Here is a 72,089-nt window from a genome sequence, read left to right as displayed (position 1 = left end):
TCTGCTGCCCCCAAAATCACCGCCACTATACTAAAGTTATTAACCCCTAAACCTAACCCTAACACCCACTAACTTTAATATAATTAAAATAAATCTAAATAAAAATTACTATTATTACCTAAATAATTCCTATTTAAAACTAAATACTTACCTGTAAAATAAACCCTAAGCTAGCTACAATATAACTAATAGTTACATTGTATCTAGCTTAGGGTTTACTTTTATTTTACAGGCAAGTTTGTATTTATTTTAACTAGGTAGACTAGTTAGTAAATAGTTATTAACTATTTACTAGATACCTAGTTAAAATAAATACAAATTTACCTGTAAAATAAAACCTAACCTGAGTTACACTAAGACCTAACCATACACTACAATTAAATAAATTACATTAATTAAATACAATTAAATAGGCATATGTAATTAGCTCAAGAGTATCTAAGTAAAGAACGCTCATATCAGTTCTCAAAAATAACCCTGAGTTATTCACAGTGTATTTGAGTAAGCTAAATGAATAAATAGCAACACTGATTCTAAGTGGTTATCACTGCAGTGAGTGAGTACGTTGTAAAGCAGCCATTAAATAAATAAGTATTCCTGCTACTGGGAACTTAGCTTTGCATAGTTCCAGTATGTAAAGGACTGCACCTAAATTAAATTAATTGTCAGCACCGCAACATTATAATCTCATATACCCATCGATCCTGTATTTTAACTAAGTCAGCGATTAGCCTTTATTCTAAACTTAGACCTCTTTGTAATTATGTTGCGGTGGTTATTACCACTTAATCTGGGTACAGCCCTGTATAGACTGGGGCCATGCAATGATAAGTCCTCAGTAGTAGCCTAACAGATTTACTTAACCACTGTTTTTCCAATGTACTGATTCACCACAGTAAGAACCATTGTGTACATATAGACTCTCATAGAAGTTGTTGCTTATTATAATGTGGCTAACTTTGATACACTGCTTTTATATTTAAGACAGCATTTGAGACTATAATGTTGCGGTGCTGACATTTAATTTAATTTAGGTTCAGCCCTTTACATACTGGAACTATGCAAAGCTAAGCTCCCAGTAGCAGGAATACTTGTTTATTTAATGGCTGCTTTATAACGTACTCACTCAATGCAGTGATAACCACTTGGAATCAGTGTTAATTTTAATTAATTTAGCTTACTCAAATAAACTGTGAATAACTCGAGTTATTTTTGAGAATTGATACGAGCTTTCTATGTTCATGAACTAATTACATATGACTATTTAAAATCTTAGGAGTTGAACATTATAACCTACTCTTTCACGAATAGTGCTTGATATCATTTACTCTTCATGGGAATTATAGACCCTTGTAATAAAGTGTATTGCACTATTCCATGCTGTTGATATCTAGTAGGCTATTAGACTTTGGCATTACTGTAATGTACTATTTTTTCAAGGTCTGTGGTTGATATTATTAACCCTATAAGGGAATACAGACTCACTCTGAGCCACTATAACCATTTTGTGTTAATCTCTATTATAATGCACGATTAACTCTTTCTGATAGAGTATATCTAAATACGCTCTCACCTTTAAGCTTTTATTAAGCTTGATCAGTAACCCTGAGTAACAGACACGCACATACTATGACATGATATGCTGGCTGAGCATCATGACAAATGTAGTTCCAAAACCTCTGGAGGGCCAAGTTTGAGGATGTCTGTTCTAGATCATAAAAAAATGGAATGCTAAGAAAGATGGATGTGATTGGCACTGGAGATGGACCAGTTCTTCTTCCACAAATTCCTATGTTTTACTTTCAAATCCTTTTCCCTTCTCATTTACTATTTTTGCCATTTGGCAGAATAATAAAGATATTAACAAGGCACTGCCTTGCAGCTGGAGGTTTGAGGTTTCGGGGTGCCATAACAATGAATGGGGAGGTGCATGTAATCCTCTATAATCCTTTTTGATTTTGCCACACAATTCTTAGCTTGCAGTAGAGATGATGTAAATGCTTCAGCACATTAGCTGAATTATCGCCATACTTTTTAAGTTAGTTTATGCTATTCTAAACAAATGTGAATTATTTTCCACACATTCATCATTAATTTTCATATGTTAATGTTAAGCATCATTATGCATATCAGGCCCGCAATTATCATAATAATCACTCGTATAGTATGTTTCAATTTAAAATTAAACAGTTTTTTTTTTTTTTTTTTTAAAGGGACATGATACCCAAATGTTGAAGCACTTGAAAGTGATGTAGCATAGATGTAAAAAGCTGGTTTAAGTTTGGATATCATTATAGGACCCTCAGCTACAATATGTACTTGTACAATAACTTATAGGTAGCACTTATGTGAGACTTTGAGTCTGTAAGAATATTCATTTATCATTTAACTATAAGCATTCAATTGTGTATATCTAACTATGTACTTAGATTTTGTTATGGAGCAGAGATTAGACAAAATGAGATACTCTTTGTTTAATAAACCTGCATTAATTATATTTTATATATTGAGTGAAACTGGAGCTAAGGAACCCCAGGAAGAGAAGAGAAAGATCTCTGAAGAGCAGAGACTTTTATTTTGTTCTTCCTTCTCCTGCAATTATGTGGACAACTATTCAGGTTCATACCACATCTGTAGTTTTTTCTTAATGAAAGACTTGTGATATATCGCAATGTGATGCAGAGTTTAAGTCAGTCAAAGGGTTAATAATATGTTGTATAGATGATAGATTAAAAACAACATTGGGAGATTATTGTGCTGTGCTGTGCACTGAATGAACACAGTTTGGTCTAAAGTCTATTATTAAATTTTAATCTTTTGTTTAAAATAATATATAGTTTCATCATCTCGAAAAGAGCATCTTACATTTAATGCTAAGGAGAAAACAAACAAACAATATGTTAAATCACAATAAGGCCAAGTATCAACACAAAGTACTAATAAAAAAAAGCAATAATCTAGTAATAAACTAACTGAAGTTATACAAGTCAAGAATGGCAACTCCAGTGGGATTAAGACCTGTGTAAGAGCTGGTTCTATGACTTATATTCACAAAGCAGTCAAGTTCATGAATAATAGAGAGGTGAAGTGTACCATACTGCATCATAACCTCATATTTCCACAATGTATTCAATAAGATGCTTTGTTGGGTCATTCCTAGGTTTCTCTATTCCTACAACTATGACAACTACAGTTTTAAAAGGAAGGAATAATTGTTTAAATTAGTTTTCTGTACTTTCACATAAATTTTTATGTTCTGGACTTAAAGGGACACTGAACCCAATTTTTTTCTTTTGTAATTCAGAAAGAGCATGCAATTTTAAGCAACTTTCTAATTTACTCCTATTATCAATTTTTCTTTGTTCTCTTGCTATCATTATTTGAAAAAGAAGGCATCTAAGCTTTTTTTTGGTTTGAGTACTCTGGACAGCACTTTTTTATTGGTGGATCAATGTATCCACCAATCAGCAAGGACAACCCAGGTTGTTCACTAAAAATGGGCCGGCATCTAAACTTACATTCTTGCATTTCAAATAAAGATACCAAGAGAATGAAGAATATTTGATAATAGGAGTAAATTAGAAAGTTGCTTAAAATTTCATGCTCAATAAGAATCACGAAAGAAAAATTTTGGGTACAGTGTCCCTTTAAGTGCATATAGAGTTAATTTAAATAACAAAATAATATTTTTTTTAATGTAATTTTTTTCTAAGAAAGCACACAAAAGAAGGTGCTGCCTTGTGCACATCATAAAATACACAAACCACTGCTTTAACCAATTAATACAATACACACAAATGAAGCAGCACTCCCTTGTTCTGATAGAAGCAGGTTGGCTTTTCACAGTGACCCAGCTCACTGACCGACCAGCCCCAGCATATCCACGACAGCTGGCTCAAATTCTCACTGGGGAAAAAGTAGCAAGACTGTTAAATGGTAAAAAAATACTTTTTTTTTATTAACAACAATATCCCATTAATTCAAAAACTGCAACATGATTCTCTGTGAGTTCATCATTTCCTCAGGCATAGGGTTATCTTTCAAATGGAGTAATTAATAAAAATGTGTAGTCAATATATATATATATATATATATATATATATATATATATACAGTATATATGTTTGTGTGTATTTTAAAAAAAGATATATTAATCTGTATATACTGTATAGTTAAAGGGACATTAAACCCAACATTTTTCTTTCATGATTCAGATGGAGAATACCATTTTAAACAACTTTCTAATTTTCTTTTATTATCTAATTTGCTTCATTCTCTTGATATTCTTTCATGAAAAGCATATCTAGATAGGGTCAGTAGCTTCTGATTGGTGGCTGCACATAGATGCCTCATGTGATTGGCTCACCCATGTGCATTGCTATTTCTTTAACAAAATATATCTAAAGAATGAAGCAAATTAGATAATAGAAGTTAATTGGAATGTTGTTTAAAATTGTATTTTCTATCTGAATCATGAAATATTTTTTTTTGGTTTAGTGTCCCTTTAACAACATATAAAACGATACATATATAGAAATATATATTTAAAACAAAAATAAAATGTTCCTCTATGTGAAGAATATTGGAATATAAACTATTCATAACTATCTTCAGTTTTAGCACTGTAGGTCTAACGCAGTATTTTTTTTAAAGCACAATCCATTGAAGTCTTTAGAGAGAAGAAGTTAAAGCGGTAATGATATCCAAAGTCCTGAAGTTAGTGTGCATCATGTTTTACTCACATCTTTCTCTGCTACCTGTCTGGTAATCTGGAGCACCCTCACAACCATTTACATAAGCCATGAGGCAGTGCTTCAGATTGGATGACTGGCCTAGACGTCATAAGTAAAAAAAAATATTCTGTTAGTAGAGGCAGGTGGGAGATAAAAGACAATGGCCTATATTACAAGTGGAGCACACAAATGTTGGTTCTATTGAGCCAATCAATAGCATTCCTCTTCTTGCACTGGTATTACAAGTTTAAAGTAAAATTTTAGCGCACAGGCGAAAGACTTAGGCACACTAACATCTGGAGGTCAGACTTCTATGGGGCTCACTACAAAAGCCTCTTTTGGCGTTTACTCGATCATTAATCCGAAGGTGCGCTAGAACAAATGCGCTAAAAACGAAGGAGCATTGAGAAATACTTGAAATACCTTCATTCTTTTATATATATATATATATATATATATATATATATATATATATATATATTGATGTATATTAGAGATGTGCATTAATTTTCATCACGAAATTGAATGCTGCCACAAAAATTAAGAAAACAAATAAATACTGAAGAAAATTGTCAGTATTAATTTGTTTCTTTTATTTATTTTTTAAGAGCTTAAAAAGCCATAAAATGTGTTGAGTTCTGTGCATATCCTAAAATGGCTAATTAAGTAAAAAAAATAGCTTGCATAGTGTGCATAATTTTTATTTTTATTTTTTAAATGCTGGCAAGTATTTTAAAATAGTTTTCAAAAGTAAGCTAAATTAGTTACATAGCCATGCTGTCTGGAGTATTCTGGTCCACACCTATCAGTGTTTAGCATCAGAAATACAGGCATTGGCCTCTAGTTATCAAAGTCTGGCGGACCTGATCCGACAGTGTGGATCAGCTCTGCCAGACTTCGCTGAATACAAGCTGCTGGTGCAACGCTGCCCCCTGCACACTCGCGGCCAATAGGACGCCAGAAGGGGGTGTCAATCAACCCGATCGTACTCGATCGGGTTGTATTGTGGCAATGTGTGTCCGCCTGCTCAGAGCAGGTGGACAGGTTATGGAGCAGCGGTCTTTGTGACCGCTGCTTCATAACTGCTGTTTCTGGCGAGCCTGCAGGCTCGCTAGAAACATGGGGCATCAAGCTCCAGATGGAGCTTTATACCTATGCCCCATTGTATTTAAACTGAGTTCACAGCTGCTTATTTGCTTCTAGGCATGCTCCAGCAGATGTTAAAGTCTGCATTCTACCAAATCAAAGGTGGATATAGATGCAGCCATAGAAGGAATTGTGTGGGGGGAGTTAGAGTTGTACAATTTGGAAACTTAAAAGAAAGGGTTAACGGCGAGGCACTGTAGTATAAATGTGCAGGTAAAGTAATTAAAGTACATATTATTATATTTTGTTTTATGTCTCTTTAACACTTAACTTAACATGCTCTCCATGCTCTGCAGAGCACATTAAGGTAAATATTGTAGCTACAAGTGACCTTTTCACCTGTAGCTTTAAAACATTTACATTAGTTGGAACAAAAACAAATATAAATGTATAACAACAATTTGATTTTGTTTTAAACTAAACGTAAATCAAATTGTAAAGGTAACAAATATTCTGGAAAACGAATTTCCCTGAGTATCCAAATTAAAATTTTGTCAGAAATGAAATTTTCTTCCCTGCACATCTATAATATACTGTATATCTATAGCTATATATCTGTGTGTTACGTTAATTTGTTTTGTAGTTTTCCCTATGGGCTTTGCACTCTGGGGTTAACTGCATGGGGCTCTGGGGACTTGCAGGGTCGAAGGATGTGTATCCGATCCAGTCTGAGGGGCCAATTTAGCAAGCTCCGTATGGAGCTTGATGCCCCTGCTTCCGTGTGAGCCTTCAGGCTCACTGGAAACAGACGTTATGAAGCAGCGGTCTAAAGACTGCTGCTCCATAACTTGTCTGTCTGCTCTGACGCCGAGGACAGAAATCAACGCGATCGAATATGATCGGTTGATTGACACCACCTGCTAGTGGCCGAATGACCACAAATCTGCAGGGGGCGGCATTGCACAGCACTTCACAAGAATTGGTGCAATTATAAATTGCAATTATAAATGCCGACAGCGTATGCTGTCGGCATTTATCGTTGTGCAGCGGACATGATACGCTTCATCGTATCATGTCCGCTCGCACTATGATAAATCTACCCCTGAGAGTGCAGTCCACTTCCGTGTTTTATATTTATACACATTTATTTATTGTGTGTGCGTATATATTGTGACAAAAATATCCCTTTGCTTGTGATTTTGTCCCGGGAACAGTTTTGACACACAGCCTTCCAAGCAGAAATAACTCTATACACATGGATTTAGAAATAAAAGCATTGGCCTGTATATTCTCAGACAATTTGCAGGAATACAGTTTTAACATAAACAAAATAAATCCTTGCACACTTACGCTTACTAAACAGAATAAAGCATCACAACCACACAACTGCAACATTACAAACAGATTTCAAAATGAATGTACAGGCCTAGAACCTCTAGACAACAGCACAACTTCAGCAAATATTCTGTCTTTGAAATACAGGTTCTAACTAGCAGCCTCAGCTCACACTATTTAACAAGAGCTGATTTACATTAATTAACTGCAGGTGAGTAAACCTTACCTACTGGATTCCTCAACTGCAATTCTATATCACATCCAAACTGTGGAGTGGATTACTGGTCCCTTATACACAATTCATAGTACATTTTAAATTCCACCAAGATCATTGTAGAATTTTTGGGGAAACATACGGCTAGATTACAAGTTTTGTCTGTAAAAACTTGCGGAGCTAACGCTCCTTTTTTTTCCAGCGCTCACTTTAAACAACGTTGAATGGCTGCGTTAGCCTCAGAAAAGTGAGCATAGAGCAAATTTAGCGACACTTCTACCTGTAATACTAGCGTTGCTTACGGTAGCGGTAAGATGGAAAAACATGCTCGTGCACGATTTCCCCATAGGAAACAATGGGGCAGAATCGGCTGAAAAAAAACCTAACACCTGCAAAAAAAAAGCGTTCAGCTCTTAACGCAGCCCCATTGTTTCCTATGGGAAAACACTTTCTAAGTCTACACCTAACAACCTAACATGAACCCCGAGTCTAAACACCCCTAACCTTACACTTATTAACCCCTAATCTGCCGCTCCAACATCGTCGCCACCTGCATTATACTATTAACCCCTAATCTGCCGCTCCGGACACCGCCGCAACCTACATTATACCTATGAACCCCTAATCTGCTGCCCCTAACATCGCAGACACCTACATTATATGTATTATCCCCTAATCTGCCGCCCCCAACGTGGCCGTCACCTACCTACAATTATTAACCCCTAATCTGCCTCCCCCAACATCGCCGCTACTATATTAAATGTATTAACCCCTAAACCTAAGTCTAACCCTAACACCCCCTAACTTAAATCTATTTTTTAATAAATCTAAATAAAATTTCTATAATTAAATAAATTATTCCTATTTAAAACTAAATACTTACCTATAAAATAAACCCTAATATAGCTACAATATAACTAATAGTTACATTGTAGCTATTTTAGGATTTATATTTATTTTACAGGCAACTTAGTATTTATTTTAACTAGGTACAATAGCTATTAAATAGTTAATAACTAATATCTACCTAGTTAAAATAATTACAAAATTACCTGTAAAATACATCCTAACCTAAGTTACAAACACTACACTATCAATAAATTCATTAAATAAATTAACTACAATTATCTAACATAAAATACAATTAAATAAACTAAACTATATTACAAAAAAAACAAACACTAGATTACAAAAAATAAAAAAATATTACAAGAAGTTTAATCTAATTACACCTAATCTAAGCCCCCTGATAAAATAAAAAAGCCCCCCAAAATAACAAAATTCCCTATACTAAACTAAATTACAAAGTAATCAGCTCTTTTACCAGCCCTTAAAAGGGCTTTTTGCGGGGTATTGCCCCAAAGTAATCAGCTCTTTTACCTGTAAAAATAAGAAATACAATACACCCTCCAACATTACAACCCCCCACCCACACACCCCTACTCTAAAACCCACCAGATCCCCCTTAAAAAAACACTACCCCATTGAAGATCACCCTACCTTGAGCCGTGTTCACCCAGCCGGGCACCGATGAGGCAGAAGAGGACATCCGGACAGGCAGAAGTCTTCATCTTATCCGGGCAGAAGAGGACATCCGGACTGGCAGACATCTTCATCCAGGCGGCATCTTCTATCTTCATCCTTCCGGAGCGAAGCCATCTTCTATCCAGCCGATGCGGAGCCATCCTCTTCAATCGAAGTCCTAATGCAGAATGAAGGTTCCTTTAAATGACGTCATCCAAGATGGCATCCCTCGAATTCCGATTGGCTGATAGGATTCTATCAGCCAATCGGAATTAAGGTAGGAAAAATCAGATTGGTTGATTTAATCAGCCAATCGGATTGAAGTTCAATCCGATTGGCTGATTGGATCAGCCAATATAATTGACCTTGAATTCTATTGGCTGATCCAATCAGCCAATCGGATTGAACTTCAATCCGATTGGCTGATTAAATCAACCAATCTGATTTTTCCTACCTTAATTCCGATTGGCTCATAGAATCCTATCAGCCAATCGGAATTCGAGGGATGCCATTTTGGATGACGTCATTTAAAGGAACCTTCATTCTGTGTTAGGACTTCGATTGAAGAGGATGGCTCCGTGTCAGCTGGATAGAAGATGGCTCCGCTGCGCTCTGGAAGGATGAAGATAGAAGATGCCGCCTGGATGATGATGTCCTATCAGCCAATCGGAATTCGAGGGATGCCATCTTGGATGACGTCACTTAAAGGAACCTTCATTCATCGGAAAGAAGAGGATGCTCCGCGTCGGATGTCTTGAAGATGGATCCGCTCCACGCCGGATGGATGAAGATAGAAGATGCCGCTTTAATGAAGACTTCTACTGGATGGAGGACCTGTTTTGCCTTGATCAGATAAAGACTTATGCTGGTCCGGATGTCCTCTTCTGCCCCATCGGTGCCCGGCTGGCTGAAGACGGCTCAAGGTAGGGTGATCTTCAATGGGGTAGTGTTAGGTTTTTTTAAGGGGGGGTCGGTGGGTTTTAGAGTAGGGGTGTGTGGGTGGTGGGTTGTAATGTTGGGGGGGGGATCGTATTTCTTTTTTTTACAGGTAAAAGAGCTGATTACTTTGGGGCAATGCCCCGCAAAAAGCCCTTTTAAGGGCTGGTAAAAGAGCTGATTACTTTGTAATTTAGTTTAGGATAGGGAATTTTGATATTTTGGGGGGCTTTTTTATTTTATTAGGGGCTTAGATTAGGTGTAATTATATATATCTGCCACCTACTTTTGCTTACTTTTTCTAACTTCTTTTCACTCCCCCGTAATGAAACAATCAGGATCATAGTTTTACTGTTTCAAATTGTTTTTTTATTGGTGTTTAATGTTATTGTTATTTTTGTATGTCATGATGTCTCACTTGATTACTTGGTTTTTAGACAGATACCCAGGGATAGAGAGTATTTATTTAGATGCCAGAAACTCTACTTAAGAGACCAGGCTAACTCTCTAGAAACCACATACCCACGCACCTATGAAGTCATCCCACCAGTAGATCCTTCATTTTTGATAGAAAAATTTAGTAAAGATTACTCATGACCACCCCAAATATCACACTGTTCTCACATAATGTGAGAGGTTTTTATTCAGATATCAAGAGAAGCACTGCTCTCACTCAATACAAATGCTTACATTATATTCTTACCGGAGACCCATTTTACCAGATCAATCATACCAAAATATTGGACCAAGGAATTCCCACAACACTATCATGCCATGTCAGAGGGGGAGAAGAAAAGAGGGGTTTCCGTTTTAATTTATTTTCAATTTATTCATAAGGAGACAATTACTGACAAAGAAGGGAGATATATCTTCCACATCTTTCACATTATTATAAAGTTACTAGGACCTGCAATAAGCACCTCTCTCGCAGACCCACCATAGCTGACAAGGGGAGGCAGCATATCGGCACAAGGTCTTCTCCTCCAGCCTTACCTTGTAAGCATATCCCTGGGCAAGTTGCTCACCAAGAATACTTGCACTGCAAAAATGCCAGCGACTCTAAATGAACCGATGGTTCAAAGGAGAACTGCCTGTGAAGAGCGACCTTGACCCCTTACAGACCAGCGTTGTATCCTGTATAATGCTGGTCATTATGCCCTTAAGGACCAGCAAGATACACTGTACATGATTGCGCTATTTCTGCATGCCCTACGAGTTACCAATGCAGAGAGGGCCACTCTGTGGCGCTCTCTGCATCGGATAGCGGTGGTGCTGATCGTTGGTGGGTGGGAGCGTAAGGAGGAAGGCGGGTGGGCAGCCTATCGCTGGAGGGGGCGGGAGGAGGCGGGAGGTGGGCAGGACCGCTATGCCATGCTACGCAGATAGGGGGAAAAAAGTGGGGAAGGAGAGAGGATGGAGGAAGGGCAATCCTATGTGAGATCCATTGTGGGAAAGGGATCTGGAAGGGGGGGCAGCTATACTACAGAAAAAATGGTTAATTTTTTTTTTTTTTTTAAATTTGCATAAATTGAGGCAAACTGGGTACTGCCAGAGAGCTGCCAGTACCTAAGATGGCGGCAAATAGGTAGAGGAGGGAGGGTTGGAGAGCTGTTTGGGGGGATCAGGGAGGTAAATATATATATATATATATATATATATATATATATATATATACAAAAAATTGGTGTATGTGCACTCTCACCAATGTTCAACAACTACCAGGGTGCTGTACGGTGAATGATAAAAAAGCAAAAAAGAAGCACTCACTGGATTTTCATCAAAAAGTTACCAGAAATTTAATGTAGTTTGTGACGTTTCGGGACAACAACAGTCCCTTCCTCTGACAAATAAACACTAAACAAAAGCTGCCTTAAATAGGCTCCCAAATACACTCCCCTCAGGTTCAGCCAATACAGGCTGAATAATTAAACACACCCATATAGTGACCAATGAGAAAACATAATACAAATTGTGCATGTGACTGTTATAACATTATTGAAAAAAAAAAAAATGCTTTAAAAACAAATTCCCTTTGGACCCCAATGCTAGTAGTCATGCCCTCTAATTACAATAAACATCATATGTGGTCCTATCCTATTAAATTTACACACACAGTTAGCAACAACAGTGTGGACTACTTGGACGTGAGAGTGTTCAAAGTAGAAGACAGACTGGGAACAACGCTATTCCGTAAAGAAACTGACCGCAATTCATTATTACATGCGAAAAGCTGCCATCAACCTAGCCTTATCCGTAACATCCCCAAGGCTCAATACCATCGTGTAATCAGAAACAACACGGATGAAACAACATGTGAACAACAACTACAGGAGATGACAAAACGTTTTATCCAGAGGGGATACAAAGCAAATGAGTTACGAGATATGAAAACTCAAGCATTAAACACGGGAGACACAGCAGCTATTACATCATCTGACAACACCAATCAATTGACTTTTGTGACCACATATTCCCCTGGAGTAGTACCACTAACGAGAATGGTCAAAGAAGAATGGAAATTAATAGAAGCAGACAACACCTTACCATTCAAAGATTGGAAACCACCAAGAATAGGTTTCAGACGGGGCAAAAACCTTAGAGATATCTTGGTAAAGGCCGACATTAACCCTGATGGCGGTTCACAAACGTGGTTAAAAACAAAGAAAAAGGGTTGTTATCGATGCATCAGCTGTGTGACCTGTAGTGGGATGCTTACTGGCTCCCAGTTCCACCATCCAGAAAGTAACAAAATCTATAACATCAGGTATTTCCTTACTTGCACTACGAAATTTGTTGTGTATTTATTAAACTGCCCGTGTGGCAAGTTTTATGTTGGTAAGATGACAGATGATGCCAAAACCAGGATGGCCAATCATAGATCCAGCATCAGACTGGCAATACGGAATGGAAAGGCGGATCAACCGGTGGCGAGACACTTTTTGGAGGCGGGACATTCAGTCAATGATTTGAGATTTAGACTCATTGACCATGTGCCAGTCCCTAGGAGAGGAGGCAATAGGGGTAATCTTCTATTACGCAAGGAATCAAGATGGATCTATGAATTGGGGACTATATACCCCAGAGGACTCAATACCCACACTGGATGGCAATGTTTCCTGTGAACTTTGATTTTGACTTTTTGTTTTTTGTCCTTTGTTTTTTGATTCTTTAGGAATCCATATGAGATTCTATGCCTCTGTGAGAGTCCACGATATCCCGCTGTTACATATATGAGAGTCCATGAGTCCATTATCAGCGATTCAATTTTTTTCGATTTTTTTGATTCAATTTGTTTTGGATTCAATTTTTGATCTATTTTTATAATTTTTGGCCTGTTTTTGATCTCATACATACATTTTATTTTATTATTATTATTATTATTATTTTTCTATTATTTTATTTACTTTATTTTTTACTATTTTTTGCCTCCCCTTTCTTGGGAATTAGTTTTCAAGCAAATAGTCTGACATTATAGAGTTTTTTGTTAAATAGCCTTTGGGCAAAGACTGGATGGCAATGTTTTCTGTGACATTTTGATTTTGGCTTTTTGCTTTTTGTTTTTATGATTCTTTAGGAATCCCTATGAGATTCTATGTTTTGGTGAGAGTCCACGATAATCCGCTGTAACATTTATGAGAGTCCATGATTTCAAGCAAACAGTTTGACATTATAAAGTTTTTGTTAGACAACCTTTGGGCAAAGACCATTATAATAATATTACTTTGTTTAAATATTTTGTTATTATATAAGATTTGCTTTTTCTTGGATAATTGCTCTTTTTGATATGATTATTTTTTCAACACGAAATATCTGTTCTCTGTCAGTTCTCCATGCGCCAATTTCTGTTTTTTGTTTTTAACTGTTTCATTTTAATTGTACTGTTCGTGTGGTGTATCACTCCTAGGAGTGTTTACACGATTCCTATTGGATCCTTCTGCAGTTTTGTCATGCCCTATATAATATAGTTCCCTTTTTGTCATATCCCCCCCCCTTGTTTTCCCTTGGGGGTGTAGCTAGATGCCCGAGATCGGGGCAGAGACATGTTGTGGCTAACAAGTGTGGATATATGTTTTTATGTATTATTATGTATGTTTATGCACTTTTAGGTGATAATTTTAGTTTCACTTACTTAGACACATGCCTAATTATCCATATTTTTTTAAAAATTTTTTACAGTCCTCTTTTTTTCACACACGGGGATTGTATGATGGACACAATATTTAAGTGTTAATTCACGTTAGGATTCGAGCAATAGGCTCATTTATTTATGCACTATATGTTAATAACACGCCCATTGGGGCTAGACACATAGCTATTGGCCAAGTCTGTTTTACTGATTTATAGATGGTAATTTTTAAGTAAATACATTAAACATGATTAACACCAAAGAGGTGTTCTAGAAGTAAATCCTTGTTATATTGTTATATGTTTAGTTATGTGCACTCAAGGGCATGATATACTAGATATAACTGCTTTTTGCTTTATGTACATCTTGATAATTTGTACATGGCGATTTTGCTATATATGATACGGTTGCTGGTGCACAGAGGGATTGGAACAATGGGCTTGTATATCGGTGTATTTTGTGGCATGATGGTTGTTGATTTTTGTTTTTGTTTGCGTTTTGGATTGCGGTGTATCGGATGTCAGCATATTTACGATTGAGACATGCACGCCTCTATGTGTACGCCTATTTTTCGTCATGGCACTTTGCCATTGGTTTTTTGGATTGCGGTGTATTAGATATTAGCATATTCACTACTGAGGCATGCACGCTCCTATATATACGCCCATTCTTCGACATGGCACTTTGCCATTGGACAATTCTTTGTTGACATGTTTGATAGTTTTCTACAGGGCGATCGGCTACATAGTATCTAGGAAGGCGCATGTAACAAGTAACTCAGCAGTATATGCGCTACTGTGTGTGGTGATGCGTGTCTTTTTCGAGTGTTAGAGTTGTACCGTGGATCGTGTCCCTAGCAATAAGGGGCTGATCGGTAGCATAGTACTTTGTTTGATGGCTATAGACGTACAGCTGATCGCGTCCCTGGCAACAAGGGGCGGATCAGCAGTAGGAGGAATGACGAATTGGAGCCTATTGCAAGTCGAGTTTTGCAATCCAATGTTTGATTGGATGTTTAACAATAGACGACTTTATGATTTTTTGCATCCATTTAGACGATTGATAACCACATATGATGTTTATTGTAATTAGAGGGCATGACTACTAGCATTGGGGTCCAAAGGGAATTTGTTTTTAAAGCATTTTTTTCAATAATGTTATAACAGTCACATGCACAATTTGTATTATGTTTTCTCATTGGTCACTATATGGGTGTGTTTAATTATTCAGCCTGGATTGGCTGAACCTGAGGGGAGTGTATTTGGGAGCCTATTTAAGGCAGCTTTTGTTCAGTGTTTATTTGTCAGAGGAAGGGACTGTTGTTGTCCCGAAACGTCACAAACTACATTAAATTTCTGGTCACTTTTTGATGAAAATCCAGTGAGTGCTTCTTTTTTGCTTTTTATATATATATATATATATATATATATATATATATATATATATATATATATATATATATATATATAAAGCAGCCTTTTATTTCAGTACTGGCAGACTTTCTGTCAGTACTTAAGATGGAGGTGATAATTGTGGGGTGGGGGAGGGAAGAGAGCTGTTTGAGAGGGGTCAGGGAGGGATTAGGGGGAGGGATGTGTCAGGTGGGAGGCTGATCGCTACACTAAAGCTAAAATTAACCCTACAAGCTACCTAATTAACCCCTTCACTGCTGGGCATAATACAAGTGTGGTGTGCAGCGGCTTTTAGCAGCCTTTTAATTACCAAAAAGCAATGCCAAAGCCATATATGTCTCTATTTCTGAACAAAGGGGATCCCAGAGAAGCATGTATAACCATTTGTGCCATGACTGCACAAGCTGTTTGTAAATAATTTCAGTGAGAAACCTAAAATTGTGAAAAAGTTAATTTTTTTTATTTGATCGCATTTGAAATGGTGGCATGAAATATACCAAAATGGGCCTAGATCAATACTGTGGGTTGTCTACTAAAAAATATATGTAGTTTTGATAGGCAAATATAAAAAAAGGCTCTATTTATATTTAAATGTAGTTATGTCAAAAATGATCTGGTCTTTTGGGGAAGTTTTTGTCTGAAGTGCCCGGTCCTTAAGGGGTTAATTAGCGCACATGCCTTGTTTTCTCTGTAAAAGCCTTCACTTTATTGATCACTGTACTGTGTGCTTTCTTTTAGAGAGAGGATAGGGCAGATGTGCTGCCCCTCCCAAATATGCTGCCCTAGGCACTGGCCTTGTTAGCCTAGGCCATAATATGCCCCTGTATATATATATATATATATATATATATATATATATATATATATATATATATATATAAATATATATATATATATATATATATATATATATATATATATATATATATATATATATATATATATATATATATATATATACAGGGAGTGCAGAATTATTAGGCAAGTTGTATTTTTGAGGATTAATTTTATTATTGAACAACAACCATGTTCTCAATGAACCCAAAAAACTCATTAATATCAAAGCTGAATATTTTTGGAAGTAGTTTTTAGTTTGTTTTTAGTTTTAGCTATTTTAGGGGGATATCTGTGTGTGCAGGTGACTATTACTGTGCATAATTATTAGGTAACTTAACAAAAAACAAATATATACCCATTTCAATTATTTATTTTTACCAGTGAAACCAATATAACATCTCAACATTCACAAATATACATTTCTGACATTCAAAAACAAAACAAAAACAAATCAGTGACCAATATAGCCACCTTTCTTTGCAAGGACACTCAAAAGCCTGCCATCCATGGATTCTGTCAGTGTTTTGATCTGTTCACCATCAACATTGCGTGCAGCAGCAACCACAGCCTCCCAGACACTGTTCAGAGGTGTACTGTTTTCCCTCCTTGTAAATCTTACATTTGATGATGGACCACAGGTTCTCAATGGGGTTCAGATCAGGTGAACAAGGAGGCCATGTCATTAGATTTTCTTCTTTTATACCCTTTCTTGCCAGCCACGCTGTGGAGTACTTGGACGTGTGTGATGGAGCATTGTCCTGCATGAAAATCATGTTTTTCTTGAAGGATGCAGACTACTTCCTGTACCACTGCTTGAAGAAGATGTCTTCCAGAAACTGGCAGTAGGACTGGGAGTTGAGCTTGACTCCATCCTCAACCCGAAAAGGCCCCACAAGCTCATCTTTGATGATACCAGCCCAAACCAGTTCTCCACCTTGCTGGCGTCTGAGTCGGACTGGAGCTCTCTGCCCTTTACCAATCCAGCCACGGGCCCATCCATCTGGCTCATCAAGACTCACTCTCATTTCATCAGTCCATAAAACCTTAGAAAAATCAGTCTTGAGATATTTCTTGGCCCAGTCTTGACGTTTCAGCTTGTGTGTCTTGTTCAGTGGTGGTCGTCTTTCAGCCTTTCTTACCTTGGCCATGTCTCTGAGTATTGCACACCTTGTGCTTTTGGGCACTCCAGTGATGTTGCAGCTCTGAAATATAGCCAAACTGGTGGCAAGTGGCATCTTGGCAGCTGCACGCTTGACTTTTCTCAGTTCATGGGCAGTTATTTTGCGCCTTGGTTTTTCCACACGCTTCTTGCGAACCTGTTGACTATTTTGAATGAAACGCTTGATTGTTCGATGATCACGCTTCAGAAGCTTTGCAATTTTAAGAGTGCTGCATCCCTCTGCAAGATATCTCACTATTTTTGACTTTTCTGAGCCTGTCAAGTCCTTCTTTTGACCCATTTTGCCAAAGGAAAGGAAGTTGCCTAATAATTATGCACACCTGATATAGGGTGTTGATGTCATTAGACCACACCCCTTCTCATTACAGAGATGCACATCACCTAATATGCTTAATTGGTAGTAGGCTTTCGAGCCTATACAGCTTGGAGTAAGACAACATGCATAAATAGGATGATGTGGTCAAAATACTCATTTGCCTAATTATTCTGCACTCCCTGTATATATATATATATATATATATATATATATATATATATATATATATATATATATATATACACAGTAAAGGAAGGCACTCACTGGTCTTTTTCTTCAAATTAACTTTAATAATCGTGACGTTTCGGGGACACACTCCCCTTCCTCAGACAAAGACAAACTAAAAGTGACTGGACTTATAAAGCCAAACAAACCCCTCCCAGTGAAAATTGCGCCAAAACGGTTACCATGGTGATCCTCAAAAACATTATAGTCATGTGATGAGTGTTACTCCTGTGAATTAATGCTGTTCAACAAACTGTACAATGTTCACACATATGTATATTGCAACATATATAAATATTCAAAAATTACATTAAGATATGTGAAAAACAAACTGATATAAAAAGCAGTGTACAGGATCTCAGATTCAAGCTCATAGACCATGTCCCTGTGCCCTCTAAGGGTGGGGACCGGGACAACAAATTACTACAAATCGAATCCAAGTGGACCTTCCGTCTCAATACCATACGCCCGAAGGGGCTGAACGTGAACCTGGACTGGCACTGTTTCCTTTGAACTATTGGGGACTCCTATGGATTTGCAGTGGACATCTATGAAGAAGTTAGAGTAGAAGACGGACTGTATGACTTAATCTTTTGAATTCTACCTATGAGAGTTGACGATCCATTCATCTTCACTCTCAACCCTCTATTTTGTTTTTCCACTATGGGGTTTATTTTTTCTTCTTCCTTATGTTTATTTTATTGTATGTCTTTGGGGTTTCCTTATCTATATCCTTATGGGATGTTCTGGGTTTTCTATGCACTTCTTTGTTTGGTTCTCTCACTCTCTTTATATCTTTTGGGATTCGGTGCACTTCTATCTACATTTATGTTTATTCACACATATATGTTTATTTATTTTCATTTATTTTCATTTTTTCATTTTTTCTATTTTTTTCATTTTTTCATTTTTCATTTTTTATATATTTTTTTATTATTATTATTTACTTTTAATTTTATTTTATTTTATTTTATTTTACTTTTTACTTTTTATTGTATTTATCCTATTTTTCTTTTCATCTATTTTATTTTATTTCATTTTTGTATTTTATCGTTAGTATTCTTTCTTTCTTTATTATTCATTTCTTTTTATCATATAGTTCTGGCTTATTGTGTATCACTGGCAACATTGATGTTTGGCACACTCCGATTGATTAGATATGTTGTATACGTAGGGCTGTTGAATCACTCTATAGTTTATAGACACAATGATTAGAGTCCAGTACCACACATACAACTACACGTAGTCAATTGGCTGCTCTGAGTCCTTTAGACTTAATTCAAACTATATATTTGATAATGCTGGACCACACAGTATGTGAGTTATTCAAGGAAGGGCATTCCCACTACGAGATCTTCTCTACAGCGTGTACCGTCACCATGACTACCTGATACACAACACAGCGCGCAGCTGCATGACGTCAGTACACCAGCCGGCTGTGTGCGTCGCAGATATTCATCGCGGGGTCACGCTGTTCTCTCAGATCAGTTGTATTTACGGTGATTCTGTGGGTATACAAGAAAGAGAAGGAACTGGTATGATTCCCTAGAGCTAATAAGAAGTAAGGGCTACGTTAGAATGCATTGAACAAACAAGCCGATAGTTGGTCTCATAACCGCATTGCCATATCAGGTTTGTGTGATACGGTATAGGATGTATTATCTGCTCTAACAGGCTAGTCTATTATTGTTGAAATGACCAGTACTTTTGATCCTTTAACGCTGCTTACAACATTTTCTTAAATTAATGTTTAGATATTTACTCAGATTTTCTGATTAGGTTTGGCAATCAGAATTTTTATTCAGAACATCCAGAAGGCTGGTATTATGTATATAACATAGTTCACATACACTTTGATATGGACACTGTTACACTGATTCAGGGACACAATATATGTTAGGGGACACTTAGATATTCATTCATTTCATTCACTTTGAGAGCAGGAGAATGTATAGTTTATTCCCACGATACCTTTTAACATAATATATGTTCACTTTATGTGGTTATTGGTACAGTATGCTTTTTATATCAGTTTGTTTTTCACATATCTTAATGTAATTTTTGAATATTTATATATGTTGCAATATACATATGTGTGAACATTGTACAGTTTGTTGAACAGCATTAATTCACAGGAGTAACACTCATCACATGACTATAATGTTTTTGAGGATCACCATGGTAACCGTTTTGGCGCAATTTTCACTGGGAGGGGTTTGTTTGGCTTTATAAGTCCAGTCACTTTTAGTTTGTCTTTGTCTGAGGAAGGGGAGTGTGTCCCCGAAACGTCACGATTATTAAAGTTAATTTGAAGAAAAAGACCAGTGAGTGCCTTCCTTTACTGTGCATATTCATCTGCTGGCACCCTGGCATTAAGTTTGGAAAGTGAGAGTGCTCTCTATCTACATATATATATATATATATATATATATATATATATATATATATATATATATATATATATATATATATATATATATATATATATATTATAGCCATTTGCAGTCAAATACATGGTCATATACCCTATACCTTTAAACCCTTATAAATATTTTTATGAATATTTCTATGACCAATTTTTAACAGATAGGTCTCTTTAAACCTTTTGTTGACCAGCATGCGAAAATTGTTCTATTTAATATTAAAACAAGATGTCTGCCTTAATTGGTCTTAACCTCTTGTGGCCTTTCCTTCTCTCTCCTTCACTTTTATCTTTTCCACCCTCTATCATTCTTCATCATTTTCCTGAGACAGATCTTTATCTGCCACCTACTTTTGCTTACTTTTTCTAACTTCTTTTCACTCCCCCGCAATGAAACAATCAGGATCATAGTTTTACTGTTTTAAATAGTTTTTTTATTGGTGTTTAATGTTATTGTTATTTTTTATGTCATGATGTCTCACTTGCTTACTTGGTTTTTACACAGATACCCAGGGATAGAGAATATTTATTTAGATGCCAGAAACTCTACTTAAGAGACCAGGCTAACTCTATAGAAACCACATACCCACGCACCTATGAAGTCAACCCACCTGTAGATCCTTCATTTTTGTTAGAACAATTTAGTAAAGATTACTCATGACCACACCAAATATCACACTGTTCTCACATAATGTGAGAGGTTTCTATTCAGATATCAAGAGAAGCCCTCCTCTCACTCAATGCAAACGTTACGTTATATTCTTACAGGAGACCCATTTTACCAGATCAATCATACCAAAATATTGGACCAAGGAATTCCCACAACACTATCATGCCACGTCAGAGGGGGAGAAGAAAAGAGGGGTTTCTGTTTTAATTCATTTATCGTTACAATTTATTCATAAGGAGACAATTACTGACAAAGAAGGGAGATATATCTTCCACATCTTTCACATTATTATAAAGCCTGATTGGCCCAAATTACTAATTTTTGTAGAAGGGATAAGAATATAATATGGCTTATTTTAGAAGCCGATATAAAAGGTTTAAGCTCACCAGAGGACATGGTATGGAGTGGGAATGAGAGACCTGAGGGACATGACATACACTTCCCAATAACTAAACTCTCAAAACAACAATGGAAATCCTTTAATAAAAATAATGTACTTTTCCCCATCCACTATCTAGTAACTCCATTAAAATATTTATTACATAAGGACTACAGACCTCTAATACAAAAATGGCAAAATAAATATATAGGGTGGCAGACATACTCATTCATAACTCCCCCATGACTTACAATCAACCTAAACAAAAAATAGACCCTTTTCCAATTCAGTGGTTTCTATAACTACAAATTTTGATGGCTATCCATACATTTATCTCAAATATAAAATATTTTGCGCTGGATACCCTTGAACGAATATGTGTCCTGCAAACCAGACCAAGACATATGATATCCCGTATTTATGTTGCTATTCAATCTGCCTCCAGAACAAGTGAATATCCCCTACTAACTATTAAAATGGGAAACAGACATTGGTGAAGAGAAAGACACTGATAAATGGGACAACATTTTGTTTAATTCCTCCAAGGGTCTAGTCAGCGCAGACCTAAAAGAGAACTGTATCAAGACATCTTTCAGATCTTATCTCACTTCTATAAAGATAGTACACTTAATAAAAGGGGGATTTAGAAACTGCTATAGAGGCTGCAACACAATAGGGACTTACCTTCATATGTGCGGGAGTGTTCTAGTGTCCATAAGATCTGGTCAGATGTATCTAAATTACTGCATTCTATTCTAGATGAGCACATTTCACTTATAATCTTGCAGACCTTGTTGAATGAACAATTTACTAAGTATAATACTCACACAAACACTTTTATAAGAATTATTTGCACTACCGTGAGAATTAGTATAGGTTAACACTGGGAATCAGGTGTTCCCACATGGGGGGCAATCATGAATAAAATCGAGTACACATACTCTATATATGAATTGGCAGCACATATTCGGGATACACCAAAATCATTCTACAAGGTGTAGTACTATTGGCTACTTCATAAAGACTACCTACAAACTCGACTGACATCGAATAGAGAATCTGATGATTCTGTTTGATTTTATATTGACCATTTATGCTTTTAGATCTCTGGATGTATCTTGTTCTCAACTTCTACAGTTTAAGTAAGTGAAAGGGAACCTTATTTCAGGTAAAATAATGACACAGATCATGACAAATTGTTAGTCTAATTTTATTTAGTTTAAGAATTATTTATTTATTTTACATTTCAAATCGTGCTTTCTTTGTATTGTATGCTCATGGAATGATCCATGGAATGAGTTCAGGTTTAGAGAACATTTATATTATTCTGAATACCATTCAAATCTGTTGTTCATGTTAAAACTTATTACAGAGCGAAATGTATTGGTTTTTTTTTTCTCTTTTTTGACAAAATGCTTGATAAAAAATATTTCAATCTAAACTCTTTGTTGAAAAGCAAAGAGTTCTTAGCTCATATATGTATATAAGTCTAAGATTGAAAGATTGAAAGCTACAGTGGATAGGGAAATTAAAGAAAACTGAAATTCATCAGAAAACATGTACTGTTCATTTGAAATTAAAAGTATTGCATGTTGCATGTTTCTTTATTATGTATTTCTTGATTATACTATATATATTTTTTTTATTATTATTATTTTTATTGAGGTTAAAATTAGAAGGCATACAAAATCGGTTACAATAATGGCATACAAGTAAGTTACAGTAATCATGGAACTTTAGAAAACAGATTAGAATACAACTTGTTTGCAACATGCCTGACATAGTAAACCTTCCAAAAAGGAACACAGAGGGCCACTTTTGGGCCCCGAACCAAGTGATAATATAGTAACAGGAAGGTATCTTAAAATACAGGAGACCAATTGTGGATCCAATGTGAATAAACCTCTTTTTTTTACTCAATATAGAAAGCTATAAGATAACTCATAAGAAAAATTAAGCCCAACTAGTATTCTGGAATGGTATGTAGGTCTAACTGAAAGTTGGGGTTTGTGGATATACAAATGTATAAAATATGTCTTACATATAGTTAGTCAGGGCACCCGCCAGCAATCTTTATGTACTAGGTGTTTCAGATATCTAATGTACATGTCTAGCCATATATAGGAGGGGAGAGATCAATTTCCACAATAACAAGAAGATATTCAACAGCTACTGCTCCTTACAGACTTAATATAAATAGAAACTAAACAGCTATGTGATCTTCCCATAAGATTGTAGCAAAACGTGGTAAGTGGGACAGGAACTCTTCAGCTCTTAATGAGTGGGGAAGGTAATAATGTAAAGGAGTTGGGCCAGGCAGCATGTTATTCAAACAAATATCTTCAATCCTATAGGATGTAAGCAATATGAATCAGTGCGGTGGATATGAGCCTATGATCTATTAGAAATATGGCCAGGTCTGTGAGTAATTACACAATATTATATATACAGTTTTTCAAGCTATATCCCATTTAATGTCATGTGTTTACTACACTTCCACTGGAAGCTTGTTCTTAGCCCTCTAAGATGTTGTCCCTGGCCCTCCCGAGCTTAATACAAACTACAAGACGTATCATGTATTAACCAGGTCAGCCAAAAGGCACATACTATATCTCAAAGTTGGCAAATATGATAGTAATAAGCTTTTATCTTAACAGGTCTAGTGGTTTAGGAAATAGTGGTATCGCATACCCCAGACAAGCAATGTGAGTACATATTAGAGCCCAAACACTCAGTATGCCGCCCTGCCTTGGCATCAGGCAGCGCAACAGGGTGCTGGGTACCTCATGAAAGGATATTGTCAGTAAATAGGGCTTATAGTTAAAGCAGGTATCTCAAATAATCCGCAATAGCCGCTGTAGTTCTTATACACAAGTAAACAAATTAATTAATTAATTAAGCCCCACATAATGTGCACTGAAATCTGGGAGACGATGTGTAATAGCACCTACAGGTGAATAAAAACAGTTATAATGTGCCCCTAATAGTAACCATCAAAACACGGCAAGTAAGGTGGGGAGGAAGCTCTGTCTTTTATGAGGGGGGTCATATGCTAGAAATATAGGGCATAGATAGGGAAAAACATTGAGTTCCAGTAACTGTATAGCAGTCCACATGTTACCATCATAGAGTTACCCCACTCCAGATCTATCGGGCAGGGATCGGCATCCCGTGCAAGAGAAAAAGTTCAGTCCGGTGATCCAGTGAAGGTATAGTAAGAGGGATGTGGTAATGGTAATGTCCCCCTCAACTCTATATGGAGTTCCAGGAACTTTGTAGGTCTGTATCTATAAGAGTATGTACCTTCTTCCAGTGCTCCCTACGGAGGTGAAATCTAAATACCTCCCTAACGATGGCTGCATTGTGCTCACTACGCGTAGTCGCTGTCTTTCAATTGAGTTCTGCGATGCCTGGGTTCCGGTAGGTCTCGGCAATGGCTGTGATGGGGCTTTAACTCCACGATGGCCTGAGACAAGTAGTATTGCAGGTATTGCTCTAATAGATTCAGATTCAACAACTGGGCTCAATGTTGTAGATTCACTCTCTGCGAGTACAGTAGTTCCGCTGCTATCCCCCAATTCCATCTCGGGGAGCATCTCAATCTCACCAATGAGCATGTAATTAGTGTCTGGGGTGCTATTAACAGCCAGGGAGGTAGGCGGCTGATGCTGGGGCCCCAGTTTAAGAAAGTGAACTATGAAAGATCACAAGATTTTAGTGAAATCTCATGAGTTGACATTAAAGCAAAGTGTAACCTCAGCACTGATTAAGCTGATTAGATTTTTTTTCCACATACCGATTACAGTAGCTGAAGGACAACAGTTATCAGAGCACTTATGCTGTTGAGTTGATTTTTAAAAAAATATCTTCTTTTTTTTACAAAGAGATGTTTATGTAATATTTTCTTGTCAGCTTTTTACAATTATGCTGCATTATTTTCAGTTGATTTAACATATGGGTAATATGTCCCTTTAATGTTCTGAAACTGCTGCTAATTAATTATTACTAACAGGGTAAACACCCAACAATTTGCACCTTCGACACAAAAGGGTTCTTCAAAGTACAAAATATTTATAAGAGCACAGTTGAAAGTGGACCTTGATTGCACATTAATAACGATGCAAAGATCTGATGGTAAAAGAAGCCAAGCAAGCTTCCTGCAATTCTAATTCAGAAGAAATCGTTCACATCATTTGGACCAGCTGTTTGCCTAATTGAAATGATATGAGTTGTGGGTAATGACTTAACCCATTTACTGCAGAACATTTATGTTTAGAGTCAATTTTATATTGATGTCGTCAGTTTGCATAAATGTTTCAGCGTTGCTAATGCTAAAGAGGTTTGAGGAATATTTATTGAAGCAGTTAAAGGGTTTTATAAGAGCAGAGGAAAGAGAAAGGTTATATAGGATGCTTCTGTGTGTGCAATATTATGTAGGAAATTGATTAGTCTGGATGCCTCATTCCTTAGTGATGATTCTGTGAGTAATAGGCATGGCTGGGCCTCTATTGCATTCATTACTCAATATTTAAATTTATTGCAAAGCAGCAAGAGACAACAAAGGATATTATGCCCTGTGTGTGTAAAATAGGTACTATATTTTTTCTGTTCATCTTTAAATCATTATATAAATGAAGCTTATACCATTTCACTCAGGCAGACAGATGATTGTCGCATTAGGAATGATTTTCCTCTGAATTATAATTATAGGAGCTTGCTCTGCTTTTCAAATCATTGGATCGTTTCATGGTTAGTGGTCATACAAATCAATGGACTCTGCTTAAAGAATAATTCAGACACTGCCTGGCTGGACAACACTGTCACATTTTATATTTTTATGGCAATTTACTAAAATAAATATATACATTTTAGAAGAGGAAGAAAAAGTAAGATGTTCTAATGAACCTAAAATCATAGCATGTTCATGTAAAATGTATAATATATATGTATATATATATATATATATATATATATATATATATATATATATATATATATATATATATATATATATATATATATATATATATATATACATATATATATATATATATATCCAACCTGACAATTTATATATATATATGTGTGTGTGTGTGTGTGTGTGTAGATAGATAAATACATAATAGATAGAAAGATAGATAGATACATCGATCGATCTTTCTTTTCATGACAGAAGAAAGATTCTTAGGTGGGGTTATGGAACCAATAAAAGATTGTCAGTCAGTTTTCATTAAAAATACACAGTTTAAAAGAGAATATATAGCCCTGATATGTTATTATGTTATTAAATTACCTAATAGCCTTTCACTCACTAATGTGCTGATATCTCCTTTATTTATGTTGAAAACTCCAGCACTTACATTTTTAGTGCAATTTTATTCATGTCATTAACTACAGATGCTTAGCTTGTGATTTTAGAACTACATTCTCTACCCTAACAAAATACAAACATTAGACTTGGTGTATAGAATAGACCTGTGTAGACAAACATTTTGTCTTGGACGAATAGTTTGTCATGAAAAAATCTTTAGTTTCATCAAATATTTATTCATGGGACTTGCTTGTTATTAAAAATACATCTTTTTGACAGCAGAGGAGCAGCTGGATTTTTACTGAATAGTATAAATTTGAAACCTTTCCCACCTTTATAATAAAGGCTTTAACAGCATAAACTTTGGAGGTGTGTATGGGCGAAAAATTAGTTTTACATGTGTATGGGCGACAAATTAGTTTTACATGTGTATGGGCGACAAATTAGTTTTACATGTGTATGGGTGACAAATTAGTTTTACATGTGTATGGGCGACAAATTAGTTTTACATGTGTATGGGCGACAAATTAGTTATACATGTGTATGGGCGACAAATTAGTTTTACATGTGTATGGGCGACAAATTAGTTTTACATGTGTATGGGCAACAAATTAGTTATACATGTGTATGGGCGACAAATTAGTTTTACATGTGTATGGGCGACAAATTAGTTTTACATGTGTATGGGCGACAAATTAGTTTTACATGTGTATGGGCGACAAATTAGTTATACATGTGTATGGGCGACAAATTAGTTTTACATGTGTATGGGCGACAAATTAGTTATACATGTGTATGGGCGACAAATTAGTTTTACATGTGTATGGGTGACAAATTAGTTTTACATGTGTATGGGTGACAAATTAGTTTTACATGTGTATGGGCGACAAATTAGTTTTGGACAAATTAATCATTCTGAATTTTTTTTAAAAAATTGTATTGTATGAGATTTGTTTAAATCAAATTAGTTTTGTATGAATAATGATTAAATCTGTTAATAAATATTTGTTTGGACGGAAAATGTGTTTCTTTAAAATATTTTTTTTAGTTAAATAAATAGTGTAAAGAAAATCACCTGTGTTTTAGAGATAAGATTTAGCTGCTGCTAACTAATCATTTAAAAATAAAAACTTTGGGCCCCATGTATTAAGCGTCGTACAGACAAGCTTCTCAATTTGGCAGTGGAAAAAGGCAGTGGATCTGTTCGTCCGCTGGACCAATCACACTAGAGAAGGGACTGTAAATCTCTTTGTCACCTCTAATGACCGCTGCCTCTTACATTGCGGGAAGCAGTATAGCATGTGCAAACCTGCCCCGCAAAGGGCTCTGGAGCAGCTTGGGCTGCTTCATACATAGAGTCCTATGCCTTGGAGGTAAACTGCTGCTAGCCTAACACACCAGATACAATTTACTTTAACGTTACTTTTAAACTATAACTTAGAACATTTGAAAATGCTGTAAATTGATAAATAAACATTTAAGAACACACCGGTGAATGAACAGAGCACACACAGTACAGTAATATAGTACAGTAATATACTACAACATGTTGTAGTTTAAATTTAAATTAAGCTTAGTTTACTAGATTGAGGTTACTTAGCTGTCTGCATTATATTTTTCAGCACAGTACTTACAATCCCCCCAAAAAAGTAAAGCTTTATCTTGAGCAACAGGTTACAGCCGTAACTTGAACAAGTTTGAATGAAAATAAAAAAAACACAATCAAAGTTTTTTTTAGCAAAATTAAAATAATAAAACGTTTTAAAATAAATTTATTTTAAAATCTTCAGCAATAATAGTACAAACTGAACAGAAAAAAAAAAAAAACATTTCTTTTTTAAAATAAAATATAAAGCTTTTAAGTAAAATAATAAATTTGATGGAGATAATATGCAAGACTAATATTCTCACTTGAAGATATACTACTATTGTTTCTGCAACTCTTTCTGTCTCTTTCTCTGCTGTCTCTCAGTCTATGCAACAGCAAAGAACTGTCTCTTTTACTGACACAACAAAGGGCTAGATTACAAGGGGCGCGCTAACTGTTGCATACAAGTGATATCAGGTTTTTGAGCACAAGTTAAATACCGCAAATGCATTAGTGCAAACGTGATTTATGCTAAAATGATTACCACGACCTAAATGCTCTAGTTAACGATTATTCAAGACAAAAAAAATTCACAAAACACATAAAAATACATCTAACAGTACAATTGCACTCATGTTAACACTGTCTGATAAAAGAATATTGCAAAACAAAATTGCACAAAACGTTATAAGGGCTCAAAGATATGAGGTCGCAGGTGTTAGAGAAATTTAAAAAGGCAAGCAAAGGGCTTTAACATAGACATACATACACATGTCTAAATATGTATATGTTTATATATATATATATATATATATATATATATATGTGTGTGTGTGTGTGTGTGTGCATTGGAGTCCTTTATATAAGCCTATGCAGACTACCACCTTATTTCAGTTCTTTTGACTGGCTTGCATTTTAGCCAATCAATGCTGACTCCTAGGTTACTCCACGGGTGTGCGCGCAATGTTATCTATATGACACAAATGAACTAACTTCCTCTAGCTGTAAAAAAAGGTCAAAATGCATTCAGATAAGAGGCTGCCTTCAAGGACTAACAAATTAGCATATGAGCCTTTTTAGGTTTAGCTTTCAGCTAAGAATATCAAGAGAACAAAGCAAAATTAATGATAAAAGTAAATTGCAAAGTTGTTTAAAATGACATGCTCTATCTGAATCATGAAAGTTTATTTTTGACTAGACTGTCCCTTTAAGGGGTTAAATGCAGGCATCGGATGTACAGTCTCCGCTGCTCACTTACTGCAATTATGAGCAGACAGGTTCCCAAGTAGGGAATCCTGTCCATCTGTGATTTGAAAAATGTGGCCCAAAATGTTAATTTTAAGGAGTTAAGAGGACAGTAAACACCTTTTAATTACTAGACATTTCTGTTGTGTTGCTATCAAATAGCATATAAGAAAAAAAATTTTTTTAAAACAAATAAACATTGTACAACTATACAACCGTGACAGCACTATCTATAGTGACAACTATATTCCTCAATTAGTATATACATAAAGTGCACGGGATAGGGTGGCGTCAACACCCCTTATAATGTAACAAAATAATAATATAACAAATCCCAGCACAATGATATAAAATATTTATTTAAATTCATCAAACAGAATATTTCTTGGAATTCATCAATATACTCTTCATCCTAGACAAAAGGATAATGTCAAGGGGACCCAAACATTCACACAATCACTCAACCTGCATATATGCATACAAAATCAAAACACCCCCCAAGGCGTCCCAAGGGGGACCTCAGTCATCAGCTGTCCAGAGTTAATAGCAGAAAATAAGCATGTTAGTCCGCAATGCAATAAAGAACAGAAGTTTCAAGCGCTGTAGCCATAGACATATGAACAGCCACTTAATCAGATGTATTCTGCTTTTAACACCACAGTCATGTGCACATATCCAGCTTACAATTTATGCTTAATCTTTGAATATCTGACACACATATAGACCAGACTCCATTATTTGAAACGTGTGTATGAATACAAGCAGTTTCTGCTCTCCCCTGGCAATGTATAGCCATATGTCAAGTTCAGGGTTCACTCATCATTAATCACGCTGTACACCCTGTACACTATGTACATGGCCACCATCATTAGTAGCGCATCTACTAATCCTGCATCTAGTCGTCTATGCATGGAATCCACTACCTATACCATTCATTCATCTGCCAAGTGTTCATCTGCCAAGGAAACCGCTGCTTCAAACACACGTGTGGCATCTCTGGCTCTAGCTGATGATGTCAGTGTAACTCCGACGTGCGTTTCGGGACTCCACACTTTCTCAAGGACTTCAATTGGAAGAGTATCATGTGGGTATAAGTGGACCTAGACAACTTGTGATTGGTTAGAAGAACCATACAGTGACAGTCACACACACACTCTATCAACAAAGAAACATATTTACAGCACAGTTTATACATTACATTAAACATTGTGTGTGCTGCATTTGTTTGCCAATAGCCAAACTCAACTCACTATTTGCATTATTTAGAGGATGGAACCCAGGTATTCATCTTCAGATAACAAGGCTAGTCACGGTTATGGGTGTAACTATACTTTGTAATGTATTTTTCATGTGTTTTGTGCAACTTTTATGTTTCGCAAAACTGTTAACCAGAGCTCTGAAGTTGTGGTAATCATTCTAGTGTGAATCACTTGAGCACAATCACGTTTACTTTCAACTCGTAATACCAGCGCAATTTAACCTGCCAGCAAACAATGTGAAAACCCAATATCAATTGTGCACAAACACTCCACTTGTAGTTTGGCCCTATATTGTTAGTATAAAGTACATTGTTTTGTAGTTGCTAGCTGTTAAACCCAAATAGGTAAATATGTATACCAAGTTTGAAAAATACAAAGTCACAAACTTCAGACCTAAATGATCTGTTTTACTTATAATATTGTGATTGCACTGTAACAAAAGTATTGTTACCATTTGAGTGAAGGTGGGATAATCCAGCATATAAATTACTTTATATAACAGTGGAGGTAAACACACATGTACACTCACTTTACCTGTCTCATTGCTACAACTTTATTAGCAACTTCCTGTTACAAGAGGGAGGAACAAAAACAACTTAATTTATACATACAATTATGCTCTTAGGTTACATCAAATTGAGAGCACATTAAGTAATAACTTAACACCCTTGGGGGGTGGGGCACAAATTTGGTGCATTAAATAATTTTTTTGTATAATGTGTATATTTATATTTTAGCTGCCTATTGTGGGCTTCATATTAGGGGCCATATGTGGTGGCATAATGGCTATGGGCCTACTCTGAAACATAAGGAGTCAGAGAGTGCAGGTCAGCCAGAACAGCTGGAAGCATCTCATTGCACAGCCCCTGCATTCACTGCAAACATTTAGCAGCCTTTATAAAAGTTGGTGGAGACAGTGACAGCAGCATGACTCACCTTCACCCACTGCCTAATGGGTATTATTAAGGATGATGGGCACTCTACAACTTTTGATATACTGCACAAAAAGTCCTCAACATCATTATTCAGTGCAGCATATAGTAGGGAGTCTGCTTTATTTACGCAGTGCAGCATTTCTATAAATGCCTTGCATTATCATATATTACAAAGCGTTGCATTTATTAGTGTATAGATGTTCATTTCCATCACTGTAAAGTGACACTTGCAAAAATGTGTGTTGTACTACTCCACTGCAAATTAATGTGATCTATTAAAGGGCTTGATAAATGAGAACTTGCAGTTCAGACTTGCAGTTAGTCTGCAACCACAAATTTAAGAAACAGTGGCCTCTAGTTATCAACGTGTCTACTTTACCTGCATTCACCGGCCCAATTCGCCCGCCTAAGCTCGCCTACCATCGCCGCCGCAGACCTGAAAAATCTCGCCAAAGTTATCAATAAATCTGTCAAAAAGCCGCGCACCAAGTACGGGGCGAAGAGCAGCGGACTGTGATAGTTATCACTCATCCGATCTCGCTGCTCTTCGGCTTTTTGACAGCTTTATTGACAAGCTGTCACTAAGCACCCACACTAACTACACTGTTCTACCCCCTATACCGGCACCCCCAGAGCCCCCCGCAACTAAATAAAGTTAGTAACCCCTAAACCGCCGTTCCCGGGCACCGCCGCAACTATAATAAATGTATTAACCCCTAAACCGCCGCTCCCGGAGCCCACCGCCACCTACATTATACCTAGTAACCCCTATCCTGCCCCCCCTATACCTCCGCAACCTATAATAAATTTATTTACCCCTATCCTGCCGATCCCGGACCCCGCCGCAACTAAATAAATTGTTTAACCCTAAACTGCCACTCCCGGACCCCGCCGCCACCTATATTAAACGTATTAAACCCTAATCTGCCCCCCTACACCGTCGCCACCTATAATACATTTATTAACCCCTATCCTGCCCCCATACACAGCCACAACTATAATAAAATTATTAACCCCTAAACCTAAGTCTAACCCTAACCCTAACACCCCCCTAACTTAAATATTAATTACAGAAATCTAAATAAATGTAATTCTTATTAAATTAATTATTCCTATTTAAAACTAAATACCTTTAAAATAAACCCTAATTTTATTGTAGCTATCTTAGGATTTATTTTTATTTTACAGGAGATTTTCAATTTATTTTAACTAGGTACAATAGCTATTAAATAGTTATTAACTATTTAATAGCCACCTAGTTAAAATAAAGACAAATTAACCTGTAAAATAAAAACTAACCTAAGTTACAATTACACCTAGCACTACACTATACTTAAATAAATTATTCCTATTTAAAACTGAATACTTACCTGTAAAATAAACCCTAAGATAGCTACAATGTAATTAATAATTTCATTGTAGCTATTTTAGGATTTATATTTAGCTAGTTAGAATAGTTTTTAAATAGTTATTAACTATTTCATAACTACCTAGCTAAAAGAAATACAAAATTACCTGTAAAATAAATCCTAACCTAAGTTACAATTAAACCTAACACTACACTATCATTAAATTAATTAAATAAATTGCCTACAAATAACTCCAATTAAATACAATTAAATAAACTAACTAAAGTACAAAAAATAAAAAAAGCTAAGTTACAAAAAATAAAAAAAATAAGTTACAAACATTTCAAAAATATTACAACAATTTTAAGCTACTTACACCTAATCTAAGCCCCCTAATAAAATAACAAAGCTCCCCAAAATAAAAAAAATGCCCTACCCTATTCTACATTAAAAAGTTACCAGCTCTATTCCCTTACCAGCCCTTAAAAGGGCCTTTTGCGGGGCATGCCCCAAAGTATTCAGCTCTTTTGCCTGTAAAAAAAAATTACAACCCCACCACCCACATATCCCTAATCTAACCAAACCCCCCCTTAAATAAACCTAAGACTACCCCCCTGAAGATCATCCTACCTTTAGCCGTCTTTAGCCAGCCGACCAACGATGGAACCGAAGAGGAGATCCAGAGCGGCAGAAGTCATCATCCAAGGGGCGCTGAAGAAGTCTTCCATCCGATTGAAGTCATCATTCAGGTGGCGCTGAAGATGTCTTCCATCTGATTGAAGTCATCATCCAGGTGGCGTCTTCAATCTTCATCCATCCGGAGCGGAGCCATCTTCAGACGAGCCTACGCGGAGCCATCTTCTTCCACCGATGACTGAACGACGAATGGCGGTTCCTTTAAGTGACGTTATCCAAGATGGCGTCCCTCGAATTCCGATTGGCTGATAGGATTCTATCAGCCAATCGGAATTAAGGTAGGATAAATCTGATTGGCTGATCCAATCAGCCAATGAGATTGAGCTTGCATTCTATTGGCTGTTCCGATCAGCCAATAGAATGGGAGCTCAATCTGGCTGATTGGATCAGCCAATCAGATTTTTCCTACCTTAATTCTGATTGGCTGATAGAATCCTATTGTAGGGTTACTTCTTTTGTTCCTTAGCTCTGCTCTGGCTGATAAGGGTGCGGCACACGTTTTCTTCAGGGCCCTGGGGTGACCACTGAAATCACACACACATGCAACTGAGTGTTTTCACAAAAGTCCCCTTTATTTGAAGAACACACAAAGAATTTATAGTGATGTATACGTCATACATGAAGTCACAGGAAATATATAAAAAATGTAGTTAACTTCACATCTGCATAAGGGGCCCACAGGAAAAAAGAATGTTGTTATAGCACATAACAGAAAATGCCCATATAACCATTTGTAGAGAGGACCATATATTGGAACCATATGTTACAACTTATACAAAAAGAAACTTGTGGAATGCTGCTTTATAAACATTTGATACTAGATTTAAAGTTACCCTCAATATGCTTAATATGTGAGATTCAAATTACCCATATAACATAATATATATATAATATATATATATACACATATATATATATATATATATATATATACATACACATACATACACACATATATACCCATCATTCCCCTCTTTGATCACATCGTGATCACATAACCTGTAATGTTCCTACAATATAAACTATCTGGGTCTACCTCTAATTAAATTTTGCAGTTGAACTTTTTCTGCATCTTGTATCATACCTGATATTTTCTTTCCTAAAGTACAAGACATGTAACAGTTAAACAATGTTAATAATAGTAAACAAATAGGTGTAAAGTGTTCAACATCTTCAGGTGAGTAATAACATGCCGTTATTAATACTATTGGGATATACACAAATATCAATATCCCCATTAGGAAAAGGAAGATCTTGCAGGAATGTCTTGGATCCATGATTGAGATCGTCATCCTGGTCTTTGTGAGGAGTGATCGATACCTTATCACCCACTTCTCCTTTGTGAGGGGTGACCGATAGCTTGTCACCCGCTTCTCCTCTCTTTGGACAGAGTTTCACTCGTGAAACGTGTATCCAGATGTCCTTGTCGTCAGTCAGTATGGCAGTCCTGGTTACAGCAATCACAGTGACTGGCTTGCTGAACGGGAAACCTCCTTTCTTTGCTTTATTCAGCTGGCGAATGCAGACCAGATCTCCAGGCTTGAAAGGATGGGTTGGTTCCTGTGAGGGAAGAGGTAAACGGGAAGACACATCACCATAGATGCCATTCAATTTATCAATCAATTGTTTTACATATTGTTCCTTAATACAATCTAGATCACCATTTTTAATGATAAGTGGGCCTTTTACCCATGGAGTCGGGAATGGTCTACCCATTAGGACCTCAAATGGAGACAACCTGGTTGTCCTATTTGGGGTCATTCTGATTTCTGCTAAAATCGCAGGTAAATAGTTTTGCCATTTAACCCATGTACCTGCTGTTGCCTTTAAAAGTTTTTCCTTGATATTGCGATTCATTCTTTCTACAATCCCTGAGCTTTGAGGATGGTAGGGAATGTGAAAGTTCCAATTAATCTGTAACCATTCCACTAACTCATGTGTGATTTTACTAATGAACGCTGGACCATTATCAGAATTAATCTGAAGCGGACAACCAAATCTGGGAATTATTTCAGTGGCTAAAATTTTAGCGACTGTTTTTGCATCTTCCCTCTGGGTAACAAAAGCTTCTGGCCACTTAGAAAATTGGTCAACTATTACAAGCAGATATAATTGTTTAGTGCCAGTTTTTGGAATATGTGTAAAATCAATTTGTAGATGTGTGAATGGGGCTGTAGGTGGGGGTAAGTGGTCATGCTGGGCTTTATTGGGAATGGTTGCATTGGTCTGTAAGCAATATACACATCTATTAATATATGCCTTGCAATGATCGCCTATACCTCTAATGTAGAAAGATTGCTTCAACAAGTTAGTTGTTGGTTTTATACCTAGGTGTCCAACACCATGGGCTTGTGCTATAAAGAGTGGTGCACTGCTTTCCGGTATGCCCACCTTCCCCTCTTTAGAAAACAAACCATTCTCATCTAAAGTTAACCCATTAGTAGTCCAGGAAGATATGTCACTAGGAGTGGCATGTCCCTGGAGTTCAAGAAGCATATGGTCTGTAGGACATGAAGGTGGGGCTAAAACAGCATACATACGGATGGTGGATCTGGGTGTATGAGAAACATAAGCAGCCTCTTTAGCAATTTTATCTGCAAGTGCATTACCCAAGGAAATAGGGTCAGACTTGTATGTATGTGCACGGCAATGTATGATCGCTATGTCCTTTGGGAGTTGTATGGCCTCTAAAAGGTCATTAATCAGGTCTGTATTAGAGATGGTCTTGCCATCTGCTGAAACAAAACCACGTTGTTTCCATATCATACCAAAATCGTGCACAACCCCAAAAGCATAGCGAGAGTCAGTGTAAATGTTAACAGATTTATTTTCAAACAATTTACATGCTTTTGTAAGTGCTATTAATTCTGCAGCTTGTGCAGAAGGATAAGGAATGGGGCCTGCATCTAGAACAATGTCTGGTAGTTGCACAACGGCATAGCCTGTCTTATAAATACCATCACTAGGTCGGGAACAAGAACCATCAACAAACACATTATCAGCATGGTCAAAAGGTTTATCCATCAAGTCAGGTCTTGGTGTGGTAATGTGGTGTATTACCTCTATACAATCATGATCTGTAGGAAAGTCTGGTGATCCTGTAAGTAAGGCACTAAGTATTTGAGTTGGCCCTGAGGATACACTACTATATTTAATAGTCAGATTTGTATTATTCAGTAATATACATTCATAACCAGAAAGTCTTTGAGAAGTCATGTGTTGGGTAGTGACATTTTTTACAAGATGTAAAACTTGGTGACTAGTGTGTAGTACTATTGGATGGCCTAATGTGATTGTTTCAACCATCTCTACAGCCATGGCGCAAGCCGCCAATGCTCGGAGACACGCCAGCATCCCTTGTACCGGTATTGGAACTACTTTGGAAAAGAAAGCTACGGGACGCATATTGCCTCCACCATGCTCTTGGGCACAGACAGCAGCAATTGTCCCTCGCATACAAGTGAAATGGTTTACAATAATCAGGTAGTCCTAAAGCAGGGGCACTAATAATGCTAGTCTTCAGAGTTATGTAGGATTTAGTAATGTCTGTGGTCCATTGTATATGTTCAGGGCTATCCCCTTTTGTGGCTTGCCTTAGAATGGAATCATGATGGGAGCACTCAGGAATCCATTGTCTGCAATAATTAATCATACCTAGAAAGGTGAGCATGTCCTTTCTAGTAACTGGCTTTGGGATCTGTTGAATCGCTTGGATTCGTTTGGGACTAATGGACCGGTGGCCTTGGGAAAGCACAAAACCAAGGTAATCCACTTTTGTCACTCCTACTTGTAGCTTATGTTTTGCTATTTTATGACCTTCAGCAGCAAGGTGTTTTAACAGACTTATTGTATCTACTGTATCTACTGTATCTACAGTAGGTCATCGACGTACTGAAGGAGGATGGAACCTTGGCTTGGAGTCCATGACCGCAAGGTACATTGGAGCACCAGCGAGTAGACTGCAGGTGAGGCCACATAGCCTTGAAGGGAGGCGTGTCCAGGTAAGCTGACGCCCATCATAATAAAAGCCATAAGTAGCTGTGTCTCAGGGTCCAATGAGACTGAAAAAAATGTGTTAGCTAAATCAATGACTGTAAATATACAGGTGTCATGTGGAATGGCTGTGAGTAAGGTTGTAACATCTGGGACTATTGGGGCAATTGGGATTACTATTTCATTAATTGCCCTTAGGTCTTGTACTAACCTATATTCATTGTCTTTCTTTGGGATCGGATTTATGGGGGTATTATAGGGAGAAACTACTGGACGGAGGATTCCTTGTTTAAGGAATTCCTCTATCATGGGTCTTATCCCTTCTTTCTTTTCTCTAGACAATGGATATTGTTTAATAAACACTGGAGTAGTATTAGGTTTTAATCTGGCTTTATATGGGGTACACTGAACTAAACCAACGTCAAGTTTTGAAGATGCCCATACAGAGGATGGGACATCTGTCAATATGTCATTAAAAAAAACACAGGTTAGTGGACCCTAGACTCACGTCTAACCCACCCTGTCTAGTGACAGCTACTTTCAAACCAAGGGGACCCATAAGATCACGACCCAAAAGGTTAAGGGGACACCCAGTTATAATACGAAATGGGTGCAAAAGTTGTTGGCCAGTACAAGGTACCCTAACTTCAAGTGGCGGTGTGATGCGAGTCTGAGTCAGCACTCCATTAATCCCTAGAGAAGGTTCAGATTTTCCAGTAATGCCATCATACATATCTGAGCATAAGGCAGAGCATGTAGCAATGGTAGGGGTTCTCCCTCTACTTCTAGGACTAAGTACGGTTGCTCATGATAACTTGTTGACACCACTGGAAAAATTGGAGTGCTACCTTCTAGGCACCCCTATGGCCATTGTATGTTGTGTTTGGGTGCCTCCATGGGTGCAGGGGCTATGTAAGGCTGTCTGTTATACTGTCGGGGATTGTAAGGGGGGCCAGAATTATTAGGGGGTTTTGGGCATTCATTTTTCCAATGTCCCTGTTCCCCACAGTTAAAACAATGTGTTCTGCTTGAAGTATAATTCCCTCTAGCTCTCCCTCTACCTCTCACATACATTCTATTACTCCCTGTATTATCCCTTTCCCTGGCCTGGAATGGATCACAATGTTGTAAACTCTGCTTTTGATAAAAAGCAGCGTTTTTTCCTTCTAATTTCCTGATGTCAAAACAACCTGCCCCTTCTTTTTCATGAATTATTTTCAAGAATTCTGCTGGAGTCAACTCCAGCCAATCAGAGACAAGTTGTTTCACCAACAAGGAAAGCTGAGGTTGCATATTACTAATGCAAGTCTGGACCTTCAGAGAGCCCATTGCATCTCCTGATTCCATTCCAGCCTCTTCCTTCCAGCATTTATAAAAACGCTTAACAAATTCTACTACTGTTTCCTTTGTATTCTGTTTGCACGCTAGTGCAATTGACATACTTTGTTTATCCTTCCATATTCTATGCATTTCTATACTTAATTCTGTCCACATTTCATCAAGTCCTTCACGTGTGTTTAGGGCATAGTTAATTGTTGGATCTCGACTCAATTTACTAATACTCTTTACATTACCCCACTCCCAACCTGATTCAGGGTCATAGTCTAGAAGTGCATCAATGATAATTCTTATATCTGTCTGTGTCATGTTTTGTCCTTGTAACATTCTTTTTAAATACATAATACAAGCTGATGGATGTTGACGGGGGTTTGGGCTCCCTTGGTAATTTCCCTTAATTCACCCGGGGACAAAGGTTTAATAATTAATTGGTCTCCCACAGTAAGAAATGGCATACTAGCTTCTGGTACAGCTGCCTCCTCCTCCTCTACTTCTTCATTCCCTCTTTTATATTGTGGGGTTATTGTAGGGGGGTAGGAAGGTGTTACTGGTTCAACCTTAATCGGGGGTTTGGGCATAATTGGGGGTTTAGTGACCTGGTATCGGGGAGTTACAGAAGGTCCTGGCAAGGTCCATTCCTGGGGTACCTGAGCAGAGGCAATAGCAATAGTCTCTAGATCTATGTCACTAGGGGATGGGAGGCTAGGATATAGTCTGTTATATGATGGCAAAGGTAGTTGAGGGGCATTATATGGAGCAGGGGGGGTGAATATGCTTTATGTCTTTGCTTCTCACTTTTACCCTTCTTTTTATTCCCATCTATATCAATATATCGCCAGTATGGAGCAACAGTCAGCCAATTTTCCCCACCCTTTTTCATATAATCCATATAACCACCCTGGATCACCTTTATACCATGGAAATGCCTCTTCATCACCTAGACACAACCCTTTTACCATATTCATATGAAATGTATCATTATCCCCCTCTCTGGGGAATGGATCAGAGCTTCTCATAGCTTCTGTCCAATCTGCCATATTCTGAACCCAAGGAATAATATACATAAACCCATCGGGCGACACCCTTCCCACATAATCTTTACATTTTTCACCTGGTCTAGGTGATGGAAATTGTTTAGACTGGGATTTGCCCATTCTCAACTCCTAACCTATCTTTAAAAACTTTTGCAACAAAATACAATACAACACAAAAATAAATAAATAAATAAATAAATAAATAAATAATAAAAAATAATAAAAATAAAAAATACAATACCTTTACCTTTAAGAGCAATTAATTATTGAATCTTTTTGCAAAAACCACATTAACTAGAATGGTTGTACTCCGTTACCAGTTATTGTGCTTAATGCTTAAGTTTACAACAAGAGAAAGAAAAAAAAAATATCACTATGCTGATCCTTTCAGTAGTTTCTGGCATTAATTATCTCTAGGTCAAAGGTCACCCTTCACCAGAAAAAAATGTAGCGTTTAGAAACAGCAATACATATTAGCAACAGTTTACTTTCTTAATACAATATACAATAAGCAGTATTTTACTTCCTTAACACTTTATACAAATAAACAGTATTTTGCCATACAGCATATTTAAAAGCAAGCAGCATAAAAATTCATATAAACAATGCAGTATTTATCTTATAACTTTAAAGCAATGTTAGCCATACAGCAATATTTCAAAAGCAAGCAGCAAGAAAATGTGTGGTTTAACCCTTCAGTCAGACTTAATATAACCCGATTTCTACCAAAGAAATCTATTATTCCCTTTTTATTTAGCCTACCAAAGACTTAATTATTATTAATTAATTTAACCTGATTTCTACCAAAGAAATCTATTATTCCTCTTTTTAGACAATAGAATCTACCAAAGATTCACATATATATTCCCAACTATTCCTATGTAAAATGAAACTTAAGGGGTCTCGTGGTAAGAGAAAAAAGGTCAGAATAAAGACTCTTTGTTCAGCTCACCTTCCGAGAGTTCCCTGTTTCATCACAATTCTGACGCCAGTTTTGTAGGGTTACTTCTTTTGTTCCTTAGCTCTGCTCTGGCTGATAAGGGTGCGGCACACGTTTTCTTCAGGGCCCTGGGGTGACCACTGAAATCACACACACATGCAACTGAGTGTTTTCACAAAAGTCCCATTTATTTGAAGAACACACAAAGAATTTATAGTGATGTATACGTCATACATGAGGTCACAGGAAATATATAAAAAACGTAGTTAACTTCACATCTGCATAAGGGGCCCACAGGAAATAAGAATGTTGTTATAGCACATAACAGAATATGCCCATATAACCATTTGTAGAGAGGATCATATATTGGAACCATATGTTACAACTTATACAAAAAGAAACTTGTGGAATGCTGCTTTATAAACATTTGATACTAGATTTAAAGTTACCCTCAATATGCTTAATATGTGAGATTCAAATTACCCATATAACATAATATATATAATATATATATATACATATATATATATATATATATATATATATATATATATATATACATATACATACACATACATACACACATATATACCCATCACCTATCAGCCAATCGGAATTCGAGGGACGCCATCTTGGATGACGTCACTTAATGGAACCGTCATTCATCGTTCAGTCATCGGTGGAAGAAGATGGCTCCCCGTAGGCTCATCTGAAGATGGCTCCGCTCCGCTCTGGATGGATGAAGATTGAAGATGCTGCCTGGATGATGAATTCAATCAGATGGAAGACTTCTTCAGTGCCGCCTGGATGATGACTTCAATCGGATGGAAGACTTCTTCAGCGCCCCTTGGATGATGACTTCTGCCGCTCCGGATCTTCTCTTTGGTTCCATCGGTGGTCGGCTGGCTGAAGACGGCTAAAGGTAAAATGATCTTCAGGGGGTAGTCTTAGGTTTATTTAAGGGGGGTTTGGGTTAGATTAGGGGTATGTGGGTGGTGGGTTTTAATGTTGGGGGGTGCATTTTTATTTTACAGGCAAAAGAGCTGTTTTCTTTGGGGCATGCCCCGCAAAAGGCCCTTTTAAGGTCTGGTAAGGTAATAGAGCTGGTAACTTTTTAATGTAAACAATATGAAAATATCCCAGCGCCTACTAGAACCTTATCGGCCTAGGGGGGTGATACCTAGTTATCACCTGGAGAAATAGTAAATAGGAGGTAAATCCCAGGCGCCAATATATGGCTAAGGTTTAAAGTGTTAAAAATGTTTATTACAGCTCGTCATATAATGTTAAAATGTAGTTAAATTACAAGGCTAAAAAAGCATGGATCCACGCTATACAATAAAAGATAATAATGGTAGAAAATAACAGTATACAATAGGACAATTGGACATAGAACAGTATAAACAATAGTGCTATACAGTGACTTGGTGCAATACTCCAAGTGAGCTAAAACTGGGGTGTTGACGTCAGGGGTTGCAATAAGAAAGGCCAATACAAACAGTGAAAAAATCCATCAGAAAATCAAAAATCAAATATCAAGATAAAAAATAGTGTCCAATGGGAAGTTAACGTCCAAAGTGGAAAAAATGTGTATCCTTAAAAAGTCAGTGCGAGAGGTAGTCAGTACGTGAGAAAATTTCAAAATTTTCAAAATTTTAACCTTGATCCAAAATAAATCCGATGCGATGCTCCTATTTAGTGTGCTTCCGAAAAAGGTAGAAAAAATATAGAAAAAATATAGAAAAAATATAGAATATTAGTGTAGGTGTGGCCAGCCTGGAGTGGCTGGAGTGGTGAAGGTGAGAGCACACTCAATGACACAGTGCAGACAATTCCAAAAATAAAAATATAAATAAAAAAATTCAAAATTCAGGGGGAAAAATATATATATATATATATAAAACCTGTGGAGAGAAAGATAAAAACAATGTGTAGAATGATCACAATATGTTCCTCAAATGAAATAAGGCTTACCAGTGTTGTCTACGCGTTTCGGCCTTCTCTGGGCCTTTATCAAGACTCAACTTTTTAATGTAGAATAGGGTAGGGCATTTTTTTATTTTGGGGGGCTTTGTTATTTTATTAGGGGGCTTAGATTAGGTGTAAGTAGCTTAAAATTGTTGTAATATTTTTTAAATGTTTGTAACTTATTTTTTTTATTTTTTGTAACTTAGCTTTTTTATTTTTTGTACTTTAGTTAGTTTATTTAATTGTATTTAATTGTAGTTATTTGTAGGTAATTTATTTAATTAATTTAATGATAGTGTAGTGTAAGGTTTAATTGTAACTTAGGTTAGGATTTATTTTACAGGTAATTTCTTCATCCATCCGGAGTGGAGCGGAGCCATCTTCAGACGAGCCTACGCGGAGCCATCTTCTTCCACCGATGACTGAACGATGAATGACGGTTCCTTTAAGTGACGTCATCCAAGATGGCGTCCCGCGAATTCCGATTGGCTGATAGGATTCTATCAGCCAATCGGAATTAAGGTAGGAAAAATCTGATTGGCTGATGCAATCAGCCAATCAGATTGAAGTTCAATCTGATTGACTGATCCAATCAGCCAATCAGATTGAGCTTGCATTCTATTGGCTGTTCCGATCAGCCAATAGAATGCGAGCTCAATCTGATTGGCTGATTGGATCAGCCAATCAGATTTTTCTACCTTAATTCCGATTGGCTGATAGAATCCTATCAGCCAATCAGAATTCGAGGGATGCCATCTTGGATGACGTCACTTAAAGGAACCGTCATTCATCGTTCAGTCATCGGTGGAAGAAGATGGCTCCGCGTAGGCTCATCTGAAGATGGATCTCCTCTTCGGTTCCATCGGTGGTCGGCTGGCTGAAGACGGCTAAAGGTAAAATGATCTTCAGGGGGGTAGTCTTAGTTTTATTTAAGGGGGGGTTGGGTTAGATTAGGGGTATGTGGGTGGTGGGTTTTAATGTTGGGGGGAGTTGTATTTTTATTTTACAGGCAAAACAGCTGTTTTCTTTGGGGCATGCCCTGCAAAGGCCCTTTTAAGGGCTGGTAAGGTAATAGAACTGGTAACTTTTTAATGTAGAATAGGGTAGGGCATTTTTTTATTTTGGGGGGCTTTGTTATTTTATTAGGGGACTTAGATTAGGTGTAAGTAGCTTAAAATTGTTGTAATATTTTTTAAATGTTTGTAACTTTTTATTTTTTGTAACTTAGTTTTTTTATTTTTTGTACTTTAGTTAGTTTATTTAATTGTATTTAATTGTAGTTATTTGTAGGTTATTTATTTAATTAATTTAATGATAGTGTAGTGTAAGGTTTAATTGTAACTTAGGATAGAATTTATTTACAGGTAATTTTGTATTTCTTTTAGCTAGTTTAGTTATGAAATAGTTAATAACTATTTAATAACTATTCTAACTAGCTAAAATAAATACAAAGTTACCTGTAAAATAAATATAAATCCTAAAATAGCTACAATATAATTATTAATTACATTGTAGCTATCTTAGGGTTTATTTTACAGGTAAGTATTTAGTTTTAAAAAGGAATAATTTATTTAAGTATAGTGTAGTGTTAGGTGTAATTGTAACTTACAGGTTAATTTCTCTTTATTTTAACTAGGTAGCTATTAAATAGTTAATAACTATTTAATAGCTATTGTACCTAGTTAAAATAAATTGAAAGTTGCCTGTAAAATAAAAATAAATCCTAAGATAGCTACAATAAAATTATTATTTATATTGTAGCTATATTAGGGTTTATTTTAAAGGTAAGTATTTAGTTTTAAATAGGAATAATTAATTTAATAAGAGTTAAATTTATTTAGATGTATTTAATTAATATTTAAGTTAGGGGGTGTTAGGGTTAGGGTTAGACTTAGGTTTAGGGGTTAATAATTTTATTATAGTTGCGGCGGTGTAGGGGGGCAGGATAGAGGTTAATAAATGTATTATATGTCGTGGCGGTGTAGGGGGGGCAGGATAGGGGTTAATAAATGTATTATAGGTGTCGACGGTGTAGGGGGGGCAGATTAGGGGTTAATACGTTAAATATAGGTGGCGGCGGGGTCCGGGAGCGGCAGTTTAGGGGTTAATACATTTATTATAGTTGCGGCGGTGTCCGGGAGCAGCGGTTTAGGGGTTAATAACTTTATTTAGTTGCGGCGGTGTAGGGGGGGACAGATTAGGGGTTAATATGTATAATGTAGCTTGTGGTGGGCTCCGGGAGTGGCTGTTTAGGGGGTAATAACTTTATTTAGTTGCGGCAGTGTGGGGGGGGACAGATTAGGAGTTTTTAGACTCGGGGTACATGTTAGGGTGTTAGGTGTAGACAGCTCCCATAGGTATCAATGGGATGTTGGGCAACAGCGAACATGAGCTTTCGCTATGGTCAGACTCCCAATGATTCCTATGGGATCCAACGCCTCCAGGGTGGCGGTTTGAAAACCAGGTACGCTGGGCCGGAAAAGTGCCGAGTTACCTGCTAGTTTTTTGATAACTAGCAAAAGTAGTCAGATTGTGCCGAACTTGTGTGCGGAACATCTGGAGTGACGTAATAATCGATCTGTGTCAGACTGAGTCCGGCGGATCAAAGCTTATGTCACAAAATTCTACTTTTGCCGGTGTAAAGGGTTTGATAACTAAGGCGAATCAGCCTCGCCACAAATACGCTGCAGAATTCCAGCGTATTTGAGGTTGATGGCTTGATAACTAGAGGCCAGTGTCTGTTTCTCATCTTAGATTTCAGAGATAAATCCCCTCAAACTCACTAGTCCGGGATGATTGGCCCTTCTCTCATGCAATTGGTTACCCAACAGCAGGGGGCTGGACTGAACAACAGAGCTCTCCTGCACACCTAAATTTGGCCAAGTGGTGATTGCAGGTGGACAGGTTCTCTGCTTGAGAACTTGTCCAACTGCAGTTTGGTAAATCTTCCTGTTAGACATGCTCGTATCAGTCTTGGTATAATGGTGGAAAAGAAAAGAGGTTATCCTGCCTCCAAGTTCTTGTGTTTAATATATTATCACACTGTTTGATTTATTATGCAGTCACCACTGATTTGCTATGTTGTTCAGAGCCACCAATGTGGTATGTTATCTCATGCAGAAATTAACCTGTATAGCTATTATGGTTATAATAAATCAGATTAACAGTAAATAATTTAATTTGATAACAGAAATCTATTTTCAATATAATTACAGATAAAATAGTTACAGTATCTTTATCTGCTTAACACATCACTATAACATTTTATTAAGAAACATTAATAATAGATTATATCATTCCTTGGTGGGGGGGGGGGGGTTGTCTTTGTCTGTGTAGCCAAAATCCTAGCACCAGCCTTGCATATACAGTTGTAGGCAAAAGTTTAGGCACCCCTGAAAATTTCTAGGATTTTCATTTATAAATAATTGGGTGTTTGGATCCGCAATTTCCTTTTGATCTATCAAACATCTGAAGCAAACAGTAATATTTCAGTAGTGAAATGAGGTTTATTGGAATAACAGAAAACGTGCAATATGCATCAAAACGAAATTAGACAGGTGCATAAATTTGGGCACCCTTGTCATGTTGTTGATTTGAATACCTGTAACTATCTAGCACTGATTAATTGGAACACACAATTGGTTTGGTGAGCCCATTAAGCCTTTAACTTCATAGACAGGTGCATCCAATCATGAGAAAAGGTATTTAAGGTGGCCAATTGCAAGTTGTTGTTCTCTTTGACTCTCCTCTGAAGAGTGGTGACATGGGGCCTCAAAACAACTCTCAGATGACCTGAAAACAAAGATTGTTCAACATTATGGTTTAGGGGAAGGCTACAAAAAGCTATTGCAGAGATTTAAGCTGTCACTGTTCACTGTGAGGAACATAGTGAGGAAATGGAAGACCACAGGCACAGTTCTTGTTAAGGCCAGAAGTGGCAGGCCAAGTAAAATATCAGAGAGGCAAAAGCAAAGGATGGTGAAAACGGTCAAAAACAGCCCACAGACCACCTCCAAAGACCTACAACATCATCCCCAGACCTGAAAATCTGTGGGGTGATTTGAAGTGGGCTGTCCATGCTCGGCAACCATCAAACCTAACTGAACTGGAGATGTTTTGCAAGGAGGAATGGTCCAAAATACCTTCATCCAGAATCAAGACACTCATTACAGGCTATAGGAAGTGTATAGAGGTTGTTTTTTCTGCTAAAGGAGGCTCTACTAACTATTTATGCAATATTTATGTTGGGTGCTCAGATTTATGCACCTGTCACAGGCCTAGATTTGGAGTTTGGCGTTAGCCGTGAAAACCAGCGTTAGAGGCTCCTAACGCTGGTTTTAGGCTAACTCCGGTATTTGGAGTCACTCAAAATAGGGTCTAAAGCTCACTTTTCAGCCGCGACTTTTCCATACCGCAGATCGCCTTACGTAAATTGCGTATCCTATCTTTTCAATGGGATCTTTCTAACTCCGGTATTTAGAGTCGTGTCTGAAGTGAGCGTTAGACATCTAACGACAAAACTCCAGCCGCAGGAAAAAAGTCAGTAGTTAAGAGCTTTCTGGGCTAACGCCGGTTTATAAAGCTCTTAACTACTGTGCTCTAAAGTACACTAACACCCATAAACTACCTATGTACCCCTAAACCGAGGTCCCCCCACATCGCCGCCACTCGATTCAATTTTTTTAACCCCTAATCTGCCGACCGCCACCTACGTTATACTTATGTACCCCTAATCTGCTGCCCCTAACACCGCCGACCCCTGGATTATATTTATTAACCCCTAACCTGCCCCCCACAACGTCGCAGCCAGCTACCTACAATAATTAACCCCTAATCTGCTGACCGCAAAGCGCCGCCACCTACGTTATCCTTATGTACCCCTAATCTGCTGCCCCTAACACCGCCGACCCCTATATTATATTTATTAACCCCTAATCTTCCCCCCACAACGTCGCCTCCACCTGCCTACACTTATTAACCCCTAATCTGTCGACCGGAGCTCACCGCTATTCTAATAAATGTATTAACCCCTAAAGCTAAGTCTAACCCTAACACTAACACCCCCCTAAGTAAAATATAATTTAAATCCAACGAAATTAATTAACTCTTATTAAATAAATTAGTCCTATTTAAAGCTAAATACTTACCTGTAAAATAAATCCTAATATAGCTACAATATAAATTATAATTATATTATAGCTATTTTAGGATTTATATTTATTTTACAGGTAACTTTGTATTTATTTTAACCAGGTACAATAGCTATTAAATAGTTAAGAACTATTTAATAGCTAAAATAGTTAAAATAATTACAAAATTACCTGTAAAATAAATCCTAACCTAAGTTACAATTAAACCTAACACTACACTATAAATAAATTAATTAAATAAACTACCTACAATTATCTATAATTAACCTAACACTACACTATCAATAAATTAATTAAATACAATTCCTACAAATAAATACAATTAAATAAACTAGCTAAAGTACAAAAAATGAAAAAAGAACTAAGTTACAAAAAATAAAAAAATATTTACAAACATAAGAAAAATATTACAACAATTTTAAACTAATTACACCTACTCTAAGCCCCCTAATAAAATAACAAAGCCCCCCAAAATAAAAAAATGCCCTACCCTATTCTAAATTACTAAAGTTCAAAGCTCTTTTACCTTACCAGCCCTGAACAGGGCCCTTTGCGGGGCATGCCCCAAAGAATTCAGCTCTTTTGCCTGTAAAAAAAAACATACAATACCCCCCCCAACATTACAACCCACCACCCACATACTCCTAATCTAACCCAAACCCCCCTTAAATAAACCTAACACTAAGCCCCTGAAGATCTTCCTACCTTATCTTCACCATACCAGGTTCACCGATCCATCCTGAAGAGCTCCTCCGATGTCCTGATCCAAGCCCAAGCGGGGGGCTGAAGAGGTCCATGATCCGGCTGAAGTCTTCATCCAAGCGGGAGCTGAAGAGGTCCATGATCCGGATGAAGACTTCATCCAAGCGGGAGCTGAAGAGGTCCATGATCCGGATGAAGTCTTCTATCAACAGCATCTTCAATCTTCTTTCTTCGGGAGCCATCATCTTCCATCCGACGCGGAACATCCTCTTCTCCCGACGCCGAATGACGGTTCCTTTAAGGGACGTCATCCAAGATGGCGTCCCTCGAATTCCGATTGGCTGATAGGATTCTATCAGCCAATCGGAATTAAGGTAGGAATATTCTGATTGGCTGATGGAATCAGCCAATCAGAATCAAGTTCAATCCGATTGGCTGATCCAATCAGCCAATCAGATTGAGCTTGCATTCTATTGGCTGAACGGAACAGCCAATAGAATGCGAGCTCAATCTGATTGGCTGATTGGATCAGCCAATCGGATTGAACTTGATTCTGATTGGCTGATTCCATCAGCCAATCAGAATATTCCTACCTTTATTCCGATTGGCTGATAGAATCCTATCAGCCAATCGGAATTCGAGGGACGCCATCTTGGATGACGTCCCTTAAAGGAACCGTCATTCGGCTAGTAGGCGTTGTTAGAAGAGGATGTTCCGCGTCGGATGGAAGATGATGGCTCCCGAAGAAAGAAGATTGAAGATGCCGTTGATAGAAGACTTCATCCGGATCATGGACTTCTTCAGCTCCCGCTTGGATGAAGACTTCATCCGGATCATGGACCTCTTCAGCTCCCGCTTGGATGAAGACTTCAGCCGGATCATGGACCTCTTCAGCCCCCCGCTTGGGCTTGGATCAGGACATCGGAGGAGCTCTTCAGGACGGATCGGTGAACCTGGTATGGTGAAGATAAGGTAGGAAGATCTTCAGGGGCTTAGTGTTAGGTTTATTTAAGGGGGGTTTGGGTTAGATTAGGGGTATGTGGGTGGTGGGTTGTAATGTTGGAAGGGGGGCATTGTATGTTTTTTTTTACAGGCAAAAGAGCTGAATTCTTTGGGGCATGCCCCGCAAAGGGCCCTGTTCAGGGCTGGTAAGGTAAAAGAGCTTTGAACTTTAGTAATTTAGAATAGGGTAGGGCATTTTTTATTTTGGGGGGCTTTGTTATTTTATTAGGGGGCTTAGAGTAGGTGTAATTAGTTTAAAATTGTTGTAATATTTTTCTCATGTTTGTAAATATTTTTTTATTTTTTGTAACTTAGTTCTTTTTTATTTTTTGTACTTTAGCTAGTTTATTTAATTGTATTTATTTGTAGGAATTGTATTTAATTAATTTATTGATAGTGTAGTGTTAGGTTAATTGTAGGTAATTGTAGGTAGTTTATTTAATTAATTTATTGATAGTGTAGTGTTAGGTTTAATTGTAACTTAGGTTAGGATTTATTTTACAGGTAATTTTGTAATTATTTTAACTATTTTAGCTATTAAATAGTTATTAACTATTTAATAGCTATTGTACCTGGTTAAAATAAATACAAAATTACCTGTAAAATAAATATAAATCCTAAAATAGCTATAATATAATTATAATTTATATTGTAGCTATATTAGGATTTATTTTACAGGTAAGTATTTAGCTTTAAATAGGAATAATTTATTTAATAAGAGTTAATTAATTTCGTTAGATTTAAATTACATTTAACTTAGGGGGGTGTTAGTGTTAGGGTTAGACTTAGCTTTAGGGGTTAATATATTTATTAGAATAGCGGTGAGCTCCAGTCGGCAGATTAGGGGTTAATGTTTGAAGTTAGGTGTCGGCGATGTTAGGGAGGGCAGATTAGGGGTTAATACTATTTATTATAGGGTTAGTGAGGCGGATTAGGGGTTAATAACTTTATTATAGTAGCGCTCAGGTCCGGTCGGCAGATTAGGGGTTAATAAGTGTAGGCAGGTGGAGGGGACGTTGTGGGGGGCAGATTAGGGGTTAATAAATATAATATAGGGGTCGGCGATGTTAGGGCAGCAGATTAGGGCTACATAGGGATAATGTAAGTAGCGGCGGTTTACGGAGCGGCAGATTAGGGGTTAATAGTAATATGCAGGGGTCAGCGATAGCGCGGGCGGCAGATTAGGGGTTAATAAGTGTAAGGTTAGGGGTGTTTAGACTTGGGGTACATGTTAGAGTGTTAGGTGCAGACGTAGGAAGTGTTTCCCCATAGACAACAATGGGGCTGCGTTAGGAGCTGAACGCAGCTTTTTTGCAGGTGTTAGGTTTTTTTCAGCTCAAACAGCCCCATTGTTTTCTATGGGAGAATCGTGCACAAGCACGTTTTTGAGGCTGGCCGCTTGCGTAAGCAACTCTGGTATCGAGAGTTGAAGCTGCATTAAATATGCTCTACGCTCCTTTTTTGGAGCCTAACGCAGCCTTTATGTGGACTCTCAATACCAGAGTTATTTTTATGGTGCGGCCAGAAAAAAGCCGGTGTTAGCTACGCGGGTCTTTACCGACAAAACTCCAAATCTAGGCCACATTTCGTTTTGATGCATATTGCACATTTTCTGTTGATACAATAAACCTCATTTCACTACTGAAATATTACTATGTTCTTCAGTTATTTGATAGATCAAAATGAAATTGCTAATCCAAACATCCAATTATTTATAAATGAAAATCATGGAAATTTTCAGGGGTGCCTAAACTTTTGCATACGACTGTGCATCTATTACATGGCATACATTTCATATAGATAGCTGAAAAACATTTCTAACTTGAACTTTGTTGCAGGTTTAGTCATAACATCTGCTACCATCTTGTCTGTTTGTTAATATTCAAGAACTATGCTACCTCTATTAATAACTGATCTAATAAAGTTAAATTTGATATCAACATGTTACATCTTTGACAACAAACTGGTTCTTTTGAAAGAGCTATTACACCTTGATTTTCCTCAAAGAATTGTACTGGTTCACATTGACATCTATTGTCCTTTTCTTTAAGTAATTGTACAAATTACAAACCCTCTTGAGTTGTCGCTGCCAATGCAATATATTCACCTTCACATGAAGATAACGCTACTGAAGGTTGCTTCCTTGAATGACTTGCAATAAAAGGACCTTCTTTAGCTAAACTAAAACAGTATCCAGTCGTACTTCTATCATTCACATCAGAGGCCCAATCGGCATCACTATACAGTTCTAGGTCTCCACTACACTTTCTATAGCATAATTCATAATCAATAGTATGTTTTAGATACCTCAATATTATTATTATTGTTATTATTAATGGTTATTTGTAAAGCGCCAACAGATTCCGCAGCGATAGGGCTGGCTCATTGCGGGCCAGATCACAAGTTGAGTGCAAAATATTGCTATGCACTGGTATTACAAGTTTGGTGCAATGCGAACGTCACCCATGCAGCGATGGGCAGCAAATTTAAATATAAATGTATGTAAGCATATACATATATTTACATGAAACCCACAGTTCCCCATAGACCGCAATATAAAGGCACTTTTCAGTGCCGTTTTTTTCTAACACTTCACACCCGCAACTTTTAACCCCTAAAAACTGTTTTGTGCAGTTGTTTTTTATTTCAAAATATAGCTAAAAGACTCTTAAATTTGGGGCCAATTGGGGGGCATTTAGAAAATTAACCAGAGATCAGATCTCTGGTTCATATTCTGAGCACTTATTGCTACCAGATACTTGTAATGTCTGGTTATTTATCGCGCCCGTAAACAGGCAAATTTTCCCAATTATGGGCACGTGATAAATTAGTGCTCCACTTGTAATCTAGCCCTACATGTTTAGCTGCTGTTAGATGTTGTTCTGAAAGCTCTTATAGATATTGTGACAATTTGCTAATTATCCAAACCATCACTCTGTTCAAATTCAATACATAAGAAATGCTTGATCTTACCAAGATTCTTCATCTTGAATTTTGCTGTAAGCATTTTCTTCACATCATTGAGTACTGTTTCTTCACTGGCACCAACAATAAGATTATCGACCCATATTATTAATATTACTCTCTCATACTTAGATTGTTTAACATATATACAATTATCTGCTGGATTTTGTTCAAAACCATTTTCACTTAAATGATCATGTAGCAACTTTTTCCAATTTCTGCCTGATTGTTTTAAGCCATACAATGACTTTTTAAATCTTAAAACAAATTTCTCATGTTTTTTAGACATAGGGGCCTATTTATGAAAGGCCTGTCGGACATGATCTGACATTGTGGATCATGTCCGACAGACCTTGCTGAATGCGGAGAGCATGTAAGGATACAACAGGATTACCCCGATATATATATATATATAAATATATATATACAGGTAGTGCAGAATTATTAGGCAAATTAGTATTTTGACCACATCATCCTCTTTATGCATGTTGTCTTACTCCAAGCTGTATAGGCTCGAAAGCCTACTACCAATTAAGCATATTAGGTGATGTGCATCTCTGTAATGAGAAGGGGTGTGGTCTAATGACATCAACACCCTATATCAGGTGTGCATAATTATTAGGCAACTTCCTTTCCTTTGGCAAAATCGGTCAAAAGAAGGACTTGACAGGCTCAGAAAAGTAAAAAATAGTGAGATATCTTGCAGAGGGATGCAGCACTCTTAAAATTGCAAAGCTTCTGAAGCGTGATCATCGAACAATCAAGCGTTTCATTCAAAATAGTCAACAGGGTCGCAAGAAGCGTGTGGAAAAACTAAGGCGCAAAATAACTGCCCATGAACTGAGAAAAGTCAAGCATGCAGCTGCCAAGATGCAACTTGCCACCAGTTTGGCCATATTTCAGAGCTGCAACATCACTGGAGTGCCCAAAAGCACAAGGTGTGCAATACTCAGAGACATGGCCAAGGTAAGAAAGGCTGAAAGACGACCACCACTGAACAAGACACACAAGCTGAAACGTCAAGACTGGGCCAAGAAATATCTCAAGACTGATTTTTCTAAGGTTTTATGGACTGATGAAATGAGAGTGAGTCTTGATGGGCCAGATGCATGGGCCCGTGGCTGGATTGGTAAAGGGCAGAGAGCTCCAGTCCGACTCAGACGCCAGCAAGGTGGAGGTGGAGTACTGGTTTGGGCTGGTATCATCAAAGATGAGCTTGTGGGGCCTTTTCGGGTTGAGGATGGAGTCAAGCTCAACTCCCAGTCCTACTGCCAGTTTCTGGAAGACACCTTCTTCAAGCAGTGGTACAGGAAGAAGTCTGCATCCTTCAAGAAAAACATGATTTTCATGCAGGACAATACTCCATCACACGCGTCCAAGTACTCCACAGCGTGGCTGGCAAGAAAGGGTATAAAAGAAGAAAATCTAATGACATGGCCTCCTTGTTCACCTGATCTGAACCCCATTGAGAACCTGTGGTCCATCATCAAATGTGAGATTTACAAGGAGGGAAAACAGTACACCTCTCTGAACAGTGTCTGGGAGGCTGTGGTTGCTGCTGCAAGCAATGTTGATGGTGAACAGATCAAAACACTGACAGAATCCATGGATGGCAGGCTTTTGAGTGTCCTTGCAAAGAAAGGTGGCTATATTGGTCACTGATTTGTTTTTGTTTTGTTTTTGAATGTCAGAAATGTATATTTGTGAATGTTGAGATGTTATATTGGTTTCACTGGTAAAAATAAATAATTGAAATGGGTATATATTTGTTTTTTGTTAAGTTGCCTAATAATTATGCACAGTAATAGTCACCTGCACACACAGATATCCCCCTAAAATAGCTATTCAGCTTTGATATTAATGAGTTTTTTGGGTTCATTGAGAACATGGTTGTTGTTCAATAATAAAATTAATCCTCAAAAATACAACTTGCCTAATAATTCTGCACTCCCTGTATATATATATAGTATATATATATATATATGTGTGTATATTAATCCTCCACTCAGTCTCACACCAAACCTTGGGTATTATGATGTAGTTAATACCCTAGTTATGCTCATAGATCTAAGGGAGACCACTGGGGGTCTGATGACAAAATAAAGAAATGTTAAATTGAGATTGTGCACACTGCTAATGATTAGAATTGTTACTGAGTGTAGTTGGTGAGGTTGCAGGTTGTAAGCCTGAGATTCACTGTGTAACTGCTCCTATACTTTTGTTCAGATATAGGAGCTTTAGGGAAAGTTAATAAAGTGATTTGTATCATTCAGTATTGGTAGCAGTATTAGCATAGCATTTGTAATAACAGTTACAAGCTCAGTGTTAAAATGTACATAGTATGCAAAAAAGTCCTGCAGCAGGAAAGTAAAGTTCAGCAGTGACACTGGTTGCACAAACTGACAAGCAGGATAAGCAGAGCAGGAGACAGTTCAACAAGGGCTTGAAACTGACAAACAGGGAAAGCGGAGCAAGAAACAGTCAAATAAGGCTTGGCACATGTTATAAGTAATCAGTGGTTGTGGGTTAGAAATTTGCACAGTACCGTAGAGATGAAGCGAGATCCGTTTGCAAGCCTGCAGCGTGGAAGCCTGTCAGTGATTGTGATGACGTCACACGCTCCGGCGTGTGAGAGTAACCAGAAACCCGGTCTGAGGATTCAGTGCAGTCCCGATGCAGCCAGAAACACTGTGACCAAGTTGGTAAGAAGCTTGACTTGAGTTGTGCCAAATGAATCAGATAGAGCATGTAGAGCTTAGCTTAACTATTCCCTGTGAAGCAGGAAACAGCCTGGAGAACACAGGAAGTGTTATGGGTATCCCAGAGATTCAGATTACCTAGCAAAGATTACAGAGGCTGATCAGATTAAATAGGGATATATGGTCATGCGACTCAACCTCTTAAAGGAGAAGTATGCATCAATAAATAGTAAAGAAAACATGTTTCTGACAGTACACCCCCCTCAAGGAGTAGCCCCGTAGCATTAAGGCTTCAGGCGATCAGGATGACGGTGATTAAATAATGACACAAGTCTAGGAGCCAATAAGTTAGAGGATGGTTCCCAGGAATCTTCCTTAGATCCATAGCCCTTCCAACGGACGAGGTACTGTAAACATCGACAATGATACCTTGAATCCAGGATTTCAGCGGCCTCATAGTTGGAATCTGCCTGAAGCGGAATTGGTACGGGGTCTGTGTGAGGTGTAGGTCTGACAGGTGTGTAAGGCTTGAGAAGCGATACATGGAATGTAGGATGTATCTGATATGAGGATGGCAACTCCAAGGTAACAGAATTGGGGTTGTTGACTCTGATAATACGGAATGGACCGAGAAACAAGCTACCAAGTTTTTTTACTAGGGATCTGTAGTCTTAGATGTTTGAAAGAGAGCCATACCATGTCCCCGGTTTTGTAGTTAGGTGGTTTAGACCTTCTTAGGTTGTAGTAATTTTTTGTTTGTCTTGATGCTTCTTGGAGGTGAGTTAAAGCTTGGGCAATAGAATTAACAGTATCATTTACCAGAGGGGATACAGTATTATCTCTATGAAGAAGATGATAGGAAGGATGGAAGCCAAAATTGATATAAAATGGAGTTAGGTTGGTAGAGGTATTTATAGTATTATTGTAGGAGAACTCAGCAGTCGGCAAAAGTGTGGACCAATTGTCTTGTTGGTAAGTAGCATCGCAAGTTTTTCTCCAGGGTCTGGTTCGTCCTCTCCGTTTGTCTTTAGACCGCTGCTTCATAACTGTTTTTTCTGGCGAGCCTGAAACAAGGGCCCTCAAGATCCATACGGAGCTTGATAAATAGGCCCCTTGATCTCAAAGCCTTCTGGTTGGTCAAAATAAATTTCACAATTAATTGGAGCATGTAGGGAAGCTGTTTTCACATCCATCTGATGGATAAGAAAATCATGCTGTGCTGCTAGTTGCAACAACATATGTACTGCAGTTGGAGAGAAAAAAATTGTAATCAATTCCTTTTATTTCACTATAACCTTTAACAACATATCTGGCCTTACATGTTTCTGCTGCATCAGCTTTACTACATACACCCAACGACCAAGCAGCTGATTGTTTACCTTCTGGTAGAGTGGTCAAAATAAATGTGTAATTTTCTTTAAGTGAATCTAATGCTTCTTCCATAACACTAAGCCTGAACTGTTACTGAGGTGAACTTATAACATTTTTGAAAGTTTGTGGTACATCAAACACTCTGTAACACTCTGTAACAATAATCAATATTTGTTAATATTTTATCATCATGTTCAAAATCTGAAATGTTGTCATCCAGAGTTTTTTTCCATTCTTTTAGGGAAATGAACACCAGGGCCATTCTCATTGTGGTTATTATTTTCATAATAGGCTCTATCTCTGATGTCTGGGCCTCTTCTGGACATTTTGTTTCAATCTGATTAGTTTTCGATATAGAATTTGTATACCTTATTGTAATCCTCTTCATAAAGTTATATATCAGTTTGAGACTGTCTTTCAGCCACTTTCTTTGTGATAAACTTTTCAAGCCTGTGTTTAAGGATTTTTTCAGTGTCTAGGTAAAATACTAGATAAGAAGGTCTGTTTTTGTCATATCCTACAAAATTCCTCTTTCGCATTGGAATCTATTTTTTTTTCTGCCATACTTATAAGCAAAACATTTTTTTTATCTTTTTTTTTTAAACGGTTATTAAAAAATCTGTTTCTGATTTGAGCTGCGGTCATTACTGCATATGTCCAAAAGTTCTTTGGTAACTGACTCTCGATCAGTAAACATCTTGCCATTTCAAATGGTGTTCTCCAATTTCTTACTGCAGTCCCATTCTGATAGGGTGAGTATCGTGATAAGGTTTCATATCGTATTCCTCTTTTGCTTAGCAATGACTAAAAACTCTTTGCCATAAACTCACTACCATTGTCAGATCTTATAAACCTTATGATTCTATAATGGGCTGTATCTGCAATAAAATGTTCACATCACTCTTGTTTTTTAGGGAATATACAAATACTGCACCAGAGCAGTCATTGGTAAATGCTATTGCATATCTGAAATCTTCTCTAGCTTGTGGTTCTATAGGACCTGTCAAATCAGTGTGTACTAGTTCTAATGTAGCTATGGCTCTGGCATCAGACTCTCTATTTCTGCTCTAAATACATTTTCCTTGAGTGCAAGCTTCACAGTTTAGGTTAGATTTATAAATTGTACCCCTTATTGTCTTTCCTTCTACCACATTTTCAATTTTGCAATATCATTATAATTACAGTGTCTCAGGATTTTATGCCAAGTTTGAATGTCGTAGCATCCATAACAACTGTCATCATTATGAGCAAAAGTATTCAAATGGTAAAGGCTATTGTATTTTTGGATTGTAAATCTAGCACCATTATTATGAATGGTTACATTCTTATTTTGCTGGAAACTGACTGACGCTTCACTGCTTTCTTCAGTTATTATTACATGATTTCCCTTGCTGTCTAGCAAACAAACTTCTGCATCGCCTCTTTTCAGTGCTACACCAGTCGTTCATTTTCCATATGTAATTTCCAAGGAATGTTTCTCCAGTTTAAAGGTGTCATCAAAACTTTTATTGGTAATTATTTGGGATGTTGCACCTGTATCAACCATTAGTCCCTTTGGTTTTAGCCCATCTGTTTGGTCATCTCTTATTTTAAAAGCATTATTATTTTCTGTCACTTGTTTAACATTGTCTTTTCTTTTGCGCCTGCAGTTTGCTTCTTTATGTGTCAAGCTTTTGCATTGGCTGCACCACAGTGACTGACTTTTACTTTGACTGTTTAAACATACATAAGCTCTGTGTCCTTTTTGGACACAATTGTAACAGATAATATGTCATCTCTAGCTTTAAATGTTGAAGTCATTTGGACTAGCACAATATTTTTCTGTATCTTCAAAACTTCTCAAATGTCTTTTGAATTCTGCAAAAGTCACTTTTCCTTCACCCTGTGTAATATGGATGGTGAATGGTTTAAATGATTCAGGTAAACCATTGAAATTATTAGTCCATCACTTAAAGTTTCTCCTACATTTCTTAGTGCTGTAATGACTGTCTCTGCATGTATGATATAATTCTTCACGCACTCGCTTACAGCTTTCTGAAAAGACGTAATAGTCTCTCAGTAATTGGAGAGCTTTCAATCATTATCGATTGCTTCTTTCATGACTAAATACAAACTTTTATCATCTAAGAATTGAATTATTTCAGTATACGTTTCCTCAAGTCGGTCTTCATCCTGATCTTACGTCTGTCTTCATCCTCATCCTCATCTTCGGCATCTGCTGGCACACCATGGATAGTTTCCTTGATATTTATCAGCTGTAAATATCCCAAGAGCTTTTTCTCCCAAAGTATGTTATTCTTTTCATCTCCATCAAAACAAAGCCTGCTTCATCAATTTCCTGCATCCCTTCTGGGCCCACAACCTGCTGCCATTTGAGTGAGAGTAGGATAATCGGGCATATAAACTATTTTATATGACAGTAGATGAAAAACATACATGTACACTCTGTTTGCCTTTCTCAGTGCAACAACTTTATTAGAAACTTCCTGTTAAAAGCAGGAGTTACAAAAACAAACTTTATTGATACATACAATTATGCTCAAAGGTTACATAACCATGAGAGCACATTCAGTAATACCTTAATATGTATTTTTAATATAGAACACATTTGTTACAGTGTGGTCACGATATTGTAAGTTAAACATTGCCTGTGCAGTGTGATTTTATATCAGCTATAAAAATAAAATGTAAAAAATTAAACTATCAATTGCAAAAACATGTTTTACACAGTGGAAAGTTAAAAAACATACGCCTAGATTTAGAGTTTTGCGTTAGAAGGGGTGCGTTAGCTACGCGTGTTTTTTTTCCCCCGCACCTTTTAAACAACGCTGGTATTTAGAGTTCTCAGAAGGGCTGCGTTAGGCTCCAAAAAGGGAGCGTACAGGCATATTTACCGCCACTGCAACTCTCAATACCAGCGTTGCTTACGGACGTGCCCAGCTTCAAAAACGTGCTTGTGCACGATTCCCCCATTGGAAACAAAGGGGCAGTTTGAGCTGAAAAAAAACCTAACAACTGCAAAAAAGCAGAGTTCAGCTCCTAACGCAGCCCCATTGTTTCCTATGGGGAAACACTTCCTAAGTCTACACCTAACACCCTAACATGTACCCCGAGTCTAAACACCCCTAACCTTACACTTATTAACCCCTAATCTGCTGCCCCCGCTATCGCTGACCCCTGCATATTATTTTTAACCCCTAATCTGCCGCTCCGTACACCGCCGCAACCTACGTTATCCCTATGTACCCCTAATCTGCGGCCCCTAACACCGCTGACCCCTATATTATATTTATTACCCCCTAATCTGCCCCCCCAATGTTGCCACTACCTACCTACACTTATTAACTCCTAATCTGCAGACCGAACCTCACTGCTACTCTAATAAATGTATTAACCCCTAGTCCGCCTCACTCCTGACTCAAAAACCCTATAATAAATAGTATTAACCCCTAATCTGCCCTCCCTAACATTGCCGACACCTAACTTCAAGTATTAACCCCTAATCTGCTGACCAGACCTCGCCGCTACTCTAATAAATGTATTAACCCCTAAAGCTAAGTCTAACCCTAACACTAACACCCCCCTAAGTTAAATATAATTTAAATCTAATGAAATAAAATAAATCTTTTTAAATAAATTAATCCTATTTAAAGCTAAATACTTACCTGTACAATAAACCCTAATATAGCTACAATATAAATAATAATTATATTGTAGCTATTTTAGGATTAATATTTATTTTACAGGCAACTTTGTATTTATTTTAACTAGGTACAATAGCTATTAAATAGTTAATAACTATTTAATAGCTACCTAGTTAAAATAATTACAAAATTACCTGTAAAAAAAATCCTAACCTAAGTTACAATTAAACCTAACACTACACTATCAATAAATTAATTAAATAAACTACCTACAATTATCTACAATTAAATCAACTAAACTAAATTACAAAAAAAACCAAACACTAAATTACAAAAAATAAAAAAAGATTACAAGAATTTTAAACCTATTACACCTACTCTAATCCCCCTAAAAAAATAACAAAGCCCCCCAAAATAAAAAAATGCCCTACCCTATTTTAAAATAAAAAGTTTACAGCTCTTTTACCTTACCAGCCCTTAAAAGGGCCTTTTGCGGGGCATGCCCCAAAGAAAACAGCTCTTTTGCATTTAAATAAACATACAATAACCCCCCCCCCAACATTACAACCCACCACCCACATACCCTTAATCTAACCCAAACCCCCCTTAAAAAACCTAACCCTACGCCCCTGAAGATCTCCCTACCTTATCTTCACCACGCCGGGTATCACCGATCCGTCCAGAAGAGGGTCCGAAGTCTTCATCCTATCCGACAAGAAGAGGTCCAGAAGAGGGTCCGAAGTCAGAAACAAATTTTGTAATAACCGTTTAAAAAAAAATTAAAAAAATGTTGCTATATTAGGGTTTATTTTACAGGTAAGTATTTAGCTTTAAATAGGATTAATATATTTAATAAGATTTATTTTATTTCATTAGATTTAAATTATATTTAACGTGTTAGGGTTAGACTTAGCTTTAGGGGTTAATACATTTATTAGAGTAGCGGCGAGGTCCGGTCGGCAGATTAGGGGTTAATACTTGAAGTTAGGTGTCGGCGATGTTAGGGAGGGCAGATTAGGGGTTAATACTATTTATTATAGGGTTTTTGAGTCGGGAGTGAGGCGGACTAGGGGTTAATACATTTATTAGAGTAGCGGTGAGGTCCGGTCGGCAGATTAAGAGTTAATAAGTGTAGGTAGGTAGTGGCAACATTGGGGGGCAGATTAGGGGGTAATAAATATAATATAGGGGTCGGCGTGTTAGGGGCAGCAGATTACGGGTACATAGGGATAACGTAGGTTGCGGCGGTGTACGGAGTGGCAGATTAGGGGTTAAAAATAATATGCAGGGGTCAGCGATAGCGGGGGCAGCAGATTACGGGTTAATAAGTGTAAGGTTAGGGGTGTTTAGACTCGGGGTACATGTTAGGGTGTTAGGTGCAGACTTAAGATAAGGTAGGGAGATCTTCAGGGGCGTAGTGTTAGGTTTTTTAAGGGGGGTTTGGGTTAGATTAGGGGTATGTGCTGGTGGGTTGTAATGTTGGGGGGGGGTATTGTATGTTTATTTAAATGCAAAAGAGCTGTTTTCTTTGGGGCATGCCCCGCAAAAGACCCTGTTAAGGGCTGGTAAGGTAAAAGAGCTGTAAACTTTTTATTTTAGAATAGGGTAGGGCATTTTTTTATTTTGGGGGAGTTTGTTATTTTTTAGGGGGCTTAGAGTAGGTGTAATTAGTTTAAAATTCTTGTAATCTTTTTTTATTTTTTGTAATTTAGTTTAGTTGATTTAATTGTAGATAATTGTAGGTAGTTTATTTAATTAATTTATTGATAGTGTAGTGTTAGGTTTAATTGTAACTTAGGTTAGGATTTATTTTACAGGTAATTTTGTAATTATTTTAACTAGGTAGCTATTAAATAGTTATTTACTATTTAATAGCTATTGTACCTAGTTAAAATAAATACAAAGTTGCTTGTAAAATAAATATTAATCCTAAAATAGCTACAATATAATTATTATTTTTATTGTAGCTATATTAGGGTTTATTTTACAGGTAAGTATTTAGCTTTAAATAGGATTAATTTATTTAATAAGATTTATTTTATTTTGTTAGATTTAAATTATATTTAATTTAGGGGGGTGTTAGTGTTAGGGTTAGACTTAGCTTTAGGGGTTAATACATTTATTAGAGTAGCAGCGAGGTCCGGTCGGCAGATTAGGGGTTAATAAGTGTAGGTAGGTAGCGGCGACGTTGGGGGGGGGGCAGATTAGGGGGTAATAAATATAATATAGGGGTCAGCGATGTTAGGGGCAGCAGATTAGGGGTACATAGGGATAATGTAGGTTGCGGCGGTGTGCGGTCGGCAGATTAGAGGTTAAAAAAAATTAAAATAGTGGCGGCGATGTGGGGGGACCTCGGTTTAGGGGTACATAGGTAGTTTATAGGTGTTAGTGTACTTTAGAGCACAGTAGTTAAGAGGTTTATGAACCGGCGTTGGCCCATAAAGCTCTTAACTCCTGACTTTTTCCTGCGGCTGGAGTCTTGTCGTCAGAGTTCGCTTCAGCCAAGACTCTAAATACCAGCGTTAGAAAGATCCCATTGAAAAGATAGGATACGCAATTGACATAAGGGGATCTGCGGTATGGAAAAGTCACGGCTGGAAAGTGAGCGTTAGACCCTTACCTACAAGACTCTAAATACCAGCGGTAGGCCAAAACCAGCATTAGGACCCCCTAACACTGGTTTTGACGGCTAACGCAGAACTCTAAATCTAGGCGCAACTTTGGTAAAAACAAAAAAGCTACGGCTACTGTCTTCTACGTTAATTTAAATCATAAAAATACTTTACAAACATATTATAGCATTTTACAATATAATACATACATATAATATAGTATATAGAGATGTATAATATGCCCACACACTCCCAGCCCCTATAGGTTTATTATTAATGTGTTTTTTTATCTTTTATTTATTTATTAGAAATGCTGATCGCATACATAGTGAATAAATAGGCATTTTGTGGGAGTTTCTTGGAAGTAACCTGTATTTCAATGGGCAAACATTGCCGGGAGTTTTTGATTTTAAAAAGACTATCTTCTATTTTAGATGCACCTTTTAACAAATGTCCGTTTCATTAGCTTTTCAGTGGTTAGATTTAAAATTACAGTGCACAGTAAAAGTTTGTTTGCATATGTATTATTCGAACTGCTACTACACATAAACCATTTTTATATTTAGTGAACGCACATCCTATGTTTTGTAAACAGGTTTTGAATATAGTACTTCTCCCCAATGCCAAGATCCAATATCACTAGCAATGTAAGCGGATTTTTGCTCAAACTGCGATTCCTATTTTTTCCTATTGAAGGAACATTGCCACTAGTCAGGAAAGAAAGGGTTAGCTCACTTTTGTATAAAATATTGCTTTACCCACGGATTTTAGGACTGGTGAGATAGAAAAAGGCCATTTCTCGTGGGTCTGACGATTATTCTATCATCAGGCCTGGCTAACACCTAACACCCAAAACACCTACAGCTTATTGGTGGGCAGTGACATACCCTACAGGCATAAGTAAAAAAAATATCAGTACAGAAATATCAATTTTTGAAGGGGGGCGTGTTCAAGCGGCGGCCATGATAAGCCGCAACAAAAGGAAGCTCTGCATAGATCTCTAATTCCTAGCTGGCTATCTTCCTTTATACTCATCATTACCTACATAAAAGCAACTACCCTGAATGAGGAAGATCTGCCAAGTTCAACGATGCCAAAAACCTCCAATCTACTTTTCTGAAAGTCCCGCAATCGGCGGTGGATCATAAGAGGCGGCCTAGCAAGAACACCAGTAACATCTCCCCCCCCCCCCCGGTTCTCCGGGGTCAGCAGGATCAGCTCACTCTAGGGCTAACTATAAACTGAATACTTTACAACTCATTGCACAACGGTTTGCACCCATTCTAAATACAGGAGAGCCTAGTTGGGCATACAGGGACAATTATGGAGGCTGTGGTGAGATGGGAGTGCACAGTGCAGGAAGCTATGTCGCAACTCCACCAACGACTCAAGATGGATCTTACCTCCTTTCTCCTTACAGCTTTGGCCCACCGAGTTGTTCCCCAGAAGCGACCTACTGAGCGATCTGGCTCCCTAGACAAGACAGGCTTTGCTCCTGCACTGACGACGGCCCTGGGCCCTACCGCCACCCCACAGTTCCCTACACGTGGTTGGATTGAGTCCCATCGATCAGAAATAGCTGTCAGCGATCTTGCGTATAACATAGACACTCTGCCCAGAGCTCTAGGGAGGTCAATGCACGAGCCATGCCACTGCTCACCTTTTGGTCCCTTGGTCTTGACGGAGCTCAGAGAACTTTTGCAGCCTGCTAAGATAAGTACTGGGATCAGGGAGATTACATTTCCGATACCTGGGAGACTTTCACACGTATTAATGGCAAAGGACTCTATTGTCCCTAACTACTTGACCTATCACTTGCAAGCAAGTCTGATTCCAGGGGTTATCCAGCTATTCCTAACCCTCAGAATTGGGATTGGATAAAATGAATATGAGACACAGTTTTTCTAACACTTAACCTGGTGTTAGATAACCTTTTCCTGATACCGTCAGAGTCAGCTAAATTGCATTTCCCAGGCGGTCTCACAGACTATTGTTTGAGCATATTTTTTACATCTGTTATCTTATATATGTTGTTTGACTGAGTTATGGCTAAGGTCTTTTTTTATTTTTGCTCTCTTCTATTCAATGGAGCTCATACAAGCATATTGTTAAGTTAAAATGAGCTTTTTGTTGTCAATGCATATTTCTTTAGTTAACTGTGCTAAGTCTGATACTATTTCCCGCGTAAAACTTGTGCACTAAATCAGAGCTACTTCTATGAATTTTTTTTCAATACAAGCCTTTTTGTACGTAGCATGCCTAGATATATTTTATCCCCCATTACAATTTCAATGCATAGGAGAGGCTGATATGTAGTTTGTTACTTGAAACTGCAGATGTACATTAACATTGCTTAAAGGGTATTTTTCAAAGTAGAAGAGTCTACCAGCTACCTATTAAATAGAACATTGTGCCAAGCTAAAACTAACATCACACATTTGCTTTGGGGGATAGTGCGGAGCGGTGTGCACTGCAATGAGGACACTAAGTTAAGTTTGAGTAGTACTGAATACGGGAGCAGGCTCTCTTAAATGTTTTGACCTTGTTCATTAAACACATACCCTATTTACGATACGTGTTCATATGTATAGAGGGCATATCAGAGATAACAGTTACTCTCGTAGATTTAAAGATCTTGGCATGCCTTACTTCAGTCTACCCCATACAGAGATCATAGGTAAGCTGATACAGACTCTTTAGATACATCTTTTAATATAATACAAACACCCTGTAGAGCAGATATGATAGTTTTGGGAGAGCTATACCTAAAACTGTACCACCTGTGCAATACACCTGTATATTAGGCCCTAGAGTGTCATAAACATTTTTTTTTTTACACACCATGAACTCTCACTCCTGCTGTCTTCTCCTAATTACATAATGAGCCTTCCACTGCAGGAGGACTAAACAAGCGGTTTGTCTAGCCTATACCGCAATCCTATTCACTTTTTAACAACACTAAAACCTGAGGTGTAAAATACCGCATTCATAACTACATACTACCCTAATTATACCTTATGAATAGCGTACCTTAACTTCCCTTATTGTAAGTATTTTTGCAAAACAGTATAATGTTGACCATATCCTATATGTTATCTATCATCCTCATTTAAGCTTGTGATTTTATAGGTCTATAAATTAAAAAAAAAAAAAAAACTGAAGTTCACTGTCTGGGATCCAAAAGAGGTCCCCTAACATCTAGGGTAGCCTTCTAATGCTTTATTTTCTTTTTCATTGTGTGAGGCCCAAAAGTGGCCCCACTTACTATTTGGAAGGCTCTTAGCTTCATAGGCGAATAGAATGTTTATTGTCTGTTTATTTAATACTCTACAACTTTGATATGTACAGTTGGAACTGTCTTACTAATTATTTATTTCTGTATTGACTGCATTAACAAATGCTGTTTGTATGCCATAAATTGAACTTCAATAAAAAAAAAAAATTTTTTTTGAAGAATCAAGAATACATTTTGGCCTAGATTATGAACGGAGCACAATATTGCCCCTTCGCAAGTGCAATATTTGTACTCCACTTAGAAATACCAACTCACATAAATGTGCTCTGGTATTACAAGTTAGGTGCAATATGAACACAATCTCGTTTTTGCATTGCCTGGAAGCCTTGCGCTCAGGAGAGCAAGCCTTCATAGGTTTCAATAGGACGCTCGTTCTTATGCCATTAGACACGGTAAAGCACCTAGCACAGTGCAGGGGGCAATTTGTGCAGTGTTGGGCATAAAAATAAAAATAGATATGTATATGAATATTTACATATATATTTATGTGTGTATATGTGTATATACATTAACACACACACACACATATATATATATATATATATATATATATATATATATATATATATATATATATATATATATGCATTTACATATATATTTATAGTGAAAACACAGTCCCCATTCACCTCAAAGTAAAGGCACTTTCAGAAAGGCATTTCCAGTAAAGGCATTTTCAGAAAATAAAAAAAAAATAATAAAGATGCTTATATTTTTATTTTAGACTAAAGAACTGTCCTCTTTATTTTGGGGGTAATTGAGGCACTCTTTTTTTCATTAATTAAGGTCTGACTTTTAATGGCTGGTTATTTAGCATGTGCCAGAAAACTGGCAAATTTGCCCCTTTACGTGTGCACCTTAAAATAGCGCTCCACTTGTAATCTAGCCCTTTATGTATTATCCTAGGTACAACAAATACTTTAATGTCTCTATAAGCGTATTTCTGGAACTATCGATTCATGTTTCTGTAAAGCTGTATTTTTTTAGGTCCCCAAGACTCTAAGAAAACTTCAGTAAAGAAAAAAATACTGAAACTTTGTGTAGTATTGCCAAGGGAAAATATTAGAAATATTGTATTTGGATGAATGGTCACATCTGGTATTTTTACAAAAAAGATAATTAATACTTATGTGGGAATAAATATCTTAATTTTTACCTCTGCAGTAAGAAGTAATTGAGCAATGTTTTCTCATATAAGTGTTTTTTTTTTTAACATTTTTTTTTTCAAAATAGTTTCCAGTCATTTTTTTCATGTTTTTGAAAACTTAATAAAATAAACAAAACATGGAGAATGTGGGAAAAGAATAATTATATAAAAATGTATTTGTTGCCATGGCAATGCTTACTCAATGTGTCTGCCAGCCAGCTTTTGATCAGATATAAATGCAGTGTATGTGGAATCTGAGATGGGAAACATTTTTAACCCTATTTCCTATGGAATTACAGATGGTTACAATATATTATTGAATTATCAGGAAGCAAAATGATTAAAAACCTGCTGGCAAATTCCCAAAGCAAAATGTAAGATGTACAATATATATATATATATATATAAACAAACAAAAAAAACACAGCACTGAGAAGGCAACCAGGAATCAAACAGTATAGGATAAATATAATGCTTAATATATAAGAAGAAGCAGAAATGGATATTAGTAGATACCACTATTAGCCTTTAAAAATGTGTGTATAAAAATATATATGTATTTAAAAATGTCCATGAATTAGAATAGGACAAACAAAGTCATAGTCACCAATGTGGTATAATGCTTTAAGGAATGCTCCAATTCTGAGAGAATGATATCCAAAAGGAACTTGCTAGTAGATATGTCTGATCAATTGCAGTATTTTCCAATAACAATATTATCCAATGGACTTATCCCTGGGTGCTGCTTGAATTAGGAAATAAGTTGTTGCTGTTTCATCAAATGGAACAAACTCTGGGGAAAAAACGCAAGCGCAACCCAGATTCAAGGAAGTAAAACAAAATTTATTAAAAAATTGTATTATTTATCCTGGCCATAAACAGCTTCACTGACAGCTCAGGATCCACTGCAAGCCCAGTCTTTAAAAACAAACAAACGTGTAGATTTAAAGAGTTTTAAGCTAAAAGATTTCAAAAGGATCTGCATACATTACTGGTCCTGGAAGCAATCAGCTGTTTAAACCTGCAAAGATTTGACTTTTGAAAGACTGGACTTGCAGTGGATCCTGAGCTGTCAGTGAAGCTGTTTATGGCAAGGATATCTTTGATGTGCCTGTTTTTACCTGCAATCTTGTAAGTACAATATAGCACACTGTGTTTTAATAAATATTGTTTTACTTGAATCTGGGTTGCGCTTGTGTTTTTCCCCCCAGAATATATATATATATAGCAAGACTATTGACCAATCAAACTCGCTCCTGCCACATAACACCTGTTCTCCACTCCATGCATTGGCTTCCAATTAAATGGCGAACATATTTTAAAATTGGCCTGCTGACCTTCAAAGCCTTAAACAACCAAGGCCCACAGTACCTGAAAGAGCTCCTGATACCCTACATCCCATCCCGTTCACTTAGGTCAGCCAACACATCCCTCCTCTCAGTGCCAAGAATAAGGACAAATTCAGGCTCCAGAGCATTCTGCCACGCTGCCCCTACTTTCTGGAACTCTTTACCATGCGCAATCAGAGAGGCACCGTCCTTACAGACTTTTAAAAAAAAGCTAAAGACCCACCTCTTCCATCAGGCATTCAGTCCGCTTATCTGACCTTATGAAACTCCTAACTTTTATGTCTTATGTTGGTACAGTATATTTGTAAAGTGCTTTGAGTCTCACAGGGAGAAAAGCGCTATATACATCGCAAATTATATAATTATTATAATTATATATATACAAAGAGACAAAAGACGAAGATCCAGCGAGCTCCAAAAAAAAAGAAGTAGTGTTTTATTCAAGAAAAAACACACACACTGTGAGTAGGGATGGGCGAATGTGTTTATGTCCGAATTCGAATGTTAGAACGAATGTTATTGTAGAAATTCGATTTACAGAATAGAATGTTGATAAGAACGAATATTCTTAAAAATTCGATTTTCAAATGTTATTTACAGTTTTCGAATGTCACATTCGAATTCAATGTCACATTCGAATTCGAATGTTACATTCGAATATCACATTGGAATTCGAATATTACATTTATAAAACACAATTGTAGACTAGAAACACTATTTCGAATGTCACATTCGAATCAAATATCACATTCGAATCGAATATCCCATTTGAATCGAATGTCACATTGAAATTCGAATATTACATTTATAAAACACAGTATTAGACTATAAATACTATTTCAAATTCAAATGTCACATTCAAATCGTATATCACATTCAAATCGAATATCACATTTAAAACACAGTATTAGACTAGAAATACTATTTCAAATTCGAATGTGACATTCGATTTCGAATGTAGCATTCAAATTAAAATATTACATTCATTAAACACAGTTGTAGACTAGAAATACTATTTCAAATCTGAATGTCACATTCAAATTCGAATGTCACATTCAAATTCGAATATTACATTTATAAATTGAATGAATACATAGCTAAACATTCTATTATTCAAACGAATATTTTTGAATTTTATTAAAAAATTCGAAAACAAAAATTCGAAAATAGAATGTTAGAATGTTATATAAACATTCGAAATTCGATTTGAACGAACTAATGTATCAAAATTCATTTTAAATTTCGAATTTTTAGAAACATTCGCCCATCCCTAACTGTGAGTGAGGTATGAGAATAGAAAGTTCTCTAGAAGAAGAGACAAAACAGAGCGCATCCACGATCTAAGTGCAGTTTAAAAAGTCACACTTTATTATAAATATAAAACAACAAATGCACACTCACAAAGTTGCCCTCAAACATATGAGTTATGTCTGTTCCTTTAAATTGTTTACACAATCCCACTTCAGCAGTGCTGTGTTTTCTCTTGAATGTCCCACTGTGTATTCAGGATTGTGTAAACAATTTAAAGGAACAGACATACCTCATATGCATTTGTTGTTTTATATTTATAATAAAGTGTGACTTTTTAAACTGCACTTAGATTGTGGATGTGCTCTGTTTTGTCTCTTCTTCTAGAGAACTTTCTATTCTCATACATTTAACAGAATCCTGGGAACAGACACCGCTGGGCATATAAGGAGCAGCAACCCCATTTCATCTATTGGATCAAGTAAAAAAGATCTTTTTTATTATTTTTTCAATTTTAGACTTTGCTTTTTGCTTTTTAGCATTGGACTTTGTATTTGCAGTTTTTATTTTATATTATTTATTTGTTTTCATAAAAACGACCTCAAATTTGGGGGAAGTGATACTACTTATATGATAGCATCTATATACTATGCCCTAATAGATAAATGGGGTACCTCTAATTTGTTTATTCATTTACTTTGGCATTTACTGTATTATGTGTGGCACTGTCTGATTATAGGGTACTGTGAGTGAGGTAAAAAATAAACTATTAGCTAAAACTTAAAGAACGCTATGATCGGCAAGCCTTAATCATAGACCACAATCGGATATCCGGTTATCGCCCTTAAATAGCCCCATAATGGTCTATCAAGGGTGAGCAGCTGTGGGTGATAACGTATCATATAACCAACTGACATATTATACATGGAAAATGACATACAATATAACATCAAAGTGTAGTAATAGAATAATTTGTGCAAAGACATAGAAAAACACTTAGTCTGAATTCTTACAGAAATGTGACAACGAGAAGTCCCTATAAAGCACTATAATAGGCTTGATATGAGTCAATCAAAAATGAAAGGGTGCTCTATGCTTTGCATGGACCCATAATAATCATTATTTAGGGACAATAGGGAATTCTAATTATTCTTGCCACTATAACAATGTCCAGAACAATGATTATAACCTCCAGTATGTGTGTGTGTGTGTGTGTGTGTGGGGGGGGGGGGTTGTATTTTAGTGATTTATATATATATATATATATATATATATATATATATATATATATATATATATATATATATAAATATATATATATATATATAAATAAATATATATATATATATATATATATATATATATATATATATATATATATATATATATATATATATATATATATATACTTAGAAACCCAAAGTAATCTGGATGACTGTGAACAATAGCCATATATGGTATCTAAAGTGTATAAATATATATACTATAAGAGAATGCCTCCTTTAATATTGTGTCTAATATCTATCATATACTCAATTAATCACAGAATATAGACACCTTACCACCAAATCAGATGAGGATGATGGGTAAATATCCACCTTCCATCCTAATCTATGTTGCCATTGATTGATAATATCACCCACTGCATTAAAGCCTTTAGGGCATCTAGTTTGCAAAGTAAATATCCAGAAGGCCTCTCTATGTAAAAGTTTAGAAGTTTCGCCTTCCACCTGGGAGTATTAGATATAAAATCAATAACATGCCATTTAAGGGTATTGACCATTTTATTGTGATCCATTATGAAGTGGTGTACCAAATCTGAAACATCAATTCCTTTGTCTATATTATTAAGATG

This window comes from Bombina bombina, chromosome 1 (assembly GCF_027579735.1).
Source record: "Bombina bombina isolate aBomBom1 chromosome 1, aBomBom1.pri, whole genome shotgun sequence".
Lineage (NCBI taxonomy): Eukaryota > Metazoa > Chordata > Amphibia > Anura > Bombinatoridae > Bombina > Bombina bombina.
The sequence above is the reverse complement of the archived record's forward strand: the minus strand, read 5'-3'. Positions refer to the sequence as shown.